Source organism: Vigna angularis, chromosome 3 (genome assembly GCF_016808095.1).
Source record: "Vigna angularis cultivar LongXiaoDou No.4 chromosome 3, ASM1680809v1, whole genome shotgun sequence".
In the NCBI taxonomy this organism is placed as follows: Eukaryota; Viridiplantae; Streptophyta; class Magnoliopsida; order Fabales; family Fabaceae; genus Vigna; species Vigna angularis.
Window position 1 is genome coordinate 20,174,941 of NC_068972.1, and position 63,915 is coordinate 20,238,855.

Below are 63,915 nucleotides of genomic sequence, written 5' to 3' on the forward strand. Positions count from 1 at the left end.
ATTCTTTAATTTTAACTTTTACACTTTATCGTTTATATTATTTGATACTGAAGTTTTAAACTTTATTCTTTGCTACTTTTATGAATATTACATGCAAATTATAAATATGAAAAATTTAAAATATTTACCTTTAATAATTTTTCATTTGTTTATAGATTTAAAAAATACAACAAAGTCCGGGAGTTTGAAAAAAAAAACACTCAAAAGTGTTATCATAACGAGGGTTTAAAACCGTTGAAAGTACAAGGAGTTTAAAAAGCCATGGATAAGTTTCGTTGTTCCAAAGGTTTTTACCCGCTAACCTGTTAAAATCCCTAAATACCAAATATCCCCATTAAAATTAACAATTTTTGTATTGTATACACACGCCGGAGAATATATTTTATGGTTAGGAGCATACATAACATATGTAATAATACAAAGACTAACACTGATTTATTTTTATTTAATAAATAAACTAATTATTTTTCAAATGACCAAATTATAACATGGTTTATTTGATTTTGATAGTCATTTTTTTTATTGTGTTAAACAATTATTAGTTTCTTGTTAATAAGGAGATAGCAATATTACAAAAGAGAGAAAGAAAAGAAGGATCCCTTTGATTAATCTTCAAACTTTTCTCATTGTAATAAAAAATTTCATGCCAAGATGATGTGTTTTTGCCATACTCACAATTAACAAAAGTAAATGTCTCTTTTCTTTTGTAGATAGTTTTCCTTGTTTATTGTACGTTTAACATTTCTTCTTTTTTGTTTTTGTTATTTAAGATTTAAATATATTATTAGTTTCTAAATTTTAACATAAAATTAAAATTCGTCTAAAACTTATATTTTTATTCTTAAATTTTAAAAATAAATAGATATAGTGCTTCTAACTTTATTGCATTAAATTTTTTTTAATGTATCAAACGACTAGTGTTTGAGTTGTTTATATTATTTGACATGTTCTAACTTAAATGTCAATTTAGAACACCTTTTAACACATAAGAAAAATTTAACCAAGTTGGATTAAAAAAACTATATTCATCTATTTTTAAAGTTTTGAGATCCAAATATATCAAAGTTTGAGATATGGATTATTTGAGTAAAAAGTTGATTGTCCTAAATTAGAAAACAAATATAGAAAAAGAATAATCTCATTCATTGTTAACAATATTTCAAGAAAGAAAATCCAAGTACCTTAACTTTAGGTGTGCCTTTCTATTTATAAATAAAGTGGTTACAAATCATAAATCTTTTCCAAATAAAAAGATAATAAAATATACTCATTTATCTTTTGTTTAAATATCTCATAGATAACAATATCTATTAATCAAATCAAAACTTCTTATAAGTCTTAAGCTCAAATTCTAGGTCTATAGACTTTGAATCAACATTTGGACATTTTATTCATATGTGAATATCGGGTCAGACCCAGATGAGTGAGACAATAAATGAATTAATTCTAATTTCGCATCCAAATTTAAAAACTACAAATATATATTTAATCTGTTCATTTTTTTTCTTTTCTTTCTCCCTTTTTGTGGAATGCACTCTTGTGACAATTTTATGTGTTCCTTTATGTAAAATTATCATACTCATCTCAATCTTATAAAATAGATTAACCTTTACTTGTTGGTTTAGATTTACCCTGAATGTTACAAAAGAAAATAATTTTATAAAAATTCAATTAAAAAACTATTATGTTATTATTGTTTTGGTAATCTCTAGTATCATTTAGAAGTCGAAGATAAACAATATAAATACACATTTTTTCTTTGACCTTCTAAAATTTTAAAAACAAAATCATAACAAAAATTTTAAAAACAAAATCATAACAAAAATTTTAAACTTCAAAACAAATAATATTTTTTAAAAACAAAATAATAATAAAAGTTTCAAGCCCTAAAACAAATAATATCTCAAATATAATAAATAATTTTAATAATTTTATCTCAATATATTTATGATATATTTATGGTTGAAAAATTATTATTATTATTTGTAACATCCCAAAATATAGCAATAAACCATATAATCGAATAATTACATTTAATAATATAGCAGGTCAGTCTTAGACTTTACAAGAACGTACGGTCTCGGCCGAACGGCCTTACAGAAAAGAGTTATAAAAGTAACTAAACAGGTTAAGAAAGTTTAACCGAACGGTTTACAAAACTCATACCGAACGATCAAAATGAAATAAAAAAAGAAGGTGATCGAACGACCACCTTTCTATACTAAATTACTGACCGAACGTCCTATTGTTCGGTCTTCACTTCTACCTCTACCAAATTTTCTTCTTCTAGCGTTTCTTCCAGCAGCTCGTCTCCTTCTGCTCACATCCACGCGGATGATCATTGCAATGACAAGGACGGACGTACGAAACAAGACATGACAAGAAAAACACAGGGTAAGCTTATGTAATTTAATTCATGCATAAACATACATTTCAACCAATTCAACACACAAGGTACATTTCATCATACATATCATACGAAGCCTCCGAACTATATGAAATCTGTGTAGCTACGACGTTCGTGCACCCGGGTGATGTAGTAACTGGAATACCCTCATCAACTGCCACCCGAGGTTAGTCCTATATGTCCAAAGTAACCCTAAGGACTATGACCTCCTGCCGTTCCCACACATGACCTACTCCCCTCTACGTGAGGAAGAGTACTCACGGAACATCAGGATGAACTGCCAGCTTAGCATAACCACATTCATACTTTACCAATTTCAATATTCATTCATGAGTCGTTCCTCTCTGGAATGCTTGTCCAAAATCAACATTTTTCCATCCATATCATATTCTCTTTTATTTCATTAATTATCATCTCACTTAATATTTCACCCAAAAATCCGTTCGGATACAATTTTCCGCACGTTCAATCCTGACTCCGAACGAGATCGCACAATTGGAGCTAGAGCGAGTGTCTCCAGTTCCAGAATGGATTTAGACCAAGAGGTTTACTATCGGTTTGAAAAAGAAACCGAGTACAATCATACATCACGAGAAACGAATAGAACGAATCGTAAATTACAAAATGAGCCAATTAGATGAACTGACTCTTAAGAGCTCCTACCGAACACCTAAATAACCTTGCTCAGTACTAAGGCTCTAGGCCGGAACCAATGGACACAGACACTTCAAGATTTCAAAGAATAGTACGTAGAGGAATTCTCATGAAGAAACCGAACGCTTATAAAAACTTAGATTATTTAGATTTAGTATCAAGAAATACGAATGCCAGTTAAAGACTGAACACTATAGTGAGCGAACCCTAGAGGGCTTGAACGAACGCTCGTATCAGGAAGTTTAACTTAAGGAGATGGAACGAGTGCCTGGTGTAAGACCAAACACTTGTTTAGGACGAACACTTGGTATGAGACCAAATGCTACTAAACTTAAAGAGAAACAGCTTGATAATTATACCTAGATACTATTGGGATAATGTTTAAGAATAACTACAATATACAATTACATATATATACATATATATATATATATATATATATATATATATATATAGATACTTAAATTTATAACGGAACACCAAGACACAGCTATACTTAGCTGAACGCTCAAGCATAGTGATTCGAAATGCAGACGCTCGTCCTCAAATAGGATTCTTCCCAAATGAAAGAATCCACTTCTAACCAAGTTTACTAGAATTACTGAACGGTCGAAGACCGTTCAGTGACGAACGTACACTTTCTTAGGGGAATTTCATATCAGGTCATTTATATTCCAACTCATTTCTTACATATAGTTCATAACTTTATACATTCATGTCATAATCAATTTGCATACTTCATACAATCCATAACATAGTAAATAATCATATTCATACTTTATATACATTCAATCACTCAGCAACATGCATTCATTATCAACGAACGTACAACGATCATACAATTAAATTAAATAAGCTTCCCTTACCTCTAGCGTGAACGATCGTCCTAGAGGCAGAAGTATGGTTCGTCTGTCTACAAATATTTCTACTCTCAATGCTCAACAACTCTTCGAACTAAATCAAACCACAGAAAACCAAGAATGGTTCAGATAAGATGACAACATGCAACCAGAACTGGATTTGCATGTACCAGAGAATGAACGGCTAAGGACAAGAAGAACTTACCTGTTCAAAACTCAAAACTGATCGGTTCAAATTGAAGCTTGGGACGCCGGAAGTGCTTCTACGGTGCCTGAACAGTGATCGGAGAAGAGAAAGAGTGAGTTTCTGTAGAGAGAAGGGAGAGCTTTTTAGAGAGAAGAAGGAGAAATGAAAGGTCAAATTTTTGGAGAAGAAGGTGCATGCAGAGAGAGTGTGACGTGATTTTCCAAGACTCAGTTTTGTCTAAAATGGACGTCCGCTCATCTGCTGACACCTGCATTCCACTATCTGATTTTCGAATCCTTGTTGCTTGACACCTGGCGTCTGCTCAAAGGGGTTTTTGGGTGCGTTTTAATGGTTCTGACATTATTATTATTATTTTCAAGTATATATATATATAAAGTAATTAGGAGGAGATGCACTCATCTGTGGCCGTATTCATTGTTCACGGAAAGCGTATGTCGCTACAACTAACGGTGGGGAAATCCGAGGAACATTTACACTTTGTTGAAGAAAAGAAATTTGAGAAAATAAAAAGAAAAATGAGAAAGAATCTGAATAAAAAAAAAGAATTAAGAATGGGAATCATATTCTGTATTATTAGATTGTTTTAAATTGTTTTTGGTAATCGTAAACACTTAATTGGAAAGAAAGTAAACAAATGATAATAATTCTTTCTTAAATAAAAAGCAAATGTGCCACTAAAATTACGAGTTGTATAAAGGGATAGAGTTGAACGAACTAGTACTATATTCACTGATTGCATGTGACACTTCAATTAATGGTTGAGAAAGCCGAGGGAATTTCTGGATAAAAGAGAAAACAGATTTTTATTATTTGAAATATTTAAATACTTTATCAAGACGAATTAAAATAAAAAACAATTATTTCTACTTTCCATTTATTTAATTAAAAAGAGAGAACAAACATGGTTCTAAAAGTAAGAAGTAAATGAAATAAACTAACATTCGACATCTTAAAAATATATACGTGTTCTATGAGATGAAACAAATTTAGATAAAGCAAATATTAGGCAAAACAAAAGTAAATTAAAACAAACTTTAGACTAGACCAAAGAAACTTTTGGGAAATCGTTAGCAACCTTCTTAAGTTAAGTTGAACCAAAACATGAAGAGATGTTATGGTTATGATGAAGATGTAGAAGTTATGGAGGATAAGGGGGTAAGACTCATGATCTTTGGTGTTTTGGTGGTGATGGAGTGGTGTGTGATGGTTCTCTTAGAGAGATTGTGCCAACTCTAGAGAAAGATGGTCAGAGGAGATCACATTGGATGTTCTAATCTTTGGTGATCTAAGATGTTCTAATCTAAAAGCACCATAAAAACAACACCCCATCACTATTAAAACACCAAAGGTTGTGAGCCTTACCCGTTATCCCTCATAGCTTCTGCACCTCCATCATAACTATAACACCTCTTCATGCTTTGACCCAACCTAGCTTGAGGAGGTTGCTATCAACTCTTCATCTTTAATTTGTGCTTAATGAATAAACTTAATCTATGTATGCTTAATATATAGTTGGGTATCTATGTTAACTAAGCTTGTTCAAGCTTAACGAATGTAGTTTGTGTTATTGACACTATCATTTATTAATTAATGTATGTATTTCTTAATTGCATGATGAAATTTGTTTTAATCTCCACTTAGTTGGTTAATTTTGAGTGAAATGAGACTAAAATAGGCACCAATTTAGTAACCTATGATAAGTGGACTTGCATTTGAATTAGGGAGTCAATACATTTTTATCAGTATTTTATTTATTACTTTTCAGCTTGTATTTTCAAATCTGCCAAACCCCTAGCTTATGTTGGATTGGAACCTTTGATTGGAAATGAAAGTCACTAGGAGAGGGCTTTTAAGATAATTTCTTAGTACTACAATTAAATGTTTTATTTGGTTGGGTACATTACTAATCATTGAGTTAAACTTAAAATTTACTTCTTAATATGATATGAGGGTCATAAGTTAAAGCCTATCCTAGTGAAATTTGTTGTTTGTTGAGTTTATTATTTCACATGCTCGAGATATATATGTCTCAACATGAGGGGTGACTAGGAAGGTCCACATTGATTAGTGATGATGTCAATTTACAATATATAGATGAGTGAAAAAATCATCTTATAAATCATTTTTATAAAATTGAGTTAGACTTAAAATTTACCTCTTACCAATTTCATTTTTTTATCATTCTTATCTTGTTTGTGTTTATAGAAATGTTTCATATAATCACACAATACATGAAGTGTAATTTATTCCTACATTGTACAACCAACTATGTAAAGAACGTTTTTCCTATAGTAGGAAAAACACTTTAGAACCTCCTAACGAAGTTAGTATTTTTTTTATATAATTAAAATTGGGTTAAATATGCTTTTAGTCTATAAATTTGGACAAAAAATTAGAATTTGTCCTTATCATAAACCTTAATATATTTTGGTCCTTAAATTTTAGAAATGATTGGATATGGATTATTTTAATCTAACAATACTAACCTCTTTAAGTTGGAATGTGTTAAATAATATAAGCAACTCAAACGTTATTATAATACTTTATAGATTATTACTTTTTATTTAATCTTTTTTAATAAAAATGTTTAATGTGATTTCATTATTTTTAAAATTGTGTCAAAGTTGTTATTGCCTTCTAATGGACTATAATGTAACAATGACACTTGTAAAATTAGAGATAACTTTCATAAAAATGAATAACATTATTACTAGACCAGATGAGATCCTATTTTTACCCTTCAGTTTTTTATTATTAATATAACATGAAAATTAGTTAAATTGTCGTAGAAAAAGAGTGGTGAAAATAAAAATTTATTCTATTAGTTGATTAAAATTATGAGTAAACGGAAAAGAATTAAAAATGGGTAGAATGAATGTGAAAAATAGAAAGAATGAAAAGAAGGGCTATGTAAGCCGAAAGGAAGAAAAGAAAAGAACAGAATTGAAGAGTATAGTATGGCTTCGGCTTTGGGAAACGTTGCTCTTCTTTCTCTCTCAAGCTTCAAACCTTCTTCAAAGCTCCCTTCTTCTTCTTCCTTCTGTGTAACCAAACACTTCTTCTCTCACTCTCTTCCCATTTCCTCCATCAATGCTTCTCCATCGCCAAACCGCAACTTCCCCTCCGTTCGAGCCACCTCATCGTCCTCTTCCTCTTCCTCCTTCGGCTCTCGCCTCGAAGACTCCATTAAGAAAACCGTTGCAGAAAACCCTGTTGTCGTTTATTCCAAAACCTGGTGCTCCTATTCTTCTGAGGTCAAATCCCTCTTCAACAAACTCGGTGTCAACCCCCTGGTCTTCGAATTAGACGAAATGGGTATCTTTTCTTTTATTCTATTCATCTCTTCTTCTGAATTGTTCATTAATGTTAGCATTTTTCTCTTAGCCCTAACTGTCCTTTCTCGTATTATTCATTTTCCATCAAATCTATATACGCGCCTAGTTATAGTGGTTTTCAATCCGAGTTCGTTTCTTGATTATATTGACTTGCGTTTGCTTATTCCTGAACTGCCTCCTTCTTGTTGAAAAATTAAAATGATTTCAGTATGGTTACTTGAATGAATGGCAACGAAATTGCCACAGCTCAGGTTTACAAATTTAACAGCTTGCTGTATCCTACGTAAAAGTTTAGTCTTTTCTATAAATGTGATTTGCCTTTCTCTTGGTTAGTGTATTGCCAGTAAATTTTCACTGACGATAGAAATTTGCAGAATTCTCCATTTTTTTTTGAACATAATGAGGGAATTTGCCTTTCTCTCATTGCAATTTGCCTTATCAGTTGTGCATTTGAGCACTTGTTTTGTGTCATAAATTTTGTATTTCTGTTTAGGTCCTCAAGGGCCACAGTTGCAAAAGGTGTTGGAGAGGATCACGGGGCAACACACTGTGCCAAATGTATTTATTGGTAAGCAGTACCCATCATGGATGCATTATTCTTACTTAATCATACTTGTATTAGCATTTGGTGACTCATTGTTAGTAGAATATTTATGCCATTAGCTTCTTTGAATTTTGAATTGTTGTTACTGTTGGTTGATTGGATGCTAAGAGAAACTGCCTGACTGGTGGATATTTATTTTAATGTTGATAAGCCACTTATTTGACATGCCCTCCCCTTTGAATCATTTCTCCTTGGTACATCCTGAAACCTTGTGTTTAAAGAGTAGGAATGTAGAAAATAAATGGAGCAGAAATGAAAATATTTTTCTCATACTTGCACACATGGATATGCACGAGATTGAGCGAGGAAGGGGATTTCTAAGATTTTACTCAATTTAAGACTTTTTTATGAGCTGATTTCATGTAATAAAATAATCCTAAGAGAGCTTAATAGTGAACTAAGGTATTAAATGCCTGGTCAATGATACCATGCAGTTCAGTTGTAGATTTCAGTGCCAAGTCTTTGCATATCAAACCTGCAGTTTGCTGTATCAGTTTGTGTCATGTTCCGCTTTCAACTTAGGCACCTATAATACTGCCATTTAATACGATTTTAATTGAAACTAGAAATTGGTGATTTTATGGATCCATGTATTATTGACTGCTGGGTAGCTGGTGTCTGGAGGCTATAAAATAATCTTGAGTGGGGTACCAATGTGGTTGCGCTTCTCAGTTTTCAAATTTCTTATCAACGACTCAGATAATTTTTATAAAAGGAAAAGTGTTAAAACTTCAATTTTGGGTGTGATAATATTTTGTTCCTTTCATGAAATGTCAACTCTGACTTTATCCAAGGGAAGATGCTAAACATATTATAATATGACTTTTCTGCTACTATATTCCCCTCATGCTCGTTAGGTTATGAAGACGTAATTGATATGACACAATCTTCTGCATACGTGTATGTTCAACTTCTGCTGCTATACTGAAAATTGAAAATTGTATGATATTAAATAGGACGTATAATAGGGCCTTATAGGTTGAGGACATGGTGTGCATGCTTAAAATCTAATGATTTAGGAGAGTAAGGGTCTATGTGCCTTGAGAGAGAGAGAGAAAGAATGGAACAAGTTCAGATGTGAAAGTGTTCACTGTTTCTTAAATAAAATCATTTGAGAGAAGAAGATTTATTACCATTGTACTTGAATAAGGTGTCTTGAAGGTGAGTGAAAACCAATTATGCCCCGGGGTTGCCCATTCTCAGAAACTCCCTTAAAACAATAGTGGACTTCCAGAGTGTTTATCCTGCAATAATAGACGAGAAACTGGGGAGATTCAAAACCACCGGAGTGTTTATCCTGCAATAATGTGCACAGATGACAGAACGACAAAAGAGGGGATGAAGGTAAGGAGAAACAAATAAATAATCCACCAAGCTGCCCAATTTCTCTGCAAATGTGAGATACAAAACTACCTTAAAACAAACATGGACTTCCAAATGGGTAATGGAGGAGAAAAATGAGCAGATCCAAGTACCTGCAGAAGGGATTGTTTTTATGATGATACCTCAATAACAGGATTCATTCTCTTCATAAAAAGAAGAGTTCGATTAGAGCCGATAAATATTTGTTTTTCAATTCATCCCAGTTTTGAATACCATATGCAATATTTGTTGTTGATCTATTCCAGTTTCATGAGGAGTCAATAGAAATGGAAAATCTCTTATGTTACACCCTATCTCGCTTGGTTATTGGTGGAATAAATAGATCCACAATTTCTTTTAATCTCACTTTTGATTCCAAAAATCACGATGTAATGTATAACCTACTGTCCTGGTCATGGTTTTTATGAAATGAACTCAAATTAATTTTTGTTCAAGAAAGGAATCTTGTTATTATTGTTCAGCCACATTATTCAACCTAAACTTGAAACTCATCTTTAAAACCAGGCGACATTTCACGTACCCTGAATGCAAGCAGGTTCCGATGTACTATTTCATTTCTTTTCATGCGTGAACCTTTGCATCCTTACGTTATCTATAATAAAAGCACTAAATTCTATTACCTTTATTTTAAGTTCACCTTTTGAACGGAATAGTTTATAACCCATCCTAAAACTGTTCTTCATTGCAGGTGGCAAACACATTGGCGGCTGTTCAGGTATGTTTCTTTGTTTTCTCGTCTTTTATATTATTGATTGTCTGAGTGGGGATATATCCACAGTTCAAATTGTCTTTTATATTCTTGATTGTCAAAGTGGACGCATCCTTATTTTTACATTCTTATTAATTACCACTCTGTTTTTATTGCAAAATATCTATAACTGCCAATGTATATTGTCTGCATATATGAACTTAGTATTCTGGAAGTTTCAAGAAGTTTAACACTACAGTTTAATAAAAATATAGAAGTGCAATTTCTTTGTTTTTTCCTTTTTTGTCCAACATTTGTTTTTAACTCATGCAGATACCCTGAAGCTGTACCGGAAAGGAGAACTTGAACCTTTGCTATCAGAAGCTAAAGCTAAAACTCCAGAGAGCTAAGCATCCAAGAGTAAACCTGATATGCCACTAATTTTTCATTTTGTTGGTCAATGCAGTTCTCTCAATGTTATGTTTGTCACAAATGTTGGTTGAAAGACATCGGAGCGCACTGATAGCTTAAACATTGACCTTTTTAGTCAGGCCCTTCTTGTTACAAATCTGCCGTTTAATGGTTTGCAGAACTAGAAGTTGCAACTTCTCAGTTAGGTGATGGTTCTACTCCGCCATTTTGTTTTACTGGACGCACTGGTCTCAAGCCAAAATGCAATTAAATTCGTAATACTATAAATAAGGAACAACGTAAACCATTATTCGAAGGACATATCTAATCAATCAAGATGGAAAATGCTCGTAATTTATAACCGGACCCCACCATTAAACCTCAAACTATAATGAGCATATTTTATGCATTGAATGAGGTTGAAATGTGAAGTTGGATCCTCGAAATAAAATTATCAGTCTAATTCAATCATCCAAGCACAAGGAAGTTTACTAATATAATATATCGTATAGATACAAATCAGTTCATGCCTGCATTCATGCTGTATTGGGTGGAATAATAGTGTCTCTCTTTTGCTTGTAATAACCAAACAACTCATGGTGACTTGGAAAGTTCGTTCTGATAGAGGGGTGCTCACTGAAGTTCCGAATCCAAGTAAACAAGCGAGGAAAATCATCAACTACCAACACCTTTACACCAACAATATCTTCAATGACTCCAAAGAACAAGGGTATCCATCCCAAGGTTATGTCCAAAACTCCAATTTCTTCACCACCAAAATACTTTTTGTCCCCAATGGTTTCTTCTAATACTTTAAGCACTTCTCTTACTTCCTTTGTTGCCTTCTGAAACTCTTCTCCAACAGCCACAAAGAATGACATAAACGAAGTACTCTGCAATTGGCGTTGCAACCATAGATATAGAAATGAGAGAACAAGAGAGAATTAAAATCTCTACTGCTTAACAACAACCTTGTTACCTTTTCTTCAGCAAAACTCACCCAAAACCGTGCCACGGCCCTCTCATATGGGTCCTGTGGAAGCATGGGTGGCTGTGGCCATGTTTCCTCTATGTATTCAAGAATGACAGCGGATTCTGCAATTGGCTTTCCATCAACAACAAGGACAGGAACCTTTTTGTAAACTGGGTTATACTTCAGTAGCAAATCACTGAAATCAGGGTTGTGGAATTCTCCTTGTACATGCTCATACTTTATGCCCTTCAGTTCTAACGCCCATATGATCCTGTAAACGTATGGACTAGGCCAAACTCCCAGTAGCTTCAGTTCTCCCATTCTACGACTGTAACTGCACACTGCTACTGTGATTGTTAGAGAAGTTAAAATAGAATGGTTGCTCAATTTCGCCACTTTCGCAAAAGGACACTCTCTAGTAGTAAACCTTACATCTCATGTTTTGAAGTATTAAATTGATTTTCTATACACTGTCAATCAACAACATATCATAGTACGACTTTTGAAATAGTTATTATAAAAATTGAAAACATACGATTAAATTGAAAGATAAAAAAAAATAAAAAAACAGTGCAAATGGTCAAGATATAGGTTGGCATGGTAGGAATTATCAAAAACACAGAGAGCAACGTTTCCTTCCATTGTCTATCCCTACCTTTTCTGTCTTGAAGATTGAATGTTTTAAATTACTTAAAAAAGAATAAGCATTGAATAGATGTGTTTTTTTTAATACAATTTTTGCTGTCTGTGAGGACTGTGGAGCTGATTTTCTTTCCCTCTTTTCTCCGCTAAGAAATCCAAAGGAAAATGAAGCTGAAAGAAAGAAAAATAGGATAGGACAAGCGAACTCGAACCAAATTCTACAGATTCCAAAAACTGCTGGTGAAACTTCAAACCTTTTCATTAATTCAATAACATAATTATCAGTTCATGAACCCTGAGAATATAGCCCCAAGACAACAAGAAAGCATAAAATGGTTACTTATGGGCAAGCAGCCAAAGATCTTTTCCAGATCTTGCAAGATCAGCTGACATACATGATACCATCAATCATATGGCACCAAATTTCAAGATTGCATACGTTTTTAACAAGCTAATATAGTTCATACTTCAAATAAAAATTGAAAAGAATTGGCTCACAGTGGTTGGTGCTGATCTTTAAGGTAGAGTGCGTTGCAAAAGCGAGGGCAATTCAATCCAATTCAGAGGAATTGCTCACAATTCATAGCTGCCTTCTACTTTATCTATATTTTCTCTGTCTCTCTATGTCTCTTTTATTTATGAAACAATTTTATTCCAGTTACAATCAAACATTAAATACAATCCATACCATCGTTGTTGTGCCAATTCAACCTCATGTTTTTTAGTTTCTCAAATTCAATATAACTCTTTTTTATATTCATAAAAGTTATAGAAATTATCTTTTTAAAAAATACAATTAATTTATTTTAGTTCTTTAAGAAAAATTTCAAACCAATTTCAATTTCATTCTTTAAAATAATAAAATTCATGGTCTCTTGAGTGAATACGCACGTTTCTCATAAAATATATAGAAGAAAATAAAAAATAAAAGTTAACATGTCCAATTCAATTATACATATCTTATTCATCAATCAAATGATTCATTAGTAGTAGCTGACGTGGAAATGATTCACTATAATTTTTTTTTAATTTTATTGGAGCTTATTGACACATGTTGTAATAATCTTTAAATTAGTTTTACTTCTAGTTGACGTGAGACTTCAAACACACCGGATAGATTTTAGTTTGACTCTGATACTTTGTTACGAAGCGTACTTTAAACTTAACTCCACAAAACTGACTTGTAAGATGAAATTTGCACACACTTATATATATTCTAAATTGGTTTTATCTCTAGTTGAGACTTCAAACCAGAAGTATAGACCGTATTTTTAAAAAATTACAATAAAATTTGTTAACTTTTTTAATTTCTTTCTTTCCTTGTGTTCTGTATATTCGTTTAATCCTTTGTTTGTAAGAAAAAAAAATTTGAAGTTCTCTTCAAATTTTACTTCGTCTTTTGATTTTAGTAAAAGTTCAATTTCATTATGTCTTGGACTTTTTATTTGTAATAGTTTTGTCTTTATCATCTTTGTCTTTTCAAAATTATTTTTCAGTTTTCCTCTTTCTCACGTCCTAACTTACTTCTATTCTTAACTTTTAGTGTATTATTTGTTTTTTTTGATATATTTGGTTTAACACAGTGTGTTTACAATGCGTTTGAAACCGATTGCTTCATAGACTTATTTGTTTTCACTATTATTTCTCTCCCTTTGCTTCTACACGTGGTTATGTGAAAATGCATAAAAAAATTTGAAATCAGTGGAACTTTTTGAAGCTTACCTTAACTTACTTTAACATGTCTCTGTTTTTGGTTGTTAACTTCCTATTAATTCCAAAATTAGGTATGCATTTATTACTTGTGGAATTTAATTGAAACTTTCTTGGTGAAAATGGAAGCAAATGAGGTCGATGACTAAGATGTTGTGGTGTTCTATGCTCTGGTGATTTGAAAATTCTATAACTATATTTCATGCTTTTGGAATTAGAATAGGAAAGTGAAATTTTTGAGCGAGAATTAGGAATCAAGTTGTTGGAGTTGGCGTAGCCAAGCTATTATAAAAGAAATTGGTATATATATTCTTGCACGCACTCAAGCTTTTTGAATTGTGGTTGCACTCATTTTGTCTTGATGCAGCCTGAATTGTGCTTCCAGAAATTGCAAAAACCTTGATCTTATGGTTGAAATCATTATAAAAAGAGGTTTAAAGAATAATTTTAATGTATTATTTTAGATATTAGTGAAATATATATATATATATATATATATAAATAAATAAGAGTTATAATTCTTCATTTATTAAAAATAAAAAACAAATTGAAAAGCTCTAAAAAGTAACAAGAAATTGAAAAACCACATGTAAGTTTTGGGATTTCAGATATTAATCGATAATTTATTAACAATTCATTTTATAACCATAAATATAACATACTTTGGGGTTTGAAATGCTGAAATATTAAATATAATTTCAGTTAAATACATTTTTTTTTCTTATAATGATTTATGTGTAGGATCACCATGTATTATAAAATATGTTAATTTAATTTTAATATTTTTTTAATTCTTGATATAGAGAGAGAAGAGAGAGAGAATGAATTTTATTTATAAAACTCTTAGTCTTATTTTTATATTTCAATTTAATGATCTTAATAAAATATTTGTGAAATTTAAGTCTTAACATCATGATCCGGTGCATGATGATAAGAAGAATGCTCATTAAAATGGAAAAATACGTTCTTTTAAGAATTAATTTCTGCATATCTTTTAAAAGAACAGAAACATAAAATTACATAACTGATGATTAATTTCTACATTAGTTTTGAAGCAATAAAAGAATTGTCTCATATTGAAAGAATAAAATATATTTAAATCAAATTCAAATTATAGTTTATCTCATTGGAAAAGTATGGTTTATTTTCTTTTAAATCTTCACTAATTAGTAACATTTACATTTCAATAGTTTTATAACGAACGTCTACAACTCTACATTTCTTGAGTTATTAAGACAGTAACACCTAATTTTTTTTATTAATTTCTGTATTTACAATTGCATTAATAAGGAAATATAATAATAAATTAATAAACTTAATCGTATACTTTATAAATATTTTTTCAAACTATAACATCATTCTTCTATCTATATTTATTACATGTATAATGTATACAACCTTTGTAAAAACAAATGTATACAGCCAAGAGGTTTTTTTATATAAGGAAATAAATATTTCTTGATATAGCCAATTGACCTGATAGAAGCTATGGTAAAAAGATTAAAATAAAGGAGCTTTTTTCTGGGAAAAAAAATCACAATTATTCTACCTATTGAAACTCTTAAAGGATCATCAGTTCTCTTCTTTTTCACCCCATTTAATAATAAACATGTAAGCTAAAATTATACATCTTGATACAATTCACTAACTTTTACCTCCATTTTCTTCATTTTTCCTGCCAATTTTTCTTATTAGTCTGTACTTTCAGCAAAGAAAAAAAAAATAGATAATCTTTTTAATTATATATGAATTGGTGCTTAATCCCAAAAGCAATACACAATTCTTATCACTAAAAATTATTGTTCATAAAAAGAAGCCACATTCCATCAAATAACAAACCTAAAAGAAGGAAATAAAGAAACAAACAAGTAAATCCTAGACTATATATCATCATCAAAGAAAAAAAAGACTAACTACTATTATTATTATTATTATTTTTCTTCAAGATATTATAACAATGACATAATGCATATTGATGCTTGGAGAGGAGTGGTGCTTAAACAAATAAAAACCATAGATTTGTTGAAAAGAAAGAAAGAAAAGAAGAAATCAGGGAAGTCTGGTAGCACCCCAGTGATAGTAGAATTCCTCAGTTTGAGTTTCATATAAAGCTGTTAGGTAAATACCATCATCCCTAACTCTCCAAAGGCAATTCTTCCAATGACACTTCTCAAAAAGACGTTCGTCGTACCAAAACACGTCAAACGAGACACCATCGTCACAATCGTTGTTGTTATTGTTGTTATCGTTGTTGTCGTTGTCCTTCTTCACATGACACCAAAATAGAGTGGAGTGTGAGAAATCTGTCCTAAAACTCCAAGTGAAATTCCCACCTTCAAAAAGTTTATGACTACCCAAATCATCATCTTTGGATTGGCAATGAACCAATAAACTTTCCTTGTTGTTCAACTCATTCATAACGTACACATGCCACTTTATGAATTCAGGGAAAACACTTGAGGCATTTGAAAGGGTTGGTGGAACCAAAACCAAAACCAACCCTAAAAGATAACCACTTTTTGCTAACAAACCTGAATTTCTCTTCGTTTCCATTTTTGTTGCTTTTTGTTAGATGTTGATCGCTTTAGTTATATATATATAAGTTGTAAAATTTTCACATTCTATGCAAAGATTGAATCCACGAGCATGAGTTTTTAGCATTTATGAAGTGCCATGCTGGTTTATCAGAAAGGAAGATATAGCATGCTGCCGTTTAATTAGATAGGAAAAGTTTGGTGTGGCTTCATATTTTAATGCATTGATGTGTATTTACCGTAAGTAATTAATTATTAGCTTACACATGGAAAATAGTAATTACGAGGTAGTTCTAAAAAGTAGGATAAAATATGTAAAGTTTTTGGTATTGATTACACTTTGTTATTGTATTTGATTCTATTATAATTTTCAGCTGTTGGTTTTACTTTTAAATCTATGCAATCAAATATTAACTAAATTAATATGCTGAGTTCATCCAAATATCTATAAATGTATTGAACGAGTCTTTTTGGTTTCATCACATTTGCACCAAATAAATGATATTGAAAAAAATAACTAAAATTTAAAATAATTAAAAATAATATTAATTTATTAAAAATATATACCTGTCTTAAAATTTATATATCAATTTGTTATATATAATAGTTAAAATTAGTTTCGCTAAAATTTAAAAATATTCATTTTATTTTTAAATTTTTTGTTTTTTTTTTTCATTTTTAAGTAATATTATAACGTGATGGCTCAACATATAGGAGTCCATTAATATCTTAAATTAACATTAAACTGAAATTAATTTTTTTTTAAGTTGGATAAAATTAAACACAGTAAGTATATGTATATATAATAATATTAATATTACAATAAGAGAAATTTGTTTTAGATTATTAGCACTACACATCCTTTTTTGCTCTCATTATTTACAAGTGCTCTTAATAATGATTATTTTTTATCAGTTAAACTGTTGCCACTGTACGAATTTAATGACTAATTTTAATTATATAATAAAAAAAATTATTTTTTAAATTTACGATGCTAAAAATTGCAGAAAATATTTCAAATATCATGGATGATAGTCTGAGTTACTTTTAACGCATTCTCTATATTTTTAATGGAAAATGTTTGATGTAAAATTTTTAAGGACATATATATGAGTAGAAAAATAAAGGTATAAAAAGAAAAAAAAATAGAAACGATGTGATCGTAACCAATTAAAAAAATAAGTTAACGTAATACTATTACAATTAGTATAATTTTTTTTTATCATAATCATTTTTGAGTATTTTAATGGGTTAAATATGTTTTTAGTCCCTGAACTATCAAGCGATTTTGGTTTTAGTCCCTACTCAGAACTTTGATGGTTTTTAGTCCTTATTGTTTTGAAACTCTGAGTAATAGTTCTTAAAATTGGACGGTGTTAAGTTTCAGTGGATGTGGCAAACGGCGTTGCCACGTGATCACTGATCTGCTCTATTCTCTCTCTGCCACGTTGGATGTTTAAGTGTTTGAACTGAGATTAAGTTAGTTAACCACTTCGTCACTGCAGCTGAGGGTTATAAATCAGATTTGAAGAAGTTGGGTTCTTCTTCGTGGCTGCAGCTGAGGGCAAAGAACTTGGGTACATGTGAAGGTTGGAGTTGGTGTTCTTGAGGAGGTAAGTTCATATGTTTTGGTTTTGGTTTTCTTCTATTCTTCGTGTCAATATGAGGATTTGGGATATAGGGTTTTTGTGGGCAGGAAAGCTGATGAAGGGATTGCTTTCTTGTAGTGAAATGAAAGGTGAGAGCGGAGGAAATGGTTGGACGCGAAGGTCAATTGGTTCGTCTAAGTCGCAAAGCTGTGGATCATCTTCACGGTTACCTTCTAAATTGTGTGGTTGTGGTGAAACATTGTTGGTTTTGAAGGCCACTACTATGAAGAACAAAGGAAGATTGTTTTATAGATGTAGAAATTGGGTAGTAAGTGATTAAATCTTTCATTTCATTTGCTGAAATTTGAATTAATCTTGTGTTGTTTTGATTGCAGAGTAATTCAAGTTGTAATTACTTTGAATGGCATGATGAAGGAGTTTCTGAAGCTGAAGGAAGCTATGAAAGAAAACGTGAAGAACTTCAAATGTGTTTGGAAAATGAAAAACTTGTATTGGATCTAAGGAAGAAGAACGAAAAGTTGAAAAGGAAATTAGAAGAAGAGAAGAAAGTTGTGAAAATGATGTTGTTGTTGTTTATCTTGTCATGGACGTTAACAATTTTCTTTTGTATTATGTTTTTGTTAAAGATGATTGTAATTAAGAATTATGGTTTAATAGAATGAGGTTTGTCTGGAAATTGTGGTTGTTGTTTGTTTTCCCTTTAACATTCCAGTGTTACTGGTATATTGATATATGTTAATAAAGAAAAAAGTTCACAGCATAAGAAAGTAGAAGCAGAGTATCTGTAAATGTGGAGTTGGAATAAATAAAGTTAACTTGGCACATTATGCAAAGATGAAATACAACACGAAACACGATATAATATGAAGTGGTCCCAGAGTATTAAATAAGATAAGTTTAGTGGTCCCTTTCCACTACAAAAAATATTAAAAGCAACCACTGTACCCACTACTACTATTGTTCCCTGGGTCACTGTGACTTACAAAATTCTCATTAAAATAAAGGGTTGGCTACAATAAATCTTCAATTGGTACTAGCTTGGGACCCTAGATGTTGTGCAGCTAGTCGTGAGGATGTTCTTCTTCCACCTGGGTGCCTTGATACAGGTCCTGCTCCACTGCCACTTCTTCTTCCCCGTTGAGATGTTCCTCCTCCTTGGTGACTTGATGCAGCTCCTGCTCCACTGCCACTTGTTCTTGCCCTTGTTGATGTTGCTCCTCCTTGTGACGTTGATGGAGCTGGTTCTAGTTGAGAACCTCCTGCACTGGAAGTGGCCCTTGTGCTGCCAGATCCTCCTACAATTGAAGTGGCCCTTGTGTTCTGTAAATGGAAGTAAGCAACATTGCAATTGTCATAGTGTAAATAAGTTTGAATGTGTAAATAAGTGAAGTTGTAAAACATTGATTTTGTACCTTTTTCTTTCCCCTTTTACATGTTCTTACATTATGACCAAATTCATTGCAGCTGCTACACTTCATAACAAGATTCTTCTTTGACAATTTTGTATGAGTCACATATTCATCAGCCTCCCTTCTTCTTAGTTTTTTAGGCCTCCCAGGAGGTGTTTTATAAATTGGAGGCAGTAGAGAACCAGATTCAGAAGTTGACCACAATTGTTGTCCATTGATTGGAACAATTTCAGGGCCATAACAAGTCTCATAAGCCTCTCTCTTGTAATAAGGATGTACATAGTCTTCAGGGTTTTCTAGTTTGTAATTGATGGCAGCCATAGCGTGCCTGCAAGGAATTCCTACCAAATCCCAAAAGTAACAACTACATGAATGGTTACTTAGGTCAACTACAAATTTATCCATAGTAAACCCGTGAGTGACTTCAAATTTTGCAGTCCCTGCCCAAGTTGGAATCCAATTTCCACTCTTCTCAACTTCCCCATCAAGCCTATTTCGTGGTTTAGGCATCACAACTCCTGTATATGTCTTTGTTTTTTCTCTAAGTGATGCAAACCTCCTCATAATGTAAGTTCTAATCCATTCCATCATAGTTATGATAGGTTTGTCTCTAGCTAGTAAAATTGTACTATTAAATGACTCAGACAAATTATTTAACAAGACATCGCATCTAGGATAACTACTAAATGCATGTTTACACCAACGATTAGTTGGAATAGCTAGCAACCAATTGTAAGCATCAATGTTAACTTTGGACAACTCACCCATTTTCTTTTCCCAATCCTGTTTAAATGTGGCCTTCGCAGCCCCCATCATAAGATCTCTAATAAGCACTCCTCCACCAAACTTCTTCTTGTAATTGTTATACAAGTGCCTTAAGCACAATCTATGTTCCACTCCTTCCAATATCTCATCAAAAACTGTCATTAGTCCCTGCAAATCACAAAAGTTTGTCATTAGTCCCTGGAAATCAGAAAAGGTCCTACTCAATAGTAAAATAGGGAAATATTTAAATTCAGATACCTTTTGTTGATCAGAGATGAAAACCCAACGTTGACAATCAATGCCTCCAATATCATCCAGTAGTAGTGTCAAAAACCATCTCCAACTCTCTTTGCATTCATTTTCAACCACAGCAAAAGCTAGTGGGAAATATTGGTCATTCGGGTCTCTGCCCACTACCACCAACAACTGACCCCCATATGTTGTCTTCAGATGACAACCATCTACCCCTATGAAGGGCCTGCAACTTCCTAAGAAGCCTTGCTTACAGCCCTCTAAACACATATAGAATGAGCCAAATCTTGGAGACAAACTTGGTTGGGGTTGATTGACTTTAATTTTAAATGTTCCAGCCTTCACTCTTACCAATTCACCCACATAATCATATAGACGACCGTATTGTCGCTCTCCATCACCAACCAAAGAATCCAAGGCAATTTGCTTGGCCTTTCCAGCTTTCCAAGCAGTTATTCCAACATTGAATGACTTCTTAATGTCATCAATTATTTGGTTGACTGTCATGTTAGCCACATTTACAAACCTATCTACTAATACTTGTGCAATCCAGTTCACATTTGCACTTTTGTTTCCAAAGACCCTTCCACAACTGTGTCGTCCAACCAAGGTTTTCATCCTAAATGTTTGCTTGCCTCCTACCTTGCTAGCCATAATCAGAAAACCACATTTGTTTTTACAAACTGCCCTTACTCTGTTGAGGTCATTCTTCACAAACTTAACCTCTTTTCCATTTAATACACTATGCTCCAATAGTGCATTTTTAAATTCCTTTAAAGAACAGAACTTCATCCCCAATTCAAATCTGAAGTTCTTGTTCATATCATCTTTTCTATACTTTTTAAACTTCCCCTTTGACTTGCTCACATCCTCATCACTCTCTACATTTGAATCCAATTCATCACTATTGTATTGTTCATTCATGTCATGATCTCCAACTTCTTCATTCACTATAAATGAACCTTCCCCAACATTGCCTCTTCTAGTCACACATTTCTTCTTCTTTTTCAGTCTATTCCACCTATCCAAAACTGGATTAATGTTTCTCCGAAATTGGTCCACCCTATCATTCTCAACATCAAACCCATCATCTTCATTAGCCATTCTGTCCTCTTCACTGTCATCCATACATTCTTCAGTCGAAGCTTCTACTTCCCCCTCAACAACATTCCCCCCTTCCTCTTCTTCCCCAAGATAATCATATTCATCACGACCAACAACCTGTTCTTCTTCCTCACCCATTTGAACCTCTTCATGTTCATCATCACCATCACACTCTTCTTCTTCCTCACCCATTTGAACCTCTTCATGTTCATCATCACCATCACACTCTTCTTCTTCCTCACCCATTACAACCTCTATATGTTCGTCCCCACCATCACACTCTTCTTCTTCCTCACTCATTTGAACCTCTTGCTGTTCATGACCACCACCAAACTCTTCTTCTTCCTCACCCATTTCAACCTCTTGTTGTTCATGACCACCACCAAACTCTTCTTGTTCCTCACCCATTTGAGCCTCTTACTGTTCATGACCACCATCACAATCTTCCTCACCCTCTTCTAGACCCATTCCACCCTCTTGTACAATCTCATCCACTTTGGAAACCACTTCTTCCGTGTCTATGTTTCCTTTTTCAACATCACCCTCTTCCACTTCCTCACCCACTTCACCACAACTAAGAAAGTGAACTTCCACTGCCTCACTAGGAACATGTTGAACATAGATTTCTACCTCTTCCTTATTCTCCTCTGCATAATTAGCCAAGTACAGTGCTTCACTGTCATCACTCAATAATCTCACATTATTCATCAGCCTTTGTTTGGACCCCTTCCACCAAAGTTTGAAGTCTGCATCATACTTAAATTCTTTAACTATTCCAACTGCTTCAAAATACGACCAACCATCCGGATCAAGTCCTTTGATCACGTGTATCTCTCCTCCAACATACTGTAGCCCCTTATTACTAACAAACTTCCCCATGTGATGCAAACAAATGTCGAAAACCATTTCTAGACCTACATTCAGACATCAACGCTTTACGCACAAATTGGAAAAACCATAACCGAAACAGAAAAACAAAAGCTTAACTTACCTTTACGCTTGTCTTAACGCTTGACTTTCACGACCACCGCAACCACCACCGCAAGGACCACCAAGATACAATGCTTCCTCTGAAAGGTTTCCACTACAATGCTTCGAGTAAAACTAATTTTTCCCCAATTCAAAAATTTAATTTGACAAATTGTGAACCCTATATCTGATTTCAATGAACAACGTAATTAACTAACTTAATCTCAGTTCAAACACTTAAACATCCAACGTGGCAGAGAGAGAATAGAGCAGATCAGTGATCACGTGGCAATGCCGTTTGCCACATCCACTGAAACTTAACACCGTCCAATTTTAAGGACTATTACTCAGAGTTTCAAAACAATAAGGACTAAAAACCATCAAAGTTCTGAGTAGGGACTAAAACCAAAATCGCTTGATAGTTCAGGGACTAAAAACATATTTAACCCTATTTTAATACTAGAAAACAATTATCATAATAACCAATTAAAAATCAAACTGTCATTAAAAAATTATTATAAAAGAAATAAAATTATGATAAAAAAAATGGTGTATACAATTTTATTATATATTAGTATAAATAATAATATTTAAAACGAAATCATGTAAAGGTTAAATTTTTACAAAAAAAAATGTAAAATATAAATTAAAAATATAAACAAAATTAAAAATAAGTGCTATGTTATTCTTAAACATATTTATCTTAAAAAAGCAACTTCCTTTTTTACATTGTTGTTTTATAGTTTCCAAAATAGTAATAATTATGGGTTTGGTGTCGGGGTAAGCGTGGCAATACCAGAATCAACCAAATAAGAAGATGAGCTGGTTCAGCTGCAATGAAACTTCTCATGGCAAACTCAGTCAAATCTTTCACTACTAAATTAGGAACCGAACAATGGCTATAACGTTCGGTTCAGTGATTCCTAACTCCAACACTATGTCTCTCACTCTCACCACACAACCCTTAAACAACCTCATCACCAATCATCGTACCAATTTTGTGTTCTGTGGCCGAAGTGTTGGCTATGGACACACTCTGTCTTTTTCAGACCAAAGGGTTTCTTCTTCCTTTGCCACTCTTGTTTGTTCTGCTGCCAATAAACCAGATATTAGGTACCCTTTTTCTCTCTCTCTCACTTCTTTTATTTCAAATGGTCTATGGCTCATAAGAGAAATTGTATGAATATATTTTTTTTTTCTATATATATGGAACAAAAGAGAGAGTTTAGAAGAATAGAGAGGAACTGTGTTGCAAGATAATTGACGTGATACATAGAGATAAACAGATAAAATAATGTTTTTGCAGTTGCAAACCGTGCTATTGAGAAACAGTGGCTAGTTACATATATTTATTGTTCTGGTATGTTAAATGTAATCAGGATGTGCATACATGCATGACATGGTCATACAAAATATTTTATATACATAATTCATTTTCCTATGTATATGTGTGTGTGCCTCTCTGTCTGTGTATGGCTGAATTGATCATGGGAAGTAATGCCAAGAATAGAATTTAGTGGTTACAAATAAGTTCACAGTTTTCACCTATTCATGGTATGCTTGGAATTTTTGATACACCTCCTAATGATACTGAAGCTTGAAAAAGAAACATTAGGATCAACCAGATATAGTTTTCATTGGAATTATCTTTGCCTTATAAACACTTTTATAGATATTTCTTCTTGTTGCTTCCCGAGTAGCTCTAAGTTTTTATATGGAGTGTTTATGAGGAACATTACATAATGAAAGTGTTTATAATAGTATGCTTAGAAACTTGTTGAGAAACAAGAAATCATGTTGGAATGTCAAAGTTATATTATTAGTGTTCTAACCTCGAGTTCGTTAAGATGTATATCAATCACCGTTTCTGTCAGCAATTTTGCATGGTTATTTTGTTTTGGCAAACCACTCAAATGAATGCAGAGTTCACTCCATTTTCTTCTTTTCTTATGGTTTTTCCTCTTTATGCGATGCTTCTTTCATCAGGTTGTATTAGCCAGTGATGCTTCATCAATCAATCATTAATCATATTTGTTCTTCAGCTCTACAGCCAAGATAAGGAGCGAGGTTCTCTCACCTTTTCGGTCTGTTAGGATGTTCTTTTATATTGCTTTTGTTGCAAGTGGTTCTCTGGGGGCATTCATAGCAATCACACAACTAATTGGAGCACTGGCTAACTCATCAAGAGCAACTGAAGTCCCTGAAATTCTGAAGGGCCTTGCCATTGACATTGCTGCAGTGTCTTTATTTGCTTTCTTGTACTTCAGAGAGAACAAAGCAAAGAATGCACAGGTGGCTCGCCTCTCAAGAGAAGAAAGCTTATCAAACCTTAAGCTCCGTGTGGATGAGAAGAAGATCATTCCTATGAATTCCTTGAGAGGGATTGCTCGTCTTGTCATATGTGCTGGCCCTGCATCCTTTGTAACTGAGTCTTTTAAGCGGAGTGAACCTTTCACTGAAAGCCTTTTGGACAGAGGGGTGCTTGTTGTGCCCTTAGTAACAGATGGAAATTCACCTGCTTTTGAGTTTGAGGAGACTGGGGATCTTGCCACAAGAAGGAAAAGACTATGGCAACTGGCTCCAGTTTACATCAATGAGTGGTCTGAGTATGGCTATGAGAATGATAAAAAGCTTAACTTTCATTCCTAATAAGTTTTCAAGAATGAAAAATGAAAATGCTACTCAATTTATTTTGTCTGCTTTTTTAAAAATTGTTCCTGTATTTGTCAATAGGTGGTTAGATGAGCAAAAGAAGTTAGCTGGTGTACCTTCTGATTCTCCAGTGTAAGTTCTATCCATGTTACGGCTCACTGGTATAGATAGATGTGTGGAGATGTTTAAATTTCTAGCAAAAGATCATTGACATCTTTCCCTTTAGAAAAGCTTCACATTCATGAGGTTATAGTTTTGCAGTGAAATTGTGCAGTCATTTTATATGGTTTAGATACTCTAAGTAAAAGTTGTCTTTATTTTTTGATGGATGTGTTGGAGTGAACATTGCAGAAGAACTTAGGTATTTTTGTTTCATTGTACAGGTATCTATCCCTACGCATGGATGGTCGTGTTCGTGGTAGTGGTGTTGGTTATCCTCCTTGGAATGCTTTGGTTGCACAACTACCATCAGTGAAGGGAATGTGGACTGGTCTACTAGATGGCATGGATGGTAGAGTTCTTTAAAAGGACTAGTGTTTTTGTTTTTCTACTTTTGAGGGTTCATTTCTCATTTCCCCCTCCCCACAAAACAAAAGAGTGCACCCTCTTTTTCTTCATTTCCTTTTCCTGGTTTTGTTTCCCTATATGGACATTCTATTCAACTTTTATGATTTGATTTTTGATGTATTCTTTTAAGTTGATCTTATTATTACACGTTAAATATGATTGAGACTTTATAACTGAGTTTTGTTAGGAGGTGGTTAATTCTGAGATGACAGAATACAATGAGAAGCTGTTAGCTGTAGTATTTCGTATTACAGTCTATATATGTATCGTGATCAATATTTTAATATTTTGACAACAGCATTGCATTCCTGGAAGTCTCAAACTCTTTACAAGGTGTTTTCTGAGTTTATTTTTCATAACATATCTATGCCAAAAGGCATAAACTGGTCATTTAGGTTGAAACAACCATAAGAACACAGCACAGTCTTATTAATTGTACTTAAAAAAAACTAGCATAACTAACTATTTTTTTTATCCAGTGTTAGTTGTTAGTATTTATTGGTAGAAAGTTGATCGTACAACTTCTCTCCTCTTTTCTTTTCAAACTTATCAAATCAACTTTATATCTCTCAAGTGTTAATAATAGAGTTGAATCTACAACCTTTTTCATAACTTTACCATTAAACCAACCTTATACACTCTTCTTCCCTTTTATTTTTTCATCAAAAGCCATGGTATGCGTTCACATGTGAACTTATTTGATCTTCCCGGTAATAAATGTTTCTTTCTTCGGGGCATCACTCACCAAATATTTCATTCACTCTATTCTCTCATCTTTTCTTTCAACCCCCATGAGCTGCAAAACCTGGTGTTTTCTACTTTACATTAAGACGTGACAAAAAAAAAGTTAGAAAAATCAAATTAAGTTGGTTATAGTCAGATCAAACTCGAGCAAGTGCTTGGATAATAAGTAATTTACTTTTATTTTTAAGCCGATTTTAGTAGTTGTAATGTGGCTATAAAGCGATGGCTCCAACAAAACTAGTTGCTGATTTCAATAAAATAAGAATCTGGGAAGTGGAAGATTATGAGCAGCTGCACATAGAATGTTGTTCACAGAGAATAGAGATCAAGGGGTAGATATCAGAGAGAATATGATACAGATTCTTTTGTTTTGTGACATGATAAAACCTTAGACTAGTAACAGCGATAACAAGAGAGGCATCAAAACTACAACTAAATTGGACTCATTCAACTTCCACGATCTCATCCAAAGCATAGTTGTTTGTTGATACATTGGCATAGTTCACTTTGTTGAATCGAACCACAACAGGGTAGCGAGTCTTGGGGTCCTGCACAACAATCACAAACCAATCAAATATGAATTGGGTTTGCACAATGCATGAAATGCTACAAATTTGAGAGGAATCACAGTCTTAGAGGGAGTTTAGGAGCACTAACCTGATCAACAGCAACAACTGACCCAGTTCCTTTGTACCAATACGATTCCTTCCTAAGAATCTTCACCTGTTGATTGCAATCAAAAATTATAATTTAACCCTCTTGCTTCACAACTTGGTCAACACAAATTTCAACTTTAAAACTATTTAATTAATGACAGTCTCCAATGAATACAACTACCAAGATTCATCACTGTCCTCGTTCCTACATAGCTTCAAGATAAATGCTATAGACTCCCAACAGAAAATTTATTGAAAATTATAGAATTCTGAAGATCTCATTTCTTATGCTCAAGAATACGGTGCTACCATGTTCCTCCAGAATTCCCCTTCTCACCATATATATTTGTAACAAGGGCATCGATACACTTAGGGTCAGGGATGCAATACAGAAGCTTACAATTGAACCAGATAACACATATCAGTTTATAGTTTGAAAAAATCCAAATTCATAAATCTTTGCTAGCAAGAAAGAAAATGAAATACGATGTCGACAAGTTTATAGATATTGGCGAAAATACGAAACATTTTCTGGAACAAACTCAATAACTTTATCTGCCTTTTAGTGTTATCAATCCAATTCTAGAGGGATGGTAGGGTATATTCACAAAAATCAAGAATTAAGGGTGATGTTCAAAGGTTGAAAGTGAATATGAGCAATTGCATAACTAAAAAAAGTTGAATTATGGGGGTAACTGACCTTAGCACCTCTCTTGGGGCCAATAGGTGGTGGCTTTGGCTTTGCTTCGGCTTCAGGTGGGGGAGTGGCGGTGGCAGGTGCGGGTGCAGCCTCGTCTGAAGCCCTTACAACAAGCCTAGAACCATTGTTCTTTGAGAGAAACATGACCCTTGAAGGGGATGAGTTTGTGGTGGCAGCTGCAACATTAAGAGACAACACAAACCCAGATGCTGCTGATGCCATGTTCTTGTGTGTGTTGTGTGACGTAGGTTGTCTCTCTAGTTTTGGTGATCTGAAGCGTTGCAAAAGGACAAGAGCAACAGAGCACTGAGAGGCTTTGAATGAAGATGAATGTTTAGTTTGGCGAATTATCTGATCCCCAGAAATGTGCATCAATCGTGTTCACCACTGGGGTGGTGCCACTTGTGAACCATATCCCATTCCATTGGATAATGTTATTACAACTCATCCAAAACAAAACATAGTCAGACTCACTCAAGAGTATATAAAATAAACACTACATATGATTTATTCTTCTCAAATATAGCATCTTTCTCTTAAGAAAAAAAATGCACACAATTCCTATGTTTTCATTAGTATGTAATCATAACTGGGGAGGTGACTATAATTAAAAGAAATTATCCAATACTATTATAAATACGTCCTGATAATAAATTAAAGTGAAATCAAACCACAATTTATTCCCTGGTGCTGAATTTGGAAAATTATTTCTCCAGGTAAAACAAGGAAATGCTTTTGTTTAAATATAATACGTAATATTAATACGTATGAAAAGAATGTTACACGCGTGCGGAACTGTGAATCACGTGCCGTTTGGCGCCAACTCTAGTTTCTCGTTCCGTGTTTCTTCTTTTAACTAGCGATTGTGTTGCAGAGCGTGCGATTGGTTCTGTGTAGTTTGCGAGCACTGCAATGAATAAAAGGAAAATTTCTCAAACTAAAGGTTTCTTTCTTCTTCCTTTTCACATTTTCGAATTTTCGTTATTAATTTTCTAATAACCTTTACGATTGCAATCAATACCTAACGATTTGTTCGCTACGAACGATGCGTTTTGCTCCACATTTTCATGGTTCTGTGTTCTACAAAAGTCTGCGATATTGGAGTTTACTATTTCATCTTAGCTTGCACATTGATATAATAGTAGTTAGAATTAAATAACTTCGTTTTATTTTATTTGATTTACTTTTGCGCTTAACAAGGATTTGGAATTCAAGTGCAGGAACAGATCCAAAAACTTCTGAGTTTGCTTTCTTTAAGAAATTGAAGAAGGATGCAAGCGATGGATTTCATTTACGTCCACTGCAAAAGGAATCTCGTCAATCATCTAAGAAGTCAGAATCCACAGACTATTCCAGAGGTTGGCTGGATTTCAAAGATAATAAATTTGCCTTATGTTCATTTTAGTTTAGACAGATTCTTAGGAATATGAGTTAACTTTAATATGTTTGTGAGAATATGTGGAGTAATCAGAAATCGTTTTCAATGAGTTTAGATGAACTTCTTGTAAAATTCAATAAATTTATTTTACATGACTTTAGGTAGCAGTGTAAAATACGTATAAAAGACCGTGGAGGTATTGTTTATTCAAAGAATTTTCAGGAAAAAAAATTACAAAAGAGGATTTTGTCATTGTTATAACTTTGGCAGATATGGTATTTGCGGTCGGTTATGATGAAAATGTTTAATGGTTTTACGTAGAATTAATGTGAAAGGTTTATCACGTCCGTAAAGGTGGAAAAGTTTTATTCCTTCTTATTTATAAATAAGAATTATTAAGAATTTTTTTCTCAAAAAGTACTTATAAAAGATGAGAACTTTTTATTCCCCTATTGAAGACTGAGACATTATACATGTGCATCTTCTGTCACAATAGAATAGTCATCGCGTTTATTTAAGATTCAAAGTATATTTTGGTTCTTATTTGATATACTAAATTTTAGTTTAATCTCTCTAAAATTGAGATTTAGGTCTTAGGTTCCTGTAGTGCTTTCGATCCCTGTCATTGTTATTGATCTGTTAAACAGTTATGCTTCACTAAACAGTGACAAGGCACATCAACTAAAACTCAAATTTTAGAGGAACTATAACCAAAACTTCAATATTCTACAGAGATTAAAAGTGTAATTAAATATTTTATGTATATGCAGAGAAGATGGGTGATGTCAGGATCGGAAGTAATTGCGACAATTCTTCAAGGATCATTGAGCACGTATCAACTGTAAGGGCAGACTCATGTTTCTCACCTTCTGTAAAAGCTTGGAATAAATCAGGTGCGTATTAGAGAAAAATTCCACGTCATTCTAGAGATACTGATATGTAGGATCATGGTGTTCACAATCAGGATAATTAGGAAAGGAGATACTTGCCATTTGTAAAGAAATGTTCCTCGTTCTGGAAAACTTTGCTTATTTCTTCTCATTGTATCAATATCTACTCCTCTGCACTCTTATTTGCTTTTTAAGTTAGTATCATGTGGCATTTATATTTTCTCTAATTGGCGATTATGTACTCCAAAATGTTGGGAAATGCCTTTTTCTCCCGCAATAATTTCATTTTTTAATTCCCTACTAAACAACAATCCGTATCCCAAGATCTTTTAACCGATGGTAACGCAGGCTTGTACTGCATCAGCTACACGCCAAAGGGCTCCCAGGATTATAGTGACAAATTCAAATCCCAGCGAATATTTTCACATGAAGGTTCGATTTTCTTCATTTGGATTGCTTGGTTGCAAGGTATTTGCGGGGTAAAATAATGCATAGGACAGTCTGAACATTTATTCGGTGCCACTGATTTGTAAATTACCCTTCGGATGGTCAAATTTATTACTGTAAAAAAATGTATGTAGTTTAACTGAAGACGCGCAATTTACTTCTCATATTTCAGAATGTACTGACACAGCTTTTGTAAAACAATTACTGTGTTAATACTTCAGATCAGCATGCGCATGGAGAAGTTTTTGCTAGAAAGAGACAAAAATTACGACTAAGTGCTGCAGATGCCTTGTTTACAGACCTAGAGAAGCTCTGTTCAAAAGGGTTAGGCACAGATTCGATATTGATATTAACTGTCCTCTTTCCCTTAATCATGAATATAATAGGAATTTTTCAGGCATGATATTATTTCCATGCTCCTTAGTCGGCTGTTCCCTACGAGCACTGAAGAAAATGTATGGAATTTTAGCCATTTCTCATTCTATAAATCCATCCAGTGACCTGCATTCCCTTATCAAGAATGATTTTCTGTGCCAGAAATATGAGGATACACATCCAGGAAAAGAAGCGAATGGTGCAAGATATGATTTACCTGATTCTCGAAAGTCAGATGATCAATTTAAGGAGCAATATCGGATACCTAAAACGAAGCTTCTTGGACTTGAATCAAGCCCAAACTTGAGAGATCTTGTGTTGTCTCCTTCCTATCTCAGACTAGATGGGAGATTTAATCTGCACTCGAAGTTTCCAACCTATGATTCAAACAATTTTCCGCCTCGAATAACGGAACCTGACTGCAAACAAAGTGCAACTCAAAGTTTCGGTGTCGCAACCAAGGGCGATGTAATTCCTGAACCTTTGCTTAACGAAGCAGCAAATGCTACCAGACATGGTTTGCATGATTCTCGGGAGTTAGATGTTCAATTTGCAGAACACCATCAAATACCTAAGAGGAAGCCTCTTGAACTTGAATCAAGTTCATCCTTCAATGATCATTTTCTGTCTCCTGTTTTTCTGCGATCATTTGAGATGATTAACCCTCATGCCGACTTTCAACCTTATCCACTCAACTTTCAACCTCTGCTCAGTATGACAGAAGCTAGAAGCAATTTTGGTGGAACTCCAAGTTTCATTGACAAGAGTGATGTAACCCGAGGGTTTCTGAGTAATAACCAAGATCGTGAAATCTTTACATCCAATCATTTCAAAGAGCTGGGGATACCAGAGAAAGAATCGATTCCTCTTATGGAAAAAGATTTTGACTACACTGCAAATGCGACAAATTTTCCTATCACTTACATGCATACAAAGCCAAATATGCCCCCTGAATTATCAATTTTAGGCCAACCTGAAGAGCAGACATTACATAATACATTAGATAGATACCACTTTAGTCCCTCATTCTCGCTACTGGACAAATCACAGAACTTCAGTTCAATATTGGATTCTGGTTTCTTAAGATATCAAGAAGTCAAGTTTGGAAGATATGTCTATGAAGACATGGACACAAATTTTAACCATACAGCATTGTCTCTGTCACACAGTAAGCACTACTTTAATGTTCAGGAAAATTGGAAGAATGACACGTCATGTGATCAAGACATGTTCTTTTCACCATACAAACATTGGGTCGGAAGGACAGTTTCTAGTGCCTACCATCATCATCCTAATCTGGAAACCTGGCTTCCATCTTCACTAGATGAATGTCAGAGGAGCTTATCTCTAACTAGTTCCCATTTAAATTGCCAAAGTTCAAGTTCAAGAACTTTACAATTGTCACAAAGGGAAAGTGTGCCTTCTCTTTTTCAAATTAATGATAATGACGAGCCAGAAATGGATGGTGAAAATCACGAGGAAGTGCTTTATCATTTTAGGAAAAGCTTGATTGAAATATATAACTCTTCTTTTCTCCATATGTCCATGCCCATTTCCTTTGGATGATAGTGACTATGCCAATGAGCAAGAGCAAACGCAGAAGCTGCTCCATTAGAGTCTAACACCCCAGAATGTTTGATCAAACGTTACCCTGCACATGTTTCTGGTTAATTTCGGACTGTTACGCCATGTGTTTACAAAAAGACACGTCTATCAAACTTCACCTTTTGGTGGAAATTAGTGTTGTTACTTTGCTGGATCTTTGATAATTCGGAGCATTAAACGAACCTTGTCTATACTTTTAATTGTACAAATATCTAAAGTGACTGTAAAATTGTGACGTATCCAAAGAACTTTCCCGTGATTCACCAGGAAAAGCAGTACGATTTTTTGGCATTTATCATGTCTGTAATGCTAAACATCAAGAATTTAATTTCACGAATGTTAAAATTATTAAAAGAGTGTAACAAATTTTTGCAGCTAACATTTATAACCGACTTACTTGCCTTTGTCAAAAAGATTACGAGTTACTCTCGTAACCATTTTTACAATCCTCACGTTAAGCAAACCACAAACTTGAATGCAAAATTATCTCTAGCTTCTTTCTCTTGTATTCTTTGGAGTGGTCTTCATGCCACTCCAGATTTCAATTTGGTTACGCTCTTCTTCTCTATGTATGGTATTGATGAAGGCCTACATCAAAGTCTCCGAACCACACGCCCCACGGCACCGTGTGAGAGTATGGGCACATGAAAAAGGTAGTAAATACTGTTCTCGTTTGCTTTTCTAATTTTCCATAAAGTCCACATCATAAGTGAGATTTATATTATGTTTTGTTTTGTTTGCTTTTCTAATAAAAGGGTCATTTTCAGTCGCATGTGCAACTTGTACGTCACTCATAAATAGAAAACGATATCTGACCGGTTCAGTATTCTTTTTTTTTTACCCAAGATTAAAGTCACCCTATGATACAAATGTTTTGTTTTCACTCCCCTATAAATTCCTGAGTTTTGTGTACCCTCTGTCGCATTAAAGGTGAGATCAAATAAATCATTTTAATGAAGTCAAACTAACAGAATGTGGAAAATTTTGTGGCCTCAACAGATATGGCTTTTTCTCCCGTTCTATTGTTTGTTTGCCTGCCCTGTTATTTTAATCCTTTAAAGCAACGCCCTTTAAGATGATCTTCTTTGCGTCTGATACATCTATTTGATAATCACTCATTTTCAAAAATATAAAGATAACATCTCAGTGGTTTCCCTGCTATTGGGTCAAGTACCTGACCTTGTAAAGTTGATTCATAAATTAAATATTTTTTTCAAGTGATTTTTATTCTATACCTCAATTGATGACACATTTAATATTTATGTTATCTTTCCTTACAAACTTTAACAGGTCAAGATTTGGAAATATCAACGATTTTTATTACGTTGGGATTTCTTAGTTATTTGCCCATATAGATGTAACTACTTGCCTGTTTTGTTAGAGTGGTTAATTTTGTCCCAAACTTGCTCATTTGATCTTGTCATTTAATTTCATTGCAAACAAGTAAAGAAATTATTTGCAATCAATAGTAGTTTGATGAGAGCGTTTTGCAAAGGGAGTGAATGGAGGATATAGGATAGAACAAAGCAAAGGACAGACAGAGTAAGAGGTAGGAACATCAAACCTACATCTCCGCACCTTGCCCATCATTTTTTCTTCTTTGATATACACTTATATCTCCCTTTCCTGGTGATCTATAGGGAAATTTCTGTAAATTGTCAATAGTTTTTGTTTCTTTCCAAGTTGTGTGGAAAGGTTGCACTTAAGATTTCTGTAATTGAAGTGTTCTCTGCTATTATATTATTCCCATGCATTCTGGCTGGCTATTTGTCTTGCAGCTTCGTCTCTTTCAACAAGTCAATCAGATGGTCGTGATGGGATAGAGGATAAGTCACAAAAGTAAATGGAGCACCCATTAAAATGCAGATGCTCATAGACAAAGAAATGTCCAAACAGAAAGACTCCAAGCACTACCTACCAAATGTTGTAGCAAAACTAATGGGGCTTGAAACCCTTCCAAGTGGAGAGCCTAATTTATCTATGGGAAGAAGCTACAGAAGTGCTTATCCTCAACAAATGCATAGTCCTGTAGGCTTCCCATTCAGGCATTGGCAGCAGGAAGATAGGTTTATGGAGAGGGAAATACTTCATGAAGTTCACCCAAGCACAGAACAGGTTGCTTACAAAGAAATGTATGAAATATGGCAGCAATCTCAGAGAGCAAGGCATGCAAGTGGCAAGGTACCTGATAGAGGAAGATGGAGTGAAGATGTTGATGGGAAAAGAATGGCTCTCATTCGTCAGAAATTCATAGAAGCAAAACATCTGTCAACCGATGAGAGAATGCGTCAATCTAAACAATTTAAAGATGCCTTGGAAGTTCTAAGCTCCAACAGTGATCTCTTAATGAGGTTATTGGATTCTCAAAATGTTTATGAATTTTACTCAAGTCGACGTACTGATACAAAGCGCATTACTCTTATTAAACCTTCCAAGATGGACGACAATGACAAACCAGCCAGAAAGGAGAAAAGGAACAATAGACTAATTAAGAAATCACCAAATGTTGATCAAGCAGCTGGGTGGGAGAACAAGAATTCTGGAAACTCTCCAGATAGTCAGAAAGTTGATGAATCTCCAGTTCGAACCACTCGAATTGTGTTGCTGAAACCTAGCCCTGGGAGGACACCTGAGCAAAAGGATGCGATTTCTCCAACAACAACATCACCACCAAATCTGAGAAGTGGTAATTGCCATCAGGGACCTGAATATGACGATGCAATAGAATCCATTAGAGTGGCAAAAGAGATCACACAGCAAATGCATAAGGATCTGTGGAGCTATCAAAAGGATAAAACTCCACATTATTCTTCAGTTATTTCCAATGGCTATTCTGATGATGAGAGTTCGTTCAACAAATCATATCACGAGTATGCATCAGCAAATTTCAGTGATTTGGAAGCTATGTCAATGTCATCGCTGCCAAGGCTTTCATGGGATTACAATTACATCAATGGCTGTAGCAGTCCTTATTCTACAATGTCCTTGGGTCGCGTGCCTTGCTCCCCTGAGTCATCAGTGTGCAGAGAGGCGAAGAAAAGGCTTTCTGAAAGATGGACTATGATGACATCAGATAATAAGGGTCCTCAAGAACAAACGACAGTGAGAAGAAACTCTACCTTGGGTGAGATGCTTTCTCTTACCCACACGAAGAAATCTGCAACATCTGTGGTTGAGAGTATTCAAGAGGACCAAGAACCCGGAAAATCTGTTTCTTGCAGTCATTCTTTCAATGCAGAAATAAGCAATCAGGGCTCTCCTAAAAATCTTCCCAGGTCAAATTCTGTGTCTGCATCCTCTACTGTCAATGGAACTGATCTCACAGTTCAAGTTGCTGCTCCAAAAACTGGCAAATCACAAGCCTCCAGGGCACAGACAAAGTCAAAGAGGAGATCAACGTTTAAAGAAAAAGTAGCCAGTCTCTTGTTCTCAAAGAGTAAGAAATCAACCAAGGAAAAGCCAAGTTCTCCTCAATCTAAAGATGCATCCCAACCCGCTCCTATCGTCACTGAAGCATTAGTTCTTCCACCTGAAGTCCTTAGGGATGATGAGTCTCAAATCATCAATGTGGATAGTTTTGAAGAGTTTTCTCTTGTAGCTCTATGTGAATCATCAGAGAAAACTTCCACAAATTCAGTTGCTAACAGACAAGAAGAAGACATGATTACACTAGAGGTAATGGCTGCTATTATTCTGCTAATATCGTCATTTTTTGTTTCATAATGCAAATTTTATTTTGTCGATGGATAATTTGGATATGTCAGGAATTTTCTGGGATAACATAGTGCATTGAAAAGTAAAGACTACAGAAAGGAATGTACACCGAATAAACGGAATTAACATTCATATCTGTTTGTGAAGTTTGAGTGCTAATTGTTGTTTTAACCTTTATTTATTACGGCCTTGGGGGATAACACCAAAAAAGCAGTCCTTAATTATAATATAGAGTACCCCTTTTATGATCCACAGGAATTTTTGTGCCTTGTCTTCCCAACTAATGAAATTATTAATTCCTTTAAAATTCTCAACGCATGATGAGGGAATTGAATAAGTATGGTCGCAAGTTCTGTGCACGTAAAACTAATTTTCCTCTTAAATGGTTGGTATTCATATGCGTTGGAATGATGAAATAAATGAAATGGAAAACCGAAATTATTGTTATTAAAATGTTTGGGTACTTGTGGATAATCAGTGGAAATAACTTTTCTTAGTAAGCCTAGACCACAACATCTCATGTCGATGAGATTATAGCATACGATAAATTGAATGCACATATCCTAGTGCCACACTGTATATAAACATATGAAATCCTTTATTTGTTTGTTTTCACAGCCTGGATTGGCAGTGGCAGGGTCCATGATGCTAGAGATTAATTCGAGCGAAAGCCCAGATCAGCCTAGTCCATTCTCAGTGTTACAACCTCCATTTGAAGATGATCAACTAGGTAATAATGTTTAAGCCTTTCTTCTTTCTTTATTAACTCTAGTTCTTATTTCATATGAATAAATATATGAACCTTATCTTAATTATTGTTAATTGTTTTGCCATCACCTGAACCTGAAGATTAGCTTTTAAAAACACTTCCATTTAAATAAGGATTCAGATTTATAATGTAAGAGTGGATATAAACCATGTCTTAAATATTAAATTTCTATACTTTTATTATTATCTGAGTGTCACTTGTTGTGCATGTATAGGATCACAGGTGGAACTGAAGTCCAATTTAATTGACAAATCACCACCTATAGAATCAATAGCTAGGACCCTATCATGGGATGATTCTTCTGCAGAAGTGGCAAGCCCCCATCTATTAAAACCCTTAACGGTTCCTTCCTTGGACTCCAAGATAGAGGAAAAAGAGTGGCTTCTCTTGGTCCACAACCTACTATCAGCAGCTGGACTTGATGACCAGCAGCAATATGACTCGTTTTACACCAGATGGTATTCCCTTGAAAGCCCATTGGACCCGTCATTGAGGGACACATTACTCAATGAGAAGGAGCCTCAGCCAATGCACGAGGGCAGAAGAAGGAAGATGAGATCAAATCATAAACTTGTTTTTGATTATATCAATGCTGCACTATTGGAACTTGTTGGTTATGGGTCAGAAAAGTTCTTAAAGGGCAGTGGGAACCACTGCAGGGTCCTAATCCAAGAGAGTGCACCGGAATCTACCTTGTTGGTGGACCACATTGTGGCCAAAATAAAGGAATTAATGGCAAGTGGGGTGAGGTGTGAGTGGGACAGCAACAGCCTGGTGGTAGAAAATGTTGTCAGAAAAGAGATTGTGCAGATAGGGTGGGTGGACCTTATGAAATTGGAGATAGACGTTTTGGGAAAGGAGATAGAGGGGGACTTGATTCAAGAGCTTGTGGAGAATGCAGTGGTTGATTTTACAGGCAGAGCCTGAGTCCCTCTTGAGCCTTTCTGCTTTTAATTTTCAAATTAAATAAGTATTATTGTAAGTTTATTATCATTGCATTCGATCATCCACACTGCCCTACTTACCCAATTTATTAAATTCTATGGTACCAATAAAGTTGTAGTTATTTGAGATTGATGACTTGGAACTTAATTACCTGAACAAAGCATGTAAAGAACTACACTAGTTACAAAGAACATGAATATATATATATATATATATATATATATATATATATATATATATATATATATATATATATATATATATATATATATATATATATATATATATATATATGTTCATGCTAAATCTAAAATGAGACTTAGGCCAGAAACATTTAATGTGTATATCTCTTTTAGTGATCGTATAGAGGGTTTTTTATAACAAAAGAGATAGTTATAACTTAGAAAATTTTCCTACTTTGGACAAGATCATCGTTACCTTTTAAAATTTTCATCTTCCGAAAAGATGTGATCAACTAGGTTTATTTGCTTGCGTAAATCATGGAAAGATTCTTACAATACACATGACGCAAAAGAGATGAGAGGTATTGTACTATAAGTGTCAATCGATATATACGGATCAAAATGATAAGTATTGTACTATATGTGTCAATCGATATATACTGATCGAAAAGACATTATCGATCGACCAAGGTTTAAGAAGACGGATCGGTTATGATCAGAATCAGTTATTCTAAACAGATCATTGTTCAGATTTAAACAAAAATTTGACTATGATTAGAATGATCCTAATCAGAAATTCTTGAAGAAACTATAAATATAGGTTAAAGATATAATTGTAAATATTTTTAGGACATATTTATTAAAACATTAATAATTTATATAATCAAATACAAACTGATTTAAGTATCAAAATATTTTTTTTAGTAAATATACTCAATCATTTAAAGAACATGAAAATGACAACTGAAAAATAACCAACCGAAAAATTGTTTGAAATAGACATTCGGTATCCGAAACAAATTCCAATATTTGCAATCTGATGATGCTGAAGCCTTAAAGTAGAACAAGGAAAAAAGACCCATTTTTTTCCAATGGATAAAAGGTTGAGAATATTTCCCAATTACCATTCGACGAGAAATTTCTAACCAAACTAGACAACAAATCATGGTATCTACAGCTTACAAATTGAATCACTGTTCAAGTCCCGTGACAGCACCGTGGACCACGTTCCACGAGACAAGCTTCCAAAATTATTAAGAATAGATCAGTGACTGCAGTTTGGGAGAGTACAATCTCTCATAACTTGTCATTTTTCTATAAAAACAGAAACAGAGGAGAAAGAGTGTTGCGAAACGTACTTTGCAGAGTAGAAGTGTATGCTTTTGTTTATTCTTCCCTTTTCTAAAAATAAAATGAAATCTGCAGTTCTCTCGAGGAACATATTCAACAAGGTTGTCATGGTCTACTAAGCCAAAATACTAACATACGATCTCAGCTAATCCAATAATCAACATCGTCCTGTAGTTGTAAGAAATGGTCACATGGATAATTTCTAATACATCCAACAGAGGAATATAATATTAGCAACACTTCCTTTTATCTGGAAATTAATAAATAAACAAATAAATAAAAACTCCTAGTGTGAAACAGAATAGTACAAATCAAGTGCTAATAATAATGGCACAGCATTTTACCACCGAGAAACATGTAACTACCATTTGTCATGTGGATTCAAACTGTCCTGATTCACTGAAATCTTCACACGGAAAAATTATTCCCATTTTATTAAAATCATCATATGCCTATATAACTAGCATTTTTCATATTCTAAAATTAATTTCTAAAATAAAACTAAGAGAGAAAAATATCGTGTGCGATCAAGCGTAAGTACCATAAGATACTGAAAATTTGCCCTCCGATTTCACTTGATGTTGAGTCATGCTAAGTTCTCAAAGATACTTGCTTTCCACACTGCAATATTTACCAACCAATTTTGCTTTTTGAAATTTTATACAAAATTATGATATTTGTTTTTTGTGAAAAGAAAAACATGAATACCGACACATGAGAGATGTATGTTTCACGTGCACCATATCCAAAGTATATAGCTGTATGCGTGGCCATTGAGCAATGTCAACTAAAGTTCTGTGCTGCAGACTGCACTAGCAGTAGAGCCACGAGGAAGGTGCTTACATTGGGTCCTTTGTGATGTAGCTTTGTTATTAATTTTTCTCTTATGCTACGCTATTTAAGTACAAGACACTCTTAAACTTCAATCGGTAGCTTGTTTGGTTTTACAACACATATACCACCACTATATTTTGCTTACATCATAATTTTTCCTGAAATATGAAAGTAAGTACAACATTAGAACCAAAGATATACATGAATGTACGCAAATGTCGACACATCATTGAATTGATTGATGTCTAGTAGCGGTGATTGCCTGAAATTCATGGTTGGTAGGTGCTCTTATCACCATGGTTCAATCCGTACTGCAAACATGAAATAGTAATTCCTACATTACTAATGTTAAGAGACACTTCAATAACAGTCATGCACCACGGTAATTTGATTACATGAGTAGTAGACACACCTATGTATCAAACTAAATACGAAGGAGAGAAGAAAAGAGACTACATATAAATTCACTAAATGATCGACAAACAAGCATTTTTGAAGACTCAAAAAACAAGTTGGAAAACCATAAATTTATCGATCTTTATCCTAAGAACCACATGCTTAGAATGGAGAAAGCGTTGATGTTGAGCCTATGTAATAAACAGAAATGCCTCTAGTTTCTAAACCCAGACAAAACTAGAAAGGAAAATTTAGTGATCTGTGCAATACATTTACATATCCTTTCTGTTTCAAACAGTATAAATAAAAATAGTTTCATGCACTGACAACAGACTACTACTGAAAACGTAATTTTTTGAAGCAGTTATCTATGACAGATCAGAGTTTAGCATCCAAGCAAAATAGAATAATAAAACTATAAATCTAAAACCAAAATACTATATGATAATATCGAAATTAACAAATGTCACAAATAATATGTACCAATGGAAAAAGATAAACAGAAAAAAAAAATGAAACTTTTAGTTGATAGTTGATGATAAAAGCTTTTTAACAAACTCTTGACAAATCACATTATATTTCCTATCACTGAAAGACTCAATTCCATTAAAGGTTATCAGAGAAATTAAGGTTAAGACCAGCGTACCTTTTCTCTCATCCGTGAGCTCCAAATATCCGAGTGATTTCCTCTATTATCAACTTTGCCAGACCCAGATGGTTGGCCAGATTGAGGATTTAGTAGGGGTTCCCAACTTCTACCCCTAGCATCACACTCATCCTCATAATCAAAATCAGTCCCCCGGGTAGACACGGTGGCTCGCAGAATTAATGCCAGTAGTAGAGCCAATGCCTGAGATTGACAGCAAGAAAAATGAGCAAAAGCACTAGGGAGGGAATGGAATAAAAGAAAATCCAGAAAATACTTTACATTATCCAGCATGGTTGTTATATGGATAGTTAGATTTTTTATTGATACTATTTTCATGAGGATACAAGTAAAATGCTGGAAATTTAAAACCAATGATTATAGAAATCTCAGGTTGTCTTTGTAAGATGTAAAACACAGACATGAAGTATACTAGACACAATTTAGGGTAGAATTTTGTCTAGTTTTCCTGTTTCAACCATAATGAATTAAAAAGATTAGCATATTTATACCAGACTCTGCCTCCGAACACTTTCAGTATTTGTCAACAGAGCATTAAAATCTAAAATAAAAAAGAAGTTACGGTCTCATGCCAAACTAAGGTAGGGACAACAAGAGGTAAAGGATTGTAGGAAGAAGAAAGCATGTTAGAAGATCACTAAGATGCTCATTGGATGCTTTATTCTTTGTTTAATAACCAATTATTTTTGTTTATTACTCCAGCTGTCACATGAGCTTTTTTATATCTCAAAATATTTTTCATTTTAAAAAACTAAGAAAACATAAATTATTGTTCAACAACACCCTCTTATATTAAGTCACCTAAATACTTAAGTAGATTGACAACTACATTTAATAAGGACTTATTTTGTCCAAAAAAGGTTATATATAACACCAATCGGTGGTATTTAGTGCAATGAACAATTTTCTCAAAAAGTGTGTATTAACTTAAAAAACAAATCAGGTTATGAGATAAAGGAAGCAATTAATGTTCTGCTGTAAATGCTAGTATAGTTTAGAAAAAACTCATAAATTTCATCACTGTCTCTCATACTCACCAATACTACCAATGATTCTTTTAATAAAAACCTTATTACCTTATGAATGTTATGAAAATGGGAATTTTCATTACCTTATTTTGGAATCTTCACAATAAATTCATAATGAGTAATTCAAGAATTTCAAAGGACATGTTGGGTTACCACAAAAAAATAACCAACAGAAGTTTAGAATGCTACCAAATAATCAAAGCAATAGTTTGGAGGGTATAATACTAACATATATAGTCAAGTAAAAAAAATTGCAATAATTCAAATTCCAAAACCAAATTCAAGACATAACTTCTGTTTCCTATTATGAACATTTTTTACATATAATTACTGAAACCAAATTAACCAAAGGCTACAGTGACTGCATTCTATAGAATGTAGTGTTCTACAAAGTTAATAACACCTCTGACTCCATCCATGAATCTAGTGAACAGGGTGAAAGATAACCTTAAGACAGAGCTGAATTAATATATATGTCCAATTCCTTACACAATTAAAGTTAATGAACTAAAAATAACAACTTAAGATAGTTGAATAACTGGTTAGATGCTTGAAAAAAAGAAGACTGTCACCTAAATGATACAAGTTATAGACGATTCCAAAAAGTTTAAAAGTGCTAATAAAGAAACATCAACTTCAGATAACATATAATAATGCATTTTGTTGAACATCAACATGAACAAGCTTTAACTCTAAAAAATGGACTAGTAGACTATAATTCATTTACCAATGAGAGGTGAAGAAAAAAAATACCAGATACTAACACCAAAACAGCAACAGTAAAGAAAGTACCTGAACCACGAGAACAGTAATGCCAACCCAAGTACAGATATCTATATTATCTTCGATGAAAGTTCGAAGCTCGTCAAGTCGACCGGTTGGATCAAGTGGAATATCCTGCAAAGACAATAATAATTAACTATAGACCTCAAAAGAGGGACACAAACGCGAACTAGTGTAACTGTGTCCATAAATAACGTAGGGGAAGAAGAAAGTAAGAACCTTCTCCCAATCACTATCAAGTGCAATGAATCCCACCAGAGAAGCTTCCAGCAGAAGAAGCACCGCGATGAGTAAAGTGTACTAGAATTTTCCAAAGGGTCAAGGAGTGAAAAGCAAAAATAACTTTCAACATTTGAAATAAAAAAAGCAGAGTAAAAGCTACTACTTCAAAGCATTCAACACTAAGTTTACTCTACTCCTATAAAGCTCAATAGATTCTAAACCAAAAAGTTTTGAAAAATAGTCCCCAACGGTGGTTTCGTCACCTAGTATGTAATTTCCCGCAACACGAAAAAGCACGACAAAACAATGACCCAAAAATGCGACCGCAATTTAAAAACTTGAGCAGCCAACCTTTATTACGAAAATAAACATTCAAAATTTGAGTGGGATACAAAACACAAGCAGCAACCATTAATCATTTCAGCTGCAATGCAACCCAAGAGAGAAATGCATAACACCAAAATTCCCACTCCCAAGAAAGCGTAGATAAACCTGCGAAAAAGAGTTCAGCATAAGAAACGAACAAAAGCAAATAACCGTTTAAATCTATACCAAAGCATTTCACACACCTGTTGCAATCTCATCATAGTTTAAAAAAAAAGAAAAAACTAATACAGTAGAACAATGACGTATTAAGTATTAATTCCCGACGCGAAAGTAGTTGATAGCATGTACTCTAATAATAGAGTTGAAGCAGCCGAATGAGAAAGGGTTAATTAATTAGCAGAAACAGTGAGAATGAAAAAGATTAGAGGTACCATGGGGCGGGGAGAACGATTGAAGCGAGATTGAGATAGAAATCGAAAGCGTGAGGAAGAGGAGGAGGAGGAAGACGATGCTCCCATTCGTTGAACATCCATATGGAATAGAGCAAAATGGAAATGCCAACGAAGGATTGAAGGAAATTGAGGAATTTGAGAACGAAAGCGAGCGAAACGTGACAGGTATTGAAACGCATCGTATTTATTAGGGCTCCCTTATTATTTTCCTGCGTAAGCTGAATTCAAGATTTTCACTGAATTTGTTTATCGGCAACTCCGACGACCACACCACATTCGCTGATCTCCTTCTCCTCCACACTTTGCCTTCCACTATTTCCTATTCTTTATTTCAATTTTTCAATTTTGTATATATATAATATGAACTAATTTATATATAATAAACAGAATTTTATTTATTTATTTTTCGATCAACAAGTACGAACCGAATTACAATCCCATGCCCCTCTGGAGACATTTTTACTCTCAAATTTGTACAAGTTTCCTAAGAACAAGTTTATACATTTAAAATCTAGTAAATTTAACTATTTTAAATTTATTTTTTATTAAAAATATGTTTTCATAAATATTAAAATAAAATCCTATATAATTTAAATGGTATGATGGTTACTTCTCTTTGTTTAATTCTAATTCATAAATTAATTTATTTCTTTTCTTTTCAATATATTTTAGGGATTGTTTTGAATTAGGGAAAAGATGGTAAAAAATGAAAAAATTACTAATATTATTATTATTGAAAGTATTAATATTAATATAACTTGTTAGATGTATAAAATTATTATTATTATTATTATTATTATTATTTTCTTTTGCACGTTGTTTTATGGTCGTCAAAAGAAAACTAAAAAGTCACATGTGAAAAATAAAATGTAGTACAGTGTAGAATCCATTTTGCATGATCAGGAGTGGATTCTTCATTGAGAAAAAGAAGCTCTCTTCAACTTTCAATTTGGATTATTTTACAACCCAAGAAAATAATGTCTTACTGGCATGCTCACCAAGTGAATTCATAATAAAATTAAATAAGAGTAAAAATGTCAAACCAAGTTCAACAATTGACAATCTTTTCTCTTCTTCATTGCAGGGAAACCCTTTAGTCACGATGAATCAGAGAAAATCATATAAAAAATAAAAATTAATTTATAAATTGGTGACATGTAAACAAAAACAATAATCATATCATCTTGATAATAACAAATTCAAATGATAAAAATAGAAAAATATTTTGAAAATATAATAGAAAAAGTTATATAAATCTATAAAAGAAATAAAAGTTAATTAAATAATTGAGAAAAGGGGTCCATCTATTCTTAGAGAAGTGTAATGAGACATGTTGGGTAGTTTATTAGATGAAAGTGTGATCCAAGTGAGAAATAAAAGTACATTTGTTTTTACATGAGAAGAAAAGTTTTGAATGTGTACCCAAACAAAAGAGTGGCAATGATTTATTAGGTAGGAGTTTTGAATTTCATAGGAGGCGTGCATTTACGGCAAAGCATGATTCCTTCATTAATAAGGAACACAGATTTGGGAAATTGAATTGGTACGAAAAGCAATTGGAATTAAGGAAGTGAACAAAGTTATTAGTGTAGGAACATGTTAAAGCGGATATGTTAAATATTTCTTAAATCTTGGTCTGTTGACTAACTTCAAAAATTCAGTATTGGTATAGATTGCATGCATGACTCAAAAGCAAGTTTTACATGCATCAACAAAGAGTGTACTTACTTTTATAAAATTAGGTTATGCTTTTTTCATCTCGGACTTTATACTTGTATGTTTTATGTTTGGGCTAAGAAAAAGTTATTTATTTTTAAGTGACTTTTATATGAATATTAAAAATAAGTACTTCTAAAAAAATTAAAATCTAAATTTGAGATATTTGAAAATAAATCTCTTATATGCTTTTTTTTTAAAAGTGGAAAGAAAAGTTATTTCTAAAAAAAATATATATTTTCTAAACGAGATTACCTAAATATATAAATATTTATATAATCAATTACATTTTAGTCCATAAATTATATATAATGTGATTTTGATTTTAGTTTGTGAGAATCAAGAAATTATATAACATCACAATTTTTTTTAAATTGCCGACAGAAATAAGTCTATGGTAAATATGTATTGTCGGTAAATTTTTAAATTATTAACAAACATATTCGTTGGTAATACATATTTTATTTATTGACAAAATCTTTCGTTAGTAAATCTATTGATAATATATATTAAATTTATCAATGAAAAATTTTGTCGATAAATTTATTAGTAATAAAAGTTAAATTTATTGACAGAAAAAAATTTCGGTAATTTAAATTTATCGATGAAAAAGTTCGTCGATAAATCTATCGGTAAAAAAATGACAAATTTCTCATCCACTCTTTCTCTCTTTTTGTGAACTACACGTTACTTTTTTTTCTCTCTCTTTCTTTCCAAGCCTATTTCTTATCTTGTTTCACATCTCAAACATCACTTTTTTTCTATTTCTAAAACCCCCTTTCATCTTGTTTTCTCTCCCATGAGGACAACCCATCATTTCTATCATTTTGTTCATCTAAGCTTAGATTACCACAGCTACAAGCCCCTTTTATGTGCCTCCATCTTCGTTGAGCCAAGTTGTCATCTATGTTTCCATCTATGTCGTCAAGCTTGGGGTCTTTGACTTCACCTTCTTCTTCTCTAACACATGCAAGGGAGAGATCATGGTTTTGTTCTTCCTCTTTCATGCAAGGGCACATCCAAGCCAGGTGCACTACCGTTGTGCCACGCACTCCCACCATCGTGCATCGTCATTGGACAATGATGGATTTGAAGCCAACCAAATTCTTTTTTTCTTTTTTCTTTTTTTTTCTCTTTTCTTTGTTTTCTCTCTTTTTTATTTGTATTTGTGGTGAAGTAATTTGCTAAGTTAGCTATAATTTTGTGTAGGTTATGAAATTGTGTGAATTTGTATGAAATTGTTGTAATGATAATTGGGTGATAATAAAATTGTGTAACAAACCAAAGTAGGATAATGAATAAAATCAGAACGTGAAATTTTTAATGCATGTACATATTAGTACTCTATTATCTATTGGGTTGTACTCTCTTTTTCTGTGTAGATTAATACGGTGGAAAGATTCATTCAAAAGTTTTGCATTGGATTAGAAGAGCGTTCAAAGATAGGAAGACATTATGAGAATGTTTCCTGATGCCTTATGCATAACGTTTTCGTACAAGCAGCATAGTTACATTTGCAAGAAGCAACATAGCATCTGACTTCGTATCCTAAAGGCTACACACCTACGCAAAAGTCAATGCTTTGAGTAACATGTTTTTTTGGAAGAAGTCTAATAAAGAGGACTACATGAAGAGAAGAGAACAAGAATTGAAAATCAAGATTTATTACTTTCTTACATGTTATTCTTTTTCTCACTTAAGCTCACGTCATTTAGACCTCTTCTTTGAATAAGAAAAGTCTATTTACAAGTTTTCATATATTCTTTTTATTGAATTTATATCCTCTCAAAGAGAGTAATCATATGTTTTTATATTTCAAAAACACTTTGTTGTTTTGGATATTCAAAAGTAATTCAAACACTTATTAGTTTAACTCAGTTGAGTTAAACAATCTAATCAGTTGGACTAGTGTTATACCAGGAGTAGTGAAACTTATTTAACCAGTTGGCTTAGTTTGTAAACCATAAATGGTCAAACTTGCTTGTAATCTTTGAAAGATTAGTGAAACTCTTTAAGAGTACTTAAGGGAGTGAACCAATATAAAAACAAGTGTTCTTTCTATTTTAGTTCTGAAAGCTTTCTAAACACTCTTGAAAACCTTTAAGTGTTCAAAACACTTTGCAGACAATCTAACCCTTGCAAAAGCGTCTAACGCTCATTTGCAAAAAAGTTTTTAAACTCTATTCAAACACCCCTCCCACCTTTCTAGAGTTTACATATGTTTCAAGTGCATGCATTGAGCAGAAGTATAGAGAATAGATTATCTTAACTCTACTAACATCACAGAGTCGTATAGAGAATGAAGTCAAGAGTGAGAGTTGAAGGAGGTTCCTATAACGTAATTTGTGTGAAAAAGCACATTTCTAGCTAGGTTATAGTGAACTAATCCTGTCATGAAAGATGTTAAACCAAGCAGAACTAGGTTGGTCATGAGGAATTTTTGGCCAAGTGGAGCCTTAAAGTTGCTAAAATCCACTATGATGTTACATGATAGGTGCATAACCTCATGAGTTTCAACTTAATGCTTGAGTATTCCGAAATATATCAGTACCTTCTTGATTGGTAACATTATAAGTGTTTGAGTATATAACTTGTTAAAATTTCACTAGCTTATCCAATAGTTTGTTATGTTGTGTTTTTCCTCCTATGATGATCATATGTTATACGTGAACAAAGGATGATGTAGGTCAGAGAAGTGTGCAGAGTGAGATTGTTGATAGCTTGTTTAAAATGTAGTTGTCACTTAAGTGTATGACTTTTGTATTGTATATATCTTTCTAGTTTATCGAGTTTTTTTATATATTTTCAAAGTTTGAAATTTTGATTTCTCATTTAGAACTATAAATATTATAACATCCTTTCTAAAATATATAATTAACACAAATTACATAATTTAAAATAAAAATTCATTCATATTTTATTGAAAATTTCAGTAAACAAAAAGAAATGTTTTCCAAACAAACTTTATTGAAAAGTAAAAACATAGGACTAAAAGATTATTTTAGATGTCACACAATATTGATCACTCTCCCTAGTGTCGTGCATCTTCCTTAACACTTTTACTATCATTTCAGGTGGAAACCACAACCACAAGCAAGTGGTGAACTAACATACAAACATCAAAACATAATAACTAGAATACACATCAATAATACTATAACAACTCACCCAAATCGTACATAGCCATTTGTCTCACATCACCATACAATTACACTAATTGTTTTATGTAAGGTCTCGAAAATTTAAACCACTGCCACCTGTCAAATCACGTAATTATTACTCACAAATCCTGTCCAGAAATTTTATTAAGAAACGCACCCACACCTCTCGTTCTTGACGCCATTTAATGCACCCTCGTCACACGTGCAGTGCCATTAAAACGCACTCACACTCATTCTGCATGCAACTGCCAAGTGTCACTTTGGAACATTCGAAAACGTTAGTGGAATCCAAGTGGCACCAGGCGAATGGACGTTCGTCCTACGTGGGAAGAGAAATCACTTTTCTGGAAAACACTCTCCCACTTCTCTGCATGTTTCATCTTCTTCCCCAAATTTCTGATTTCCAAATTCTCTACCTTCTCTCTAGAACTTCCACCTTCTCTCTACCATAACTTACCTTCTTCTTCTCCAATCAAATTTCAGAGACCGTAGAAGCAATCCAGACGTCATAAACTTTCCATCAAACCAAACAAGTTCAAGTTTTGAGTTCTGGTACGTTCGTCCCTTAGCTGTTCATTATTAGGGATCATGCAAAAACCAAATATGGTTACATGCATTCTCTGTATCTGAATCAAGTTTTGATTCTGGACTTTTGTTTTAGTTCCAAGAGTTGAGTGGTCTGAGGATAGAAGTGATAGTTGGGCGAATACGGATTTTCACGTTAGGACGTTCGTTCACTACTGATCCAGGTAAGGGAAGCTTATTAAGTTTAATTCATGTGTATGTGTTGTGCCGTATGAATTGTATGAAATTATGAAGTATGAAATGTGTATTTTTGATCCTTGATGTATGATCTGGATGATGGGATGATATATGAAATTTATGAGATGTGCTATGATATGAGTAGTTAAATGTATGAAGGTTTATACTGTTTAAATGAGTTACTGTAATTGAGACTGGAAATATGAAATACTATGAAAATGAACGTTCGTTATCGAACGGTCTTTGACCGTTCGGTATTTTGTACTTTACTTGAAAACAGAATTCTTTCATTTGGAAAGAATACTGTGTTAGGACGAACGCCCTCTTCTATTAGTCTTACGTTTGAGCGTTCGGCCAAACGGAGATACTCTGAGTATTAAGCGAGAAAGTGAGAAGCTTAGATAAATACCATCTTATATACTTAGTCATTCCTAAATAACTCCCTTCACTATGAATGTCTTATACAATTTCCCTTTCTATTAATATTTTGCCTCAGCGATGGGTCTCGACCCAGAGCGTACGTCCTAAGTAGCGCTCGGTCTTATACCGAACGCTCGTACTAAAAGTGTAAATGATAAGTAGCGCTCGGTTCTATACATTCGTCCTGAATTGAAATAGTGTTAGTCCATAAAGTTAATTAGCGTTCGTCCAAACAGTAAATTTATATCCGCTACCGCGCTCGGTCATTGACTGGCGGTTAATACCTTTTATAAATTCGTATCCGTTGTAATATCTAAAATTCTTATGATGTCTTTATTCATTTGGATTCAATCTAATGTCCTTGAAATTAAATTATTCTAAGTATCAGTTGAATCACTCTAGAGTCAGTCCATTTAGTTGATTCAAGTGGTCACAACGTTCGTCCTCGGAAAGACGTTCGTTTTCCTTCTGTCAGAAACGAGTGTCTTTCGGTATCATATTAACGTTCGTCCTCATTATGAAGGGGGCTGAACGCTCGTCTTTTTATGAAAGTGGAACTAAGAATGAAAATGTGATTTAGAGGGAATTATATAATGTGCGAACCGTATATGAAATGAAACTGTGATTTTGGGATTTGAACGAGCGTTCCAAGGAGGAACGTCTCTATGATTTGAATATGAGAAGTTGTGTAGTATGACCATGGTAAATTTACTGATGGCAGTTCATCCTGATATTCCGTGAGTGCTCGTCCTCAAGTAGAGGGGGTAGGTCATGTGTGGGAATGGCAGGAGGTCCTAGTCCTACTGAGTACTTTGGACTGATAGGGCTAACCTCGGGTGGCAGCTGTTGAATGTGTACAGTTATCACATCACCCGGGTGCACGAACGCCTGTAGGTACATGGATTAATACAGTCCGGACGGTCTGTCATATGAGAGTTTGAACTGATTTTTATGTGTTGGGATATTTTATGAATGTTAAAATGATATGTGTATGAATTACTTGTGAATTAAATTCAATAAGCTTACCCTGTGTTATTTCCTTGTGTTGTCGTTCGTCCATGAACGTTCGTCTTGTCTATGCAATGATCATTCGTGTGGATGTGAGTAGACGGAGAGGCGTTACTTGAAGAAACACTGGAAGAAGAAAATTTGGAGGACGCCAATCTGGTCGACGTAGAGGTTAAAGCCGAGCCCTAGAGCGCTCGTTCGTTGTAGTTTTTATTTTCTGTTAGCTTTTGGGCGTTCGGTTAAAGTTTGTAAAACTGTTCGTCTTTAAACTTTGAAATACTGTTGTATGGTATTTTATCCCTGTATGTAATTACGTTCAGTTTTGGAATTTTGTGTTTAGTGTAAAACTGCATGTTTAACTGTTAATTGTAATTAATTCTAATTTATGGTAATTACTATATTTTGGGATGTTACATTTTACACATCCGCACAAAAAATGTCATTACTGCAAATAATACAACCATCAATGAACTCAGCATCAGGAAACTGAGTTGTAATTCTCGCATGTAGCTCACCAATATAGGTTTCACTCTCCATTACTCTGCTCGAGAGCTTCCTCAGTGAAGTACACAAGTATCACTTCTCATCACCCTCAATAGTCTCGGCGAAGTTTACCTCTAGTATAAATACATAGAATTACCCTTCACCACCTTTCGTTGAGTAATCACACATGAACATACATTTACATTTCCAAACAAACCCATATTAACACGTCATCATAATCATACTAAATAACGTTTAGTCCATAAAACAATATATTAGATACAAACAAGAAGGTAAGAAAAGTAAACAAAAAAAATGTAAACTTCCCTTATTCTTCACTTCTTCCTTTTTTTTCCCTTCAAAACTTGGTTTTTAAAACTTTTTCCATTCTTTCTTGACTTACAATTGTTTCTATTAAAATTCCCCCTCTTGCTTTCTCCTAATATCTCTAAGAAAAATATAATATTTTATTATCACTTATTATTATTTAATAATAATATATATAACAATATTACAATATCTAAAAATATCAATTAATATTTAACCATATCTTTGAATAAATCATTTAAATTATAACTAATCATCATTACTTAAAATATTTAACTATATTTATATATTTTTCTAATTATTAAGATTTCTAGGGTTAGATTTCATTAAAAACGCACCCAAAAAAAAACCCTCTGAATGGACGCTAAGTGTCAAGCGACGAGGATTCAGAAATCAGATAGTGGAAGGCAGGTGTCGGCAGATGAGTGGACGCTCGTTTTGACGTGGAAAACAAAACTGATTTTTAGAAATTCATGTCACACTTTCTACATGCACCCTTCTTCCCCAAACTCTGAAATTCTCATTTTCTCCTACTTCTCACTAAAAGCTCTCCCTTCTCTCTACCAAATCTCACCCTTTCTCTTCTCCGATCATCATTCAGGCACCGTAGAAGTACTTCCAGCGTCAAGAGCTTCAGTTTGAACCGATCGGTTTCGAGTTATGAACTGGTAAGTTCTTCTTCTCCTTTAGTCGTTCGTTCCCTAGCACATGCAAACCAACTTCTGGTTGCATGAGTTCATAGTCTCATTCTGAACCATTTTGGTCTATTGTTTGGTTTAGTTTGAAGAATTGTTGAGCGTGAGAGTAGAAGGATTTGTAGTCAGACGAACCGTACTTCTGTCTCTAGGACGTTCGTTCACGCTCAGAGGTAAGGGAAGCTTATCTAATTTAATTGCATGTTCGTTTGTACGTTCGTTGATAATGAATGCATGTTGCTGAGTAGTTGAATGTATATAAAGTATGAGTGTTGATATGCTTGTTTATATGGAATATGATTATTTACTATGATATGGATTGTATGAAGCATGAAAATTTATTATGATATGAATTTATAAAGTTATGAAATTATGTATTGAGAAATGAGTTGAAGATAAATGAGTCCTGGATAGGAAATTTCCCTATAATAATGTACGTTCGTCATTGAACGGTCATTGACCGTTCGGTAATACTAGTAACCTTGGTTAAAATTGGATTCTTTCATTTGGAAAGAACCCTAGTTGAGGACGAGCGTCTTCGTGTGGTAATACTATGCTTGAGCGTTTGGCCAAGCGTAGTTGTATATGAGTATTCTATGATAAACTTAAATTTTGTAAATATATGTAATTGTATATTTTAGTTATTCTTAAACAATATTCCAATAGTATCTTATTATATTTATCAAGCTTTCTATTATAAGTTTAGTAGTGCTCGGTCTCACACCAAGCGCTCGTAATGAGTAGTGCTCGGTCTTATACCAAGCGCTCGTACTCGTTTCTTATATGATCTATCTTGATGAAAATAGTGTTCGTCCAACTTCAATAGAATTTTTCCTCTACCGTGTTCGGTCATTGACTTACATTAGGTTTCTTTATGTGAATTCTTCTAAGTATGGTTCTTTAAATGTCTTGACGTGTCTACATTCATTGGTTCCGGCCTAGAGTCTTAGTACTTGACATGTTCTTTGAGGTGTTTGGTTTGAGCTCATGAGAGTCAGTTCATTCAACTGACTCATTTTGTAAGTAACGTTCGTTCTAGTCGTTCTTGTGACATATAGTTGTACTCGGTTTCTTTCTCAACCTGACAGTAACCCTCTCGGTCTTATTCTATACTGGAACGGGAGACTTCTCTGTCTCGTTCCAAGTGTTGTCCTCGTTTTGAGTGAGGATTGAACGTTCGGTATCGGGTGTCCTTAATAATCCTTGAACTAAGATGGAATTTAACTGATTGGTAATGAAAGATGAATTTGAGAAGATTGATACTGAAAGATGAAGAAAATATGAGATGAATGGAATGTTGTGGATTTGAACGAGCGTTCCAGGGCAGAACGACTCATGGATGATTATTGAATTGGTAAAGTATGACTGTGGGCATGCTAAGTTGGCGGTTCATCCTGATGTTCCGTGAGTACTCGTCCTCACGTAGAGGATGGTAGGTCTTGTTTGGAAACGGCAGGAGGTCCTAGTCCTTAGGGGTACTTTGGACAGATAGGACTAACCTCGGGTGGCAGCTGTTGAGGGCATCCCAGTTACTACATCACCTGGGTGCACAAACTCCTATAGCTGCACAGATTTCATACAGTCCGGACAGTCAGTCTAGTATTAGGTTTTGTATGAAACGTATGATGAATTATATTATTTGGTTAATTGTATGAAATGTATGTTTATACCTGAATTAAATTACATAAGTTTACCCTGTGTTTCCTGTCTTGTCATGTTTTGTACGTTCGTCTTTGTCATTGCAATGAGCATCCATGTGGATGTGAGCAGAAGGAGACGAGTTGTTGGAAGAGGCGCTGGAAGAAGAGAACCTGGTCGAGGTAGAAGTTAAGACCGAACAGTAGAACGTTCGATCAGTAGTTTATTAAGATAGTAAGGTGGTCGTTCGATCACCTTCCCCTTTTGTTTTGTATGATCGTTCGGTATAGTATTTTGTAAACCGTTTGGTCAAATTTATACCACTGTACAGTTTAAATTTGTAACTCTTTCTGTAAGGCCGTTCGGTTAGATTTGTACCACTTCTTAGTGTAAGATTGATCTGAATTATTATTAGATGTAATTATTCTATTATATAGTTTATACTGTATTTTTGAATGTTATATCTAGGATGTTACAGATATAATTTATATATTTTTGATATTTGATTTCTTGTGAAAGATTGTAAATAGAGTTTATATATTTATAAATTTTTATTAATACTTTAATTAATAAGGTAATAATATTTAATTGGAATGTTACCTTTCATATTTATGTCCTCTATGAAAATAAATTACACTCTTAAAATCTTCTATTTTATATGGATTCTCAAATTTAGTTGTTAATCGATAGAAAATAATTAATAAGGTAATAAGATATAAATTAATTAGTAAGGTGAAACTTTAATTTATTTTCATTATTTATTCTAATTTAGTAATATATTTAGTTGATGTATAATTCTCAATAATAAAATTTAAAATTTTAATACTTTAATTAATAAGGTAATAAAGAATAAAATTTTTAAATGAATAAGAATAAGGAGAGGGGTTGACATTTTATATTTATGAATGTTTGATAACTTTGTACAATATCGTATAAAGATTTACATGATCTAAAATAAAAATTATAAAATGAAATTGAATTTAAAAAATAAGAAACCGTTAATATTACTTGAGTGTGGAATGGCTTCAAAAAGCTTTTTTCTTCTCTATTTACATGATGCATGTTTTATGAATTTGGTATTTGGTTTCAGTGTTAGTTTATAGTTGGTTTTTGTTTAGCTTTGTTTTCTTCTTTTTGTGACAAACCCCGAAAATCAAGAAGGTGATATGAGGAGTTTCAGGATTTTGACGTTGCTACTCGTTCTTTAGAAAAATAAGTTGTTGAATTGCAGACAGAGTTATTGAGAATATAATTACTGTTTTTTTATATTCATGGTTTCATGCATTAGTAGGCCTAACTTTCATGTGATTGTTATCATTTCTCACTATTTTTTATTGTTATTTGGTCCAGAATATAAATTTTACGTCAGTTGAAATATCACTCACATTTATATTTTTATGGGCTTTGTCATCTTCTTTCTTTTTGGTTTCAGAAACCTGCTGCCAAGAATGGCTCTGTAACTGCCTCTGCAAAGAAAGGCAATCCAGCTGCAGCTGCAAGCTCTTCTGATTTATCTGAGGAATCCTCTGACGAGGATGATGTGAGTAACACGTTTCATCATGTCTCAACTGGAGAAAACCAACTCAGTATTTGGGATTTTTGTTTGTTGAAATATTTACGGTTCCTCTTTTTTCCATATTGTTTTAAGGTTCCAAAAACTAAGGCGGTCCCTGCTGCAGCAAAGAATATAACTTCTTCTAGCAAGAAAACTCAGCCAAGTGGAAGTTCTGATTCTGATTCTGATAGTAGCTCTGATGAGGATGATGTAAGTTTTATACTCAGTGGGACATCACCAAATTGTTGTATATTTTATCTGGAATTAAAATAAGAAATTATATCAAGCAGATTGTTCAGTGTGTTTCTGTTTGGACAATCTTTATTTCGCCAATATATGTGGGAACATTGTGCAATAATTTTCTATTTTTTGTCTCGTGGTTTACTTGCTTGATAATATTAGAAAAAGAAAATATCTGCAACTACAAAGCTGCCTGCTTCATCAGACGATGATTCAAGTGAAGACTCTGGTGAAGACGATGTAAGTTGTGGGTGATTGGATGCAATTGATAACTGAGCTTATTTTACTCTTATAAATTTGTTATTGGGCGTTATGTTCTGTTCTTATAATTGTTAATATACAGGATGTCAAGCCCTCTGCAACTGCTGTGTCAAAGCCTGCTGTGTCAAAGAAGAAAGTTGATAGTTTTGATTCTAATGATAGCAGCTCTGATGAAGACAATGTAAATTTACTAATTTTATTTATCTTTTAATAGTGCTTTTTGGTTCATGTTCTGGAAGTCAAATGATTAGTTGTTTGTGATTGTTTTTATCAAGTAAATCAGATATTGAACTTAAACAAACCCAATGTCTCTGTGTTTCCAGAAGAAGGCTGCCAAAAAGGTTTCCAATGCCAAGTCAGTGCCTGTGTCTAAGCAGCCTGTTAAGACCTCAAGTACTAGTGATTCAGATGAAGAGGTATTTTATTTAAATCTTCTCCGTTGGTTTTGGTTTTATAGTTTTTAATTAAATTCATCTTTTCTGATATTTTGGTGATATTTTATTTAACTAAATTCTTATTGCAAGTATTTAGAGCATTATCTTCAACATCTTGGGCTGTGTTCCGAAAATAAATAAAATGAACAAGGACAAAATTTGCATGGCAAAAAGTAGTGGATGGAAGTTGCTTGGGACCTTGTGGCTTCTGATCATAATGAAGTTTGTTCCATTTAGGAATTGATGAAAGGAACCTTGTGATTTTATAGCTGTAGTGATTCAAGTTCGTAAGCTACTATCGGTTAATTCCTGTAATTAGACGTTTCTCCTATCTTTTCTATCTTTAATAAAAACAACTTTATTATCTGATTCATTCCCGTATTATTTATATTTTATCAATATATTTTTCCTTTAATTATTTAATATCATCAACTCGTCATATTTTCATTATATATTTTTAACTCTTTAACTACTAATTTAGGATATTAATTGGCAACACAAAAAACAGTAATAAAATATATGAAAAATATTTTTTTAAGAAAACAATATGAAGTGTCAAATTTGTAATTATTTTTCTAATATAATTAATAGGTAGAGACATTGTGATAGCAAGAACGTTTTTGTCAGATAAAGGATTCTAGCTTGATATCTGGTAAACTTCCCTCCCTTTGCAGGTTATTCTATTCAATGCTTTGTTCAGGTCCTAAACTTGATTCACACCAATTCAAGGATATTCTTGGTGAGACTACAGCTTCTGGTAAGAATATCCTTATCTATTTCTTGTTCAAGTTGTTCCTGCAAATGTCAACCATATTCTTGATCTTAGAAATGCATGTGTGTACTGTACATATAATTTGACACAACTGATATAATTAAATTTACAGTATTTATATCAGTGTTTCATTTGTTGAATATATATATATATATATATATATATATATATATATATATATATATATATATATATATATATATAGCTATGAAAATATCATTGACGTGATGATAAAAAGGTTATCTATCATTATGTGATATAGCAAAATATAAGATTAGTGTGGGACACACTCAACACATAGCCACTTCCTCTTAAATCACCTCAGAATTAATGTCTTAAGAAAGTAGGGTAAGAAATAATCTAACAAAGATAAAAAATTAAATAGATAAATAAAAAGAAAGGGAATTAAAAATATAAGTTATAATGTGAATTCAGTCTTTGAAATTATAAATAATCTCAAAATTTAATCCAACTCAGAACTGGGATATAATCTGATTATATTATACTGGATAATACTACTCTTCACTGATAAAAACAGTAGCAATACCCTCTTTACAAATTATATTATATATACATGTTTTTAATTTTAAATTATCAAATACAAATTTGTAAAACTGATTATTATTTTATATTATATAGTAGAAAAGATATAATAAGAAGCAGGTCATCCCCAAATTATTGCTTCTAAATTCTATTGAATAAAATAAAAGAAGTCATTATTACGAAGTTAAAAAATTAATCCATTTCACCTCTGTTCAAAAATAAAATGATTTCTCGATTAATTGAATGTCATACATGAGACTGGAAACTAATTGGAAGATTGAAAAGATACACTGAAGGGTGATGAAGGGGATATATGTGGACGTGAAATTGTGTTTTATATGATCATGTAAACACTAGGAGTATGTTGCACATATGATTTTTTTAATTGTTAAATTTATTTGTATGATTTTTTTATTAAATATATTATCGACTAACTATTATGTTATATTGTAGGTATCTGATCAAAAGAGTGGGCCAAACAATGGATGTAATGAAGAAAAAAATTAGATATTGTTATTGAATACTTTTATGAGTCATACTTTTAGTATTGAACATCTATATTGAACATAATGAACCTGTTTCTTTTTAATTTTTATGTATGAACAATTAGTTATATGAATGATATTAGGTTGAACAATGTAGTTTATTTTATGCAATATTATTAAATTTTAGTTTATATTAATTTATTGTTTGTTTTGTCAATAAAATCATTTTTATTATAATCTAATTTTATTACAATAAAAAAAATGAACTATACAAATTCCCGGCGGTTTTAAAACCCCGGTAAACTAAACCATAAAAAATAGGGGCAGTTTTGAGATAACCCCAGCTAGTTCCGGCGATTTTTGAGTAGCCCCGCTATTTCCGGCGGTTTTGATAAAACTCCAACTAATTCTGGCGGTTTCTACAAAACCCCTGGAAATTCCGGCGGTTTCTGAAAACCCCCGCTAATACTGGCGGTTTTTTCCAGAACCGCCGGTACTTGCTTGGCGACGGACGTTTTCCCACCGGTTTTTCCAACCGTGGGAAATATGATTTGCAGGGGTTAAAACCGCCGGTAATATTTAAAAAAAACCCCGGTAAAAATACAGATTTTTGTAGTGAATATTCCTTTTTTTCTTTTTATGTTAAATTGATTTTAAATTTAAAATAAAAATTTAAAAGATAAAATTTTATCTTTTCACTGTAATAATAATAGAAAACAATTTTTATTAATTTTTCAACCTCACATTTATTTTTAATTATTTCTTAAGTATCACTGTTTCATTGTTATCAATTTTTTTGTTTACTAACTTATATTTTTTAACAAATATTTATAGTAAAACTTCCATTTCGAGAAAAAAAAAATATTTTAAGGAAATCCTTTATGCTATAATATCTTTTAAGAAAATATTAGTGATACTAATTAGATAAAGAAAAAGTAATGGATGATTTTGTAATATATTATATTGTTTAGATATTTGCTTTGACTGATTTGTAGTTTATGTTATTGAGATATGTGCATAATTATTTTTTAATATTTGTTTAGGTAATTATACAAGAAAAAAAATTATCCTAATTTTTGAACTTTTATAGATTAAGATTTTTCAACAAAAGTAACGTATGTATTAGTCAATGCCCGACATAGTTGATTAATTGAAACAGGTTTACTGATTTCTCCATTAATTGGCACTGCAGGGTAGATGTGATTGAGAAAATCATGTCAGCTCATTTATTATATATTTAGTTTTGCTAAGTTGTTTTGTGCTCTTTTATAAATAAAAACAGGTTTTTGTTAATATTTATGTTCTAGGTTAATTTTAACTAATACAAAATAAAGTATTTTATTGAAAATAAAATATGCAATTTGTCAAAAATTCAAATTTATTATATTTCAATATTTTTTAATTTTAATTGTTTAAAATGTGTCAAGGTTAATAAAATTAAAAAAAAAAATTAACAGCGGAGTTAAAGAAATGAAAACGACAGAAGTTAGAAAGAATATATCTGGTATGTTAAAGATATAAACTTCTTTTATTCTTCAATATTAATTAATCCTTGGGATTAATACCAATAATTTTTTTATTAAAATTAATTTAATTTTATTTTGAATAAGAATTATTATAATTTCATAAGTTCAAAATAAAATAAGTTCAATAAGAATTTTTTTTATATTATTTTTTTAATTAATTTTTTTTGGCATAAGATCGAGTTTGTTAATTTATGAGAATAAATTTTAGTTAAATGGAGGAAGTGTAAGTATATTGAGAAGGAAGAAAACGAAAGATCCAGAGAAAAGGAACAGAGACACAGTGAATGGATATTATTGATTGAATGATTATGAGTACAGCGAAAGCTTTATACAAAAAGGGAAAAAATAGAATTATTTTAAAAAGAAATAGTAAAGAAAACTATATATCTCTATCAGAAAGAAAATAATTTTAAAATGAATTTATTATTTATTATTAAGTAATTTTAGTTTTATAAAACATAAAGTATGTCTTTTTTTTTTCTTACTCTCTTCCCTACCCGCTTACCTTTTAATATTGTGCTGGTTGAGAGGTTAACAATAGATATATCCTAATTTTAAATTAGATTTTACATTTCTAAACCTCTTTAGATTGTGCTGGTATTATTTAGGAGGTTCCAAAACTAACTCAAACTTTTTTCTTACTTAGTTTAGTAAGTTATCGCTAAAAAAGAAGTCAACTTATATTTGGAAATTTTTTGGAGTTATGCATTGGAAAATATTCTGAGGTTGCATTAGTGTTTTGGATTTGGAACATAAAGTTTTCATTTTTGTTACGCTAGTTTTGACTTAATTAGCTAGAGTGTTGGGAAGTAAAAGTTAGTTTGAGTAAGAAAATTTATTAATTAAAGTGAAAAAACGTGTTTATTGTAATGTTTAAGACATGTTTGAAGGGTTAGGTGTGATTGAATATGAATTGTGTAATATGTTGTTTTATGGTATTGCATGATCATTCAAGCAATGAAAATTACTATGTCAATTTAACATTATCAACTCAAGCAATATTGCTCACTGCTAACAAAAGATACGCTGAAACATGTCTATGCTCTAAAACTCTTTGTTGTTGAAGATTGTATGCAAACTCAAATTATAAAGAAACAACACTAGAGTTATTAGGGAGTTTATTAGATAATAAATGGGTCTAGAAATTGGAATGGAGGAGAGAATTGTTCGCATGAAAACACAAGTTAAGTACATATGTTGACAGAAGAGAATCAAAATCAGACATTGAATAGGGAGAAGGAGGATAAATGGTATTGAAAGAATGATGAGACATTTGTTTATATTGTTAAGGTTTAATCATTTAGAACATCTCTATTTCTGCATAATTTTCTCAATTAGATTTTTATATTGTAAATATTCTCAATTAGGTCTTTTATTGTAAAAAATTGAATCAATTTAGACCTTGTCATTAATTAGACTGGACGGCGTTAAAAATTGTGGTATGTGATTTAATGACATAAGCAAGTTTTACTGACGTGACTGAGTTTGGTTGTCTTAGGTGGACTTTTTTTATTTACAGTTTTAAATAAGTTTAATTTAGTTAAAACACAACTTATTATCATACCCCTTTTCCCAAAATACCCTTCTTCACTACCTCCAATACTTGAACTGGTCTGGATCACCCGAATGAATGGTTCTTCACATGACTCCAGGGCTCCACTGACCATCTCCACCGACCATCTCCCCCGCCCCTCCTTCTCCCACTCCACCGACCTCTCCGTCGTTGATGACCTCATTGACGAGGTCGACTTCGTAGACGAAACCCTAGATCTCCTTCCCTCCGCCTCAACCCTTCTCCCCATTACTACTTCGACCCCCTTACTGCCTCCATTCGTCGGTCCTTCCTCTCCCCTCCCTCTGCCAATCGCGCACTGACAACGACTTACCCCTCCGATCCTTCCCCGACAACGACCCCTCCAAGGCCGCCTTCACCTCCGATGATGTCCCCGTCGATGATGCTGTCAAGAACATGGCCACCCGCATCACCACAATCGAGGACGCGCTGCTACTCAAAAACTCTTCCCTCAGGGACGGCTGGGGCGACTGGTTCAACAAGAAAAACGTGTTTCTCAGGAAAGATAGAATGTTCAGATCCACCTTCGATTTGTTGAACCCCCTAAACAACCCCTTGCTTCAGGATCCCGACGCTGTCAGCACCACCAGGCTCACCAAGGGCGACCACACTGTCCAAAAGTGGTGGATCCACGAGTTCAGGAAGGTCCCTTCCTTAGTAACAAAAAACCGACACAAGCTAAATATAAAAATGTCAGATTCCCTGTATTTTCGACGCATTACGCAGTCAGCAAATCATATCCCTATATTTTTTGATCTCGAACACTATTACTACAAGAGTTTCTTCTTCACATCCCTGTATCCTGTATTTTCTGATCTCCAATTTTTCCTTATTTTCAATTTCACAATAAAACAAATAAAAATAGGCACAATTGTTCTTCCCACACTATGAAGAAGTAAGAGTTACAGTGTTGTCAGAACGAACCATGGTAAATTAATGGAGGAAAAAAGAATAACAAAAGAGGAAGAGGATGAACGCAAGAAAGAAGGAGGGTAGTTTTTTAAAATTTAAAATAATTAAATTTCACGTAACTCTGCCACATGGTTCACGCTGCAAAGTCAGCATCTTATCTCACTACAATCTTAACGTCATTGTGATAAAATTAACGGGAAGGCTTCAATTGACTCAATTTTACAGAAATAGGGACCTAATTGAGATGAAAAAAAATATGAGGACCTAATTGAGAAAGTCCAGCATAAATAGGGATGTTCGAAATGATTAAACCTATTGTTAAATCAACATTTAAGAAACTACAAGAGGTAACTAGTGGTGATAAAGAAGAAAACACAATTTTGTGTCGTATTTGGATGATCATTATATGAAAAAGGATTCAAATAATAATCCATCAAAATGGGTTGTGACTTATGAACCAACTCGTAAACTTATCAAAACGAGGTAAATTGGGTTGGAATTTTCAACCTGCCAACCTATTTTAGCTTGGCCTGTCTAACCTTCTTCTAGCCAGTGTTCTATTTTTAACTTTTTAATTTTTTAAAATTTAAAATAATTAAAAAGATTAAATATTTTATATTATATTGTTCTAAAGACGTAAATATATAATATATTATAATTTAAATCATTAACACTTATAAATTAAGTTTCAATAATTATTAATTATAATATAATATTTTAACATGGAAATATAATAATTATTTTAATTTATGATTAATTAATCAATTAAAATTTTAAAAATATTTGATGATTAAATGTGTTATATATATATATATATATATATATATATATATATATATATATATATATGTATGTATATACTAACAAATTTTAAAAATAAAATTTAAAAAAAAAAGTGATGGATCATTTTGTCAGTCCATCGACCCATGTACTTTAAATATGTATTTATAAATATAATATAAAACTTGGTTTTGTTTTCAAACTTATGAATGATTTGATTATATTTCCATCAATAATTTTTTCTTTGAATGTAATTTTGTTAGTTAATTTAGTATTTAACTAAAAGAAGGATAAGAAGGTAAAACAGAACATTAATAAAATTAGACTAGTAAAATTTGTTAAAGTCAAATATCACTTTCCATGCATACATAGACAATTGTGAGACCACAATAATTACATGCAAATATATTTTGACGAGTAAGTTAATGAATATTTCAATATATGTTAAAATGTACTTGTTAAGAAGACCATTAGCTTGTGAAATGTGTAATGCTTTTTCTTTATAAAGGTTGGAAATTTTGTGAGGAAAAATGTCATCTTAGGTATGTCTAGTGATCATCATCCTGTGCTTGTGCTTGTGCTTGTCTCGGGAGATAGCATTGAATTTTGATCGAACATTGGGAGGGAAAAAGGTAAACAGAG

The 63,915-nt window shown here is 33.0% G+C and overlaps 8 protein-coding genes across 14 annotated transcripts; 4 read left to right on the forward strand and 4 right to left on the reverse strand.

Moving 5' to 3' along the window:
- The first annotated feature begins 7,038 nt into the window (after positions 1-7,038).
- Positions 7,039-10,786, forward strand: LOC108323376 (monothiol glutaredoxin-S10). Its single transcript, XM_017555815.2, has 4 exons — positions 7,039-7,444; positions 7,958-8,032; positions 10,140-10,166; positions 10,473-10,786. The coding sequence occupies exons 1-4, from the start codon at positions 7,087-7,089 to the stop codon at positions 10,547-10,549; spliced, it is 537 nt and encodes a 178-aa protein (XP_017411304.1). The 5' UTR covers positions 7,039-7,086; the 3' UTR covers positions 10,550-10,786.
- Positions 10,787-10,969: 183 nt separating this feature from the next.
- LOC108323374 (probable glutathione S-transferase) lies at positions 10,970-12,820 on the reverse strand. Of its 5 annotated transcripts, none has more exons than XM_017555809.2 (3): positions 12,664-12,820; positions 11,530-11,864; positions 10,970-11,443 (listed from the first exon to the last, which is right to left on the reverse strand). In XM_017555809.2, the coding sequence occupies exons 2-3, from the start codon at positions 11,842-11,844 to the stop codon at positions 11,087-11,089; spliced, it is 672 nt and encodes a 223-aa protein (XP_017411298.1). In that variant the 5' UTR covers positions 11,845-11,864; positions 12,664-12,820; the 3' UTR covers positions 10,970-11,086. The 5 variants fall into 5 exon arrangements, with proteins under 5 accessions (XP_017411298.1, XP_017411301.1, XP_017411300.1 ...); XM_017555812.2 differs by having other exon boundaries at positions 11,530-11,867; positions 12,664-12,815; XM_017555811.2 differs by having other exon boundaries at positions 11,530-11,870; positions 12,664-12,813.
- Positions 12,821-15,924: 3,104 nt separating this feature from the next.
- LOC108323364 (S-protein homolog 1-like) lies at positions 15,925-16,428 on the reverse strand. The gene has a single exon (XM_017555794.1). It carries the CDS (start codon positions 16,426-16,428, stop codon positions 15,925-15,927), a length of 504 nt encoding a protein of 167 aa, XP_017411283.1.
- Positions 16,429-23,293: 6,865 nt separating this feature from the next.
- On the forward strand, positions 23,294-25,914 carry LOC108323369 (protein LOW PSII ACCUMULATION 1, chloroplastic). 2 transcript variants are annotated; one of them, XM_017555803.2, is made up of 4 exons: positions 23,294-23,631; positions 24,561-25,118; positions 25,252-25,302; positions 25,554-25,914. In XM_017555803.2, exons 1-4 carry the CDS (start codon positions 23,414-23,416, stop codon positions 25,693-25,695), a joined length of 969 nt encoding a protein of 322 aa, XP_017411292.1. In that variant the 5' UTR covers positions 23,294-23,413; the 3' UTR covers positions 25,696-25,914. The 2 variants fall into 2 exon arrangements, with proteins under 2 accessions (XP_017411292.1, XP_017411291.1); XM_017555802.2 differs by having other exon boundaries at positions 23,295-23,631; positions 24,561-25,124.
- Positions 25,915-26,704: 790 nt separating this feature from the next.
- Positions 26,705-28,224, reverse strand: LOC108323367 (photosystem I reaction center subunit IV, chloroplastic). Its single transcript, XM_017555799.2, has 3 exons — positions 27,838-28,224; positions 27,139-27,204; positions 26,705-27,029 (listed from the first exon to the last, which is right to left on the reverse strand). The coding sequence occupies exons 1-3, from the start codon at positions 28,207-28,209 to the stop codon at positions 26,925-26,927; spliced, it is 543 nt and encodes a 180-aa protein (XP_017411288.1). The 5' UTR covers positions 28,210-28,224; the 3' UTR covers positions 26,705-26,924.
- A 149-nt stretch (positions 28,225-28,373) lies between these two features.
- LOC108323356 (uncharacterized) lies at positions 28,374-33,247 on the forward strand. The gene is made up of 7 exons (XM_052875616.1): positions 28,374-28,780; positions 29,058-29,195; positions 29,986-30,108; positions 30,454-30,537; positions 30,774-30,876; positions 30,950-31,007; positions 31,090-33,247. Exons 1-7 carry the CDS (start codon positions 28,750-28,752, stop codon positions 32,491-32,493), a joined length of 1,941 nt encoding a protein of 646 aa, XP_052731576.1. The 5' UTR covers positions 28,374-28,749; the 3' UTR covers positions 32,494-33,247.
- Positions 33,248-33,805: 558 nt separating this feature from the next.
- LOC108323355 (uncharacterized) lies at positions 33,806-38,090 on the forward strand. The gene is made up of 4 exons (XM_017555783.2): positions 33,806-34,081; positions 34,311-36,207; positions 36,865-36,976; positions 37,230-38,090. Exons 2-4 carry the CDS (start codon positions 34,393-34,395, stop codon positions 37,940-37,942), a joined length of 2,640 nt encoding a protein of 879 aa, XP_017411272.1. The 5' UTR covers positions 33,806-34,081; positions 34,311-34,392; the 3' UTR covers positions 37,943-38,090.
- Positions 38,091-39,995: 1,905 nt separating this feature from the next.
- On the reverse strand, positions 39,996-44,316 carry LOC108323366 (tetraspanin-18). 2 transcript variants are annotated; one of them, XM_017555798.2, is made up of 7 exons: positions 43,962-44,316; positions 43,596-43,695; positions 43,201-43,281; positions 42,991-43,095; positions 41,150-41,353; positions 40,370-40,418; positions 39,996-40,265 (listed from the first exon to the last, which is right to left on the reverse strand). In XM_017555798.2, exons 1-6 carry the CDS (start codon positions 44,159-44,161, stop codon positions 40,377-40,379), a joined length of 732 nt encoding a protein of 243 aa, XP_017411287.1. In that variant the 5' UTR covers positions 44,162-44,316; the 3' UTR covers positions 39,996-40,265; positions 40,370-40,376. The 2 variants fall into 2 exon arrangements, with proteins under 2 accessions (XP_017411287.1, XP_017411286.1); XM_017555797.2 differs by having other exon boundaries at positions 39,996-40,418.
- Between the last annotated feature and the right edge of the window lie 19,599 nt (positions 44,317-63,915).

Bases quoted from the DNA above. Each gene is read 5' to 3' on its own strand.
- LOC108323376 (XM_017555815.2), top strand. From the start codon at position 7,087: ATGGCTTCGGCTTTGGGAAACGTTGCTCTTCTTTCTCTCTCAAGCTTC. The intron at 7,445-7,957 runs GTATCTTTTCTT...ATTTCTGTTTAG, and splicing joins CTTCGAATTAGACGAAATGG to GTCCTCAAGGGCCACAGTTG. The intron at 10,167-10,472 runs GTATGTTTCTTT...TAACTCATGCAG, and splicing joins ACACATTGGCGGCTGTTCAG to ATACCCTGAAGCTGTACCGG.
- LOC108323374 (XM_017555809.2), bottom strand. From the start codon at position 11,844: ATGGGAGAACTGAAGCTACTGGGAGTTTGGCCTAGTCCATACGTTTAC. The intron at 11,444-11,529 runs GTAACAAGGTTG...CGCCAATTGCAG, and splicing joins TGAGTTTTGCTGAAGAAAAG to AGTACTTCGTTTATGTCATT.
- LOC108323364 (XM_017555794.1), bottom strand. From the start codon at position 16,428: ATGGAAACGAAGAGAAATTCAGGTTTGTTAGCAAAAAGTGGTTATCTT.
- LOC108323369 (XM_017555802.2), top strand. From the start codon at position 23,414: ATGGCTATAACGTTCGGTTCAGTGATTCCTAACTCCAACACTATGTCT. The intron at 23,632-24,560 runs GTACCCTTTTTC...TTTGTTCTTCAG, and splicing joins GCCAATAAACCAGATATTAG to CTCTACAGCCAAGATAAGGA. The intron at 25,125-25,251 runs GTATGGCTATGA...ATTTGTCAATAG, and splicing joins TACATCAATGAGTGGTCTGA to GTGGTTAGATGAGCAAAAGA.
- LOC108323367 (XM_017555799.2), bottom strand. From the start codon at position 28,209: ATGCACATTTCTGGGGATCAGATAATTCGCCAAACTAAACATTCATCT. The intron at 27,205-27,837 runs GTCAGTTACCCC...TGCAATCAACAG, and splicing joins GCCCCAAGAGAGGTGCTAAG to GTGAAGATTCTTAGGAAGGA. The intron at 27,030-27,138 runs GTTAGTGCTCCT...ATTGTTGTGCAG, and splicing joins CAGTTGTTGCTGTTGATCAG to GACCCCAAGACTCGCTACCC.
- LOC108323356 (XM_052875616.1), top strand. From the start codon at position 28,750: ATGAATAAAAGGAAAATTTCTCAAACTAAAG. The intron at 29,196-29,985 runs GTTGGCTGGATT...ATGTATATGCAG, and splicing joins ATCCACAGACTATTCCAGAG to AGAAGATGGGTGATGTCAGG. The intron at 30,538-30,773 runs GTTCGATTTTCT...TTAATACTTCAG, and splicing joins GCGAATATTTTCACATGAAG to ATCAGCATGCGCATGGAGAA.
- LOC108323355 (XM_017555783.2), top strand. From the start codon at position 34,393: ATGCAGATGCTCATAGACAAAGAAATGTCCAAACAGAAAGACTCCAAG. The intron at 36,208-36,864 runs GTAATGGCTGCT...TTGTTTTCACAG, and splicing joins AAGACATGATTACACTAGAG to CCTGGATTGGCAGTGGCAGG. The intron at 36,977-37,229 runs GTAATAATGTTT...GTGCATGTATAG, and splicing joins ATTTGAAGATGATCAACTAG to GATCACAGGTGGAACTGAAG.
- LOC108323366 (XM_017555798.2), bottom strand. From the start codon at position 44,161: ATGCGTTTCAATACCTGTCACGTTTCGCTCGCTTTCGTTCTCAAATTC. The intron at 43,096-43,200 runs GTTCTTACTTTC...TTGTCTTTGCAG, and splicing joins TTGATAGTGATTGGGAGAAG to GATATTCCACTTGATCCAAC. The intron at 40,419-41,149 runs GTACGCTGGTCT...TCATGTTTGCAG, and splicing joins GCTCACGGATGAGAGAAAAG to TACGGATTGAACCATGGTGA.